A 72,089-nucleotide genomic window follows, 5' to 3' on the forward strand; every position below is an offset into this window, starting at 1 on the left:
TGTCTTCTGAAGGACAGGGCACGGGATTGGTGGGAGGAGGTCGGACATGCCATTGGGGATGATGCAGCATTGGACGCCATGACCTGGGCTGATTTCTCTACCAGGTTCAGGGCGGAGTTTGCACCGGTCATTGAGGTGCAACAGCTAGCTAGGGAGTTTCAGGACCTCACCCAGACTACAGAGACAGTGGCGGAGATCACCGCCAAGTTCAGGGAGAGGGCTCTTCTCGTTCCTCAGTACGTGGCTGATGAGGAAATGAAGAAGGCCCGTTATCATGAGATGTTGCGGAGCGATATCCGCCAGTTTGTGAGCCGGTCCAGCTGTAAAATGCTGGAAGATATGATTGCTATCTCGAGATGGAGAAGAAGAGGAAACCGGAGACAGTTTCGGGTTCAGGAGGTTCGGGCAAAAAGCCCAAGGTTTCAGACCACAGATCTAGGAGTCAGCAGAGCCACGGTCGATGTGGCAAGTGTGGGAGATTGCACGAGGGAGCGTGCAAGGCAGGGAGTTCTGGCTGCTACAAGTGCGGTCGGATTGGGCATTTGAGTAGGGATTGCACGGCCCCTGCTACTGCCGTCGCAGCATCAGATCTGATTTGCTTTCAGTGCAATCAGAGGGGACATAAAAAGTCCCAGTGTCCGAGCTTAGCCGCAGCAGGGAAGGTGGTTGCACCTGCCCCTGCTACCTTGAGGATTACAGATGGCCGGCAGGGCCGAGCTGATGCGCCCGTGGCGAAGAGTAGGGCGTTTCAGATGACAGCAGAGGAGGCGCGAGCGACTCCTGATGTGTTGACGGCTATGTATCTTCCATTTATCTCTTTATTATTATTGATTGTATATTGCTTATGATTGTATGTTTTATTCAGGGTCGTTCTCTGTGAACGGCATTTCTGCTATGGTATTATTCGATTCGGGGGCTACCCGATCATTCGTATCACTTGCGCTTAGCAAGAGATTTAGTAGAGCTCCAGGGGAGCTGGATTGTCCATTAGAGGTTGAGATAGCAGATGATAGGACCGTGAGAGTCGGCAGAGTGCATAGAGGGTGCTCTCTTCGGTTATTCGATGAGCAGTTTTCAGTGGATCTGGTACCTATTCCCCTGCGAGGGAATAAGGTTATTGTGGGTATGGATTGGCTAAGCCCCAATGGGGTAGTGATTGATTGTGAGCTTCAGCTAGTGAGGGTTCGCACTCCCAGTGGGGGAGAGTTGGTGATTCAGGGCGAGAGGCCACAACGAGGACCGACCTTTTGTTCCGCCGCAAGGGCGAGGCGCTATGTTCAGCAGGGTTGCGCCGGTTTTGTAGCTTACGCTTTGGATGCCCGGGGGAAGGGCAAGTCGACAGTTGATGATGTTCCTATTGTTCGAGACTACCCGGACGTGTTTCCCGAGGATTTGCCGGGGATACCTCCTGAGAAACAGGTTGAGTTTAGGATCGACCTCATTCCTGGTGCGGCTCCGATAGCCAAGGCACCGTATCGACTAGCTCCCCCTGAGATGCATGAGTTGTCTACACAGCTGCAGGAGCTGTTAGACAAGGGTTTCATTCGGCCGAGCAGTTCGCCTTGGGGAGCGCCGATCCTGTTTGTGAGGAAGAAGGATGGGTCGCATCGTATGTGTATAGATTACCGGGAGTTGAATAAGGTAACGGTGAAGAACCGTTACCCACTCCCGAGGATAGATGATTTGTTTGATCAGCTTCAGGGAGCGTCTTGGTTCTCCAAGATCGATCTACGCTCCGGATATCATCAGATGCGGGTTAGAGATGAGGATGTACAGAAGACTGCTTTCAGGACCAGGTATGGTCATTACGAGTTTGTGGTGATGCCATTTGGGCTCACCAATGCTCCAGCCGCGTTCATGGATCTCATGAACCGCGTGTGTAGGCCGATGCTGGATCGGTCAGTGATAGTGTTCATAGATGACATCTTGGTATATTCCAAGACGCAGGAGCAGCACGAGGAGCACCTGCGGGAGGTGCTGGAGGTTTTGAGGAGGGAGAGACTTTTCGCAAAGTTCTCCAAATGTGAGTTCTGGTTGCGCGAGGTGCAGTTCCTTGGTCACCTCGTCAACCAGAAGGGTATTCTGGTAGATCCGGCCAAGATAGAGGCCGTGATGCAGTGGGAGGTCCCGAAGTCTCCATCTGAGATTCGGAGCTTCCTAGGGTTGGCAGGGTATTATCGGATATTTATTCAGGATTTCTCCAAGATAGCAGTGCCGCTCACCCGACTGACCAAGAAGTCAGTGGTATTTCGTTGGGGTCCGGAGCAGCAGACAGCATTCGAGACCCTCAGGCAGAGATTGTGCGAGGCTCCGATCCTTACCTTGCCAGAGGGAGTAGAGGACTTTGTAGTCTATTGTGATGCCTCGATCACAGGTTTGGGAGCAGTTCTGATGCAGCGAGGCCATGTGATAGCTTATGCCTCGAGACAGTTGAAACCTCACGAGGCTAATTATCCTACCCATGATTTGGAGCTGGGGGCGGTTGTGTTTGCCCTCAAGATTTGGAGGCATTACCTATATGGGGTCCGTTGTACTATTTACACGGATCACAAGAGTTTGAGGTACCTTATGGATCAGCCGAGTCTGAACATGAGGCAGAGAAGGTGGTTGGATGTGCTAAAGGATTACGACTGTGAGATCCTTTACCATCCAGGAAAGGCCAACGTGGTGGCCGATGCCCTGAGCCGCAAGGTGTCGGTGGCCCCTATCAGAGATCTATGTTTGAGGATGACAGTGATCACTCCGTTGTTGGAGCGGATCAAGGAGGCTCAGGTGGAGGGTCTCAAGGAGGAAAGACAGAAGTGTGAGAGAATCGTGGGCCGAGTAGCCTCGTTTGATTATGATAGTCGTGGTTTGCTGACGCTTCACGGGAGAGTGTGGGTACTGTACTGGGGTGGAGTACGGCAAGTGTTGATGGATGAGGCTCATAAGTCTCGGTTTTCTATCCACCCAGGGGCGACGAAGATGTACCGAGATCTTCGACCTGATTATTGGTGGCCCTGCATGAAGCGGGACGTCGCCTGGTACGTCGAGAGATGCCTGACCTGCCGGAAGGTCAAGGCGGAGCACCAGAGACCTCACGGCAGGATGCAGCCGTTAGACATTCCCGTGTGGAAATGGGAGGACATTACCATGGATTTTGTCACCAAGCTTCCCAGGACCGCACGAGGAGTGGATTCGATATGGGTAGTAGTGGATCGGTTGACGAAGAGTGCCCATTTTATCCCGATCCAGGAGAGTATATCGGCGGAGAAGTTAGCCGATATCTATGTGCGAGAGATTGTGGCACGTCATGGAGTGCCGGTATCGGTGGTGTCTGACCGAGATGTCCGTTTCACATCCAGATTCTGGAAGCGGTTCCACGACGAGATGGGTACTCGTCTCCATTTCAGCACCGCTTTCCACCCTCAGACAGACGGGCAGAGCGAGAGGACGATTCAGACTCTCGAGGATATGCTTAGGGCATGTGTCCTAGATTTCGGTGGCAGTTGGGATACGTATCTTCCGTTAGCGGAATTCTCATATAACAACAGTTATCATGCGAGCATTGACCGACCTCCCTTTGAGATGATGTATGGGAGGAAGTGTAGGACCCCGATTTGTTGGGGCGAGGTTGGTCAGCGGGTCATTGGGAGCACGGAGGTAGTGTTCAAGACGACTGAGTTGATCCAGCAGGTCCGTAGTAGACTGCAGACTGCTCAGAGTCGGCAGAAGAGCTACGCCGACAGGAGGCGTTCGGACTTGGAGTTCCAGGTGGGAGATATGGTCCTTCTGAAGGTCTCACCTTGGAAGGGTGTCATCAGGTTCCGGAAGAGAGGCAAGTTGGGCCCCAGATTTATTGGTCCTTTCAGGGTTTTGGCCCGGGTGGGTCGGGTCGCATATCGGTTAGATCTTCCTGAGGAGCTTAGTCAGATCCACAACACTTTCCATGTGTCTCAGTTGAGGAAGTGTCTGGTGGATGAGTCAGGAGTCGTTCCCCTAGAGGATATTCAGGTTGATAGTAGCCTGAATTATATTGAGAGGCCGGTCGCGATTCTGGACCGGAAGACCAAGACCTTGAGGAACAAGGTAATTCAGTTAGTGAAGGTGCAGTGGCAGCACCGGAAAGGGTTTGAGTGGACGTGGGAGGCTGAGGAGGAGATGAGGGAGCACTACCCAGAGATATTTGCAAATTCAGCCGTAGCAGACTTCGAGGACGAATTCTGAGATAAGTGGCGGAGAATTGTAACGACCCATTCCCGGTATGATGATTCCTTGGTATTTATTTTGAAGTTTTGTAAAGGGACTCGGCGAGTTCATAGCCTGACTCGCCGAGTAGGGACGGGATTTCGAGCACGTGTTAGCTAGCGACTCGGCGAGTCCATATTCTGGACTCGGCGAGTCTGTCCGTCTGGGAGAAACCCTAAATCCCCGGGTTGCCCACTATTTAAGCCACCTTATAGCCCCCAATCTCGCCTCCTTCACCCTCTAAAGCTGTGAGAAAAACCCTAATTCGTTCTTGAGTGTTCTAAGGGATTTTGTGTGCTAATTGTGAAGGCTTGAAGAAGGAGAAGAAGAAAGGAGCAAGGAGAAGGATTGTGGAGTAGAGATTCAAGGGGAAAGCAAGAACTCTTTGAGGTATTTTTCAGATCCCCTTCCCTTTTATGCCTTAAAACCCTTTCTAGATCTTGTTAATGCCTTTCTCAAGCCTTATGTTGTCATGGAAGCTCTTTTATGCCGAGATAACCTTAGATCTGTTCATTTAGGAGTTGTAGGTCCCAGATCTGTTGCCTTTATGGAGTTATTTTGCATATTAACCCTAGATCTACCCCTTTTAAGCATCTTTTAGCCTTTATTCCCATGTTCATGTGTTCGTACACGTAAAGTTGGAAACTTTACGTGGTAAATCAGCTTAATGGACTCAGATCTATCATTTGTATGTATTGGATTCGAGCAGAATCGAGTGTAGAATAGTTGCATGGCGGTGACTCGGCGAGTCGGATGAACGACTCGGCGAGTCAAGTCGCGAGTCCCCGATTCCTTCATTTTGAGCGATGTCGAGTGGGCCCAGTGAGTGGTGGAGTGGACTCAGTGAGTTCGAGGGTAGACTCAGTGATGGAGGGACTCGGCGAGTTGTTCATACAACTCGGCGAGTCCAAGGCAATCTTCTTAAGCTCAAGAACAACTCGTCGAGTTGTTCATAGGACTCGGCGAGTCGGATGAAGATTGTCTGAGTTCTTGGATCGGGAGAGTACTCGTCGGGTCGATGACATACTCGACGAGTAGCAGCGAGTTGAGTCGAAGAGTGAGAATAGGGACTCGGAAAGTTGGCGGCCCAACTCGGCGAGTCAGGTCAACTATGGGTTGACTTTGACCGAGAGTTGACTTTGTCTGAGAGTTGACTTTGACCAAGGGTAAAAGAGTCATTTTACCCAGTGCAGTGTTTAGTATTTGATTGAGTGTGTTTATGGACTTGTAGCCGGGGAGATACCGGAGCAGCAGCAGCTAGCTTCCAGAGCCATACACTCAGCAGCCAGTTCACGAGGTGAGTTTTCCCTTCAGTAGGAACGGGTCTACGGCCGCAATGCCGGCCCGTGTAATTATCAGTAGTTATGGTCTTTAGTCTGATGCAGTAGCTAGAGTGCTTGATGTCTTTGTGATTCAAGCATATTCGAGTATGTGTTCCGGACTTCGGTCCGATGCAATATGCAGTATATGTGATTATAATAGTTGTTATGTGTTATGCTATGTCATGATCAGTCAGTTCCGGACTTCGGTTCGATGTAGTTAGTTTCGGACTTCGATCCGATGCAGTTAGTTCCGGACTTCGGTCCGATGCAGTTAGTTCCGGACTTCGGTCCGATGCAGTTAGTTCCGGACTCTGGTCCGATGCAGGGGACAAGGTCCCAGTCAGTTCCGGACTTCGGTCCGATGCAGCTAGTTCCAGACCTCGGTCTGATGCAGTGGGCAAGGCCCAGTATGTGATTTATATGTATTGTATGGTATGTGGTAGTTTGGGAGGAGCTCACTAAGCTTCGTGCTTATAGTTTCAGTTTTGGTTTCAGGTACTTCCGCATGTAGAGGGAAGAGCTCGGGATGATGGCATCGCACACACCACAGCTTCAGCTTTTATCCTGGGAGTTGATTTGGTTCTTGATTTTTATATGACATGGATATGATACAGTTTTCCGCACAGTGTTTCTATTATTATTTTGAGATACATCATGTATGGTTTTTGATATGACACTCAGATTATGGTCTTTGATTATGTTGAAAAACGAAATTTTTGGGTCGTATTTTTGGGTCGTTTCATGATATGTTTATGTTATGTTATGTTCAGTTAGTTCCGGACTCCGGTCCGATGCAGGGGCAAGGCCCCAGTTAGTCCGGACTTCGGTCCGATGCAGGGGACAAGGTCCCAGTCAGTTTCCGGACTTCAGTCTGATGCAGGGGCAAGGCCCCAGTTAGTCCGGACTTCGGTCCGATGCAGGGGACAAGGTCCCAGTCAGTTTCCAGACTTCGGTCCGATGCAGGGGGCAAGGCCCCAGTTAGTCCGGACTTCGGTCCGATGCAGGGGACAAGGTCCCAGTCAGTTTTCGGACTTCGGTCCGATGCAGGGGGCAAGGCCCCAGTTAGTCCGGACCTCGGTCCGATGCAATGGGCAAGGCCCAGTATGTGCTTTATATGTTATTGCATGGTATGTGGTAGATTGGGGGAGCTCACTAAGCTTCGTGCTTACGGTTTTCAGTTTTGGTTTCAGGTACTCAGTTTTCAAAAGAGGAGCTCGGGAAGATTGCAGTGCACACACCATAGTCAGTTAGCCTGGAAATGTTTGACTCTGATAATGAGATAATGTTTTGAATTTAATACTCGAAAGTTATGTTATGACGTATGATACGTTTTTTATAAATCTGGTTTTAGTAATGTTTTAAAAAGAAATTTTTAGTCATGATTTTTGGGTCGTTACAAAATTAAAAATGTCAAAATTCTAAACAACTTAATTTTCATTTTTGATATCATTTTTAATAGTAAATATATTAATATAATGTATGTCAATACATGGTGTATAACAACATCTATAATGTATCAATGTATGTATGTATTCTTTTATAAACAATATATATGGTTTAGTGTATGTCAATTTATATGTTGCATAATTTTATAACACAAAATTCATACATATAATATTAGGATAATTTGTAAACATATAATATTGCATAGTTTTATAACATAAAACTTATACATATAATATTGGTTTCGTTTTTTGTTTTTTTATACATTTTTCGGGGGTCTTTTTTTATTTCATAGATTTCTTTATCAACAAATGTTATTAAATTTTAACAAAAATACATAATTTGTTAAACCATAATACAAAAAGAAAGTTTGTTCACATTTAGTCATTAAACTTTTTTTAGAAGAAAACGAACTTTCGATTTTGTTCACATTTAGTCACTAAACTTTTTTTCATTACCTATTTGTCACTGAACTATCGTAACTGTTCACATTTCACCCTTATGACCGGTAACAACCAGTCATAAGGGTAAAATGTGAACAATTTCAATAGTTCAGTGACAAATAGATAATGAAAAAAAATTTAGTGACTAAATGTGAACGAAATCGAAAGTCCATTACCCTTTCAAGTCATTATCCCTTTCTAAAACAATATTACAATTCGGACCCATATTATTAGCATTTACAAGCAACGTAACAAGAGAGTTAACGTCAATAGGACTGCCTCGAAACTGGACCGATGAAAAGAGAACCAGATAGAACAAACATATAAAAAAAATATTATTAACACTGGGCAAACAATAGGTCATGTGGGTTTGGATCTGGATTAGTTAAACAATGTAAAATTGATAACCAAACCCGAACACATATTTAATTACAAGGGTTGGGATTTTTAACCTAAAATAACCTATTTATTAAACGGGTTAACCTAATGCTTATTCATTAATTTATGAGAAAATAACAAAAAATATCCACTTTTAGGTTTTTTTAAAATTAGCAAAAAAAATGACATTTTGTTGGATGCTCTACCAAATGCATAATTAGCAAAAAAAAAAAATGACATTTTGTTGGATGCTCTACCAAATGCATGATTATTGATGAAACTTTTTGATATTTTGGATTTTTTTTTTATTTTTTGTAAAAAAATTTAATTAGCTATTTTAGTCATATTTTCTTTGATCTTTTTTTTCTCAACTCAGTCTATTAAATAAAGACCCTAATTGACCCACTTGAATTTTATAGTTTACGCAAAATAAAAATAAAAATTTAGACTTAGTTAAATAACCTACACCCAATTAATTATTCAAAGTTAAAAACACACAACTACGACTTAATGGACCAAATTACATTCTAAATACTTTTAACTTTCAACAATATAAAGTATAAACTCGACTTTCACTTTCAGTTTGAATTTCATATTTATGAGCAGCACCACCCAAATAATAATACATTTAAAACTTTGGAGTATTATTTGTACTTGTGAATTTCAAAAAATTAGCTAAAATATAAAATTAAAGAAATATAAATTTAAATAGATTGGCAGGTTGATACGGTGTCAGAAATTTCAACCCTATCTCAATTCATTTAAAATGCGGATCAGATTGGAAATCTCTAGAAAGAAGCAAAATGAATATATGAGATTTAAAAATGTATAATGTCTTAAAACTAAGAAAAATAATACATAAAAAAACCTCCATTATAGATTTTTCACATTCTTTAAAAGATCAAAAACAACAATCACAATCAAAAGGACAAAGTCGAGTTCCCCCAGCATCCGCCTTACCAATTCCCAACTCCTCTTCCGAGTAGATCACTAGACCATCTCCTGTTTTCCTCTTTGGTGTAACAGTTTGTTCGTTTTCAAATATTTTCACATTAGACCCTCCAGATTTATTCCTTAGCTTCTTTCTGTCCAAAGATTCATCATGTTTTCCATCTTTAACCCTTTTTTTGCTCTTTTGTTGCTCCTCGGGTTTCTTTCTTTTTTTAGAGAAAATATCCTCGATTTCTTGCCCAAATGATTTTGGTGTAGAGCTAGAGCATGGTTTCTCCTTTGGTAGAGGAGATTTTTTGGGAGGCTTAGATGAAGTCTTTTTTGGCTTTTCCCATGTGGCTACAACAGGGTTTTGTAGCCCTGTTTTTTGCGTCTTAGATGAGCTCTTTTTGGGCATTTTCTGAATCACAAATGTGGAAAAGATGATGATATCTACATACATTAAGAAAAAAAGGGTGATGTTTTTGTTCATTGCTCATAAGTAACTTGCAAGAAATAACAGAAAAGCACTTGTGCCATATTTTTTTTATAAAAAAAAGGCATTTTCCCCATTCACCCAATTTTGCAATAAACACCAAATGTATTTTCATTGACTTGGTTATTAAAAATAATGTATGGCCATAAACCATCAACTCCCTTACGTTTATATGTAAAGGGTTGTCTGTATAAACAATTCTCCAAAGATTAATTCTAACATTGAAAGCAAACCAGACTTAAATATTTGTGAACTTGATACTTTTTCTAAACAACCTCAAAGGAACATAACCCGACCCAAATTAAGTGACCTTATATTTCAAATGAATAGTCGGACAAAACAGCAACCCTAATTAGCTAATGCCCTAAATCAAAAATATATTCATCTACGATTAATTATACATAGAACTGTGATAAGGTTCGTATAAATTAACAAAATATAAGTATGAATTTAAAATTTAACTTAAAACTAATCAACTGAACCTATGAAAACTTTCAGTTAAATGACTTAAATCTTATAGTTAAAGTAAAATGCAGCTGTTGCCTACTGATTGAGTGATTTCAACAGGACACCGCAAATAGCAAACATACATACTTGCTTCCTGATTTGCAACATACAATCAAACATCCACACCTGCCTACTAATTTGTTCAACAGGAAAAGCAAACAGCAAAAATACACGCTTGAAAGTGTAAAGACTAAAATGTATGGAACTCAGAAGTGTAAAGACTAAAACAATTCAGAAGAATTACCGGTAGGTTGAGAGCTCAGAAAATCGATGTTGATTGGTCGATTACAAATTAGGTCGAGAAGACGAGAACTCGATTGAGGAGTAGGAGAGAAAAGCTGCGCAGGGTTTTCTTAATGGAATTGGTGAACCGGCGAATTGCTCAATGAAATTGTGTTTCAATGTTCTTAAGAATAAAAATTACGCCAATGGTCCTTGTGGTTTGGGGTTATGTGTTCATTTGGTCCTAATTCTTTTTTCATTTGGTCTTAATTCTTTTTTCACTTTTAACTCGGTCTCTAAGATGTAAGTTTGTTGTGTTTTTGGTCCCTATCAGACCTAGAAAGACTATATTATCCTTTTTATTTCATTGTTAATGTTTCTGTTATTTATTTCTTATTTATTTATTAAAAAATATTATTAAAAACAAATGAATCTAACGCTCATATACCAGGCAACTCGCCCATCACTATCATCTCCGATAACCACCATCAGTTCACTCATGTCACTGCCATTGGTCCCTTCCGGCCACCACATCACTCCATTTTCGGCAACCAAGGGAAATGAAATCAAAACTTGTAAACAAAAGCTACAACCAAAACCAAACTCAAACCTCCAAATAGAACCAAATCAAAATCTACAACCAAAATCATACCTGAAATCTCACCTAAAACTCTACTATAAAGATTATATGGTATTCTTTTTGGTCGGTTGAATTTGAATCTAATGGAGAAGGATGAGAGAAAATAAGAATAAGAGAATGTGATTTTCTGTAGACGAATCAGTCGAAATCGAACAACTTCCAACCAATATTGGCCCCTTTCCTATTCTACCTCACCAGTTTTCGACACACCAACCCTAGTTGCTGTTGTTGTTTTTTTTTTTTTTTTTTTTTTTTTGTGAGTGGATTGTAGATCCGGCAACAATGGTTGCGGTGATGGGTCGAATAAATCAATGGACGGCGAAAGGTGGAGAGAATTTTTTAATTTACATAATAATCATAAAAACTCATAAAGCTCACAAAGAGTTTTTTAGTTTACTCCAAGACATAAATCTAAATATTACAATATCAAATGTGTAAACTATAAAATAAATCCACATACTAAAGCAGGAAAATCACATATAATATAATGCAATTCACGTGTATAACATGGAATCCATCGATTATAACATCCAAAAATACATTAAAACATGAAAATTTTAAAGCATATCATCAAATTTTTATATTAAAGTTACATATAATACATCGAATTTTTGACATATTATCTAATTTCTCTAAAAATGTTAGCCAAAAGTCAACCGATTGCCACAAAACTTTTACAAGTTGCATTACTATAACACGTGTGAACTTCAAAAAAAAATGCAATATTGATATAAAATGAAAGAAAAAAGCTGTTTTATATAAATTAATTTGATTTAAAAACTAATTACTTTAAATTTAAAACTATTATAATAATTTATCTTAGATTTAAAAGTCAATTTAAAAAAAAAAAAATCATGATTATCTATCAAATGCTTAATAATTTAAACCATACCATTCTAATTTGCAATATTTACGAACATGTCATCCATAATTTATATCCATTGATCTGGATTAGATAATCAGAAAGGGCATCAAATAGTGATACTATGTTACATTACATACATAGAGAGAGAGATAAAGAAGATAGTTTTTAGGAGTTAGGAGTTAATAGCTTTTGTATAAGAGGCTTTCCTAGCTTCAATAGAATCCAATATAGTTGATGCTTCACCATGCATTACAACTCTCCCATCTTCCATATACACAGCTCCATCAGCATATTTCATTTCCTCCAATCGATGTGTTACCCATAATGCAGTCACATCTCCACAACTATTCAATGTGTTCTTCACAGCTTTAATCACCCCAATCTGACAAAATTCAATCCTTAAAAATCAAATATACATAAATAAATAAAAAGGTTTGAACGATACTTTGCATTCTTCAACATAAAAGTTAAAATTGAAAAGCATTAATCAATCATATGTATTTAAATATATACCTGATCAGATTCATCCAAGAATGTTGTGAGTTCATCTAGCAACAACACTTTGCATTCTTCAACCAAAGCACCAGCAATTGCAACCCTTTGTTTCTGGCCCCCACTAAGAGTCTGAACCGGTCTCTAACAAAACAAAACCAGGTAATAATCAATTACAAACTTCTCAAGGGGTATTTCTGTCTTTCCATAAGTCATACACATACATACATACATACATACATACCTGTAAATAATCATACATGCCCACAGCAGTTAATGCCTTTGCTACTCTCAGTTTTGTTTCCTCATCAGTCAGGTTGAATCTTCCAAGGCCAAATGCCACATCTGCTTCTACAGTAGGCATCACCACCTGAATAAATTTATACTCATCAAAAATACACAATCTATTAACTCCTTCTTTCTCAATGTGTCAAAAAGTAAGTAACACCCATATACAGCTGCTTATTAGTTATTAACCCAAAACTAGTCATATATGACTCTTGATAAAGATAAGGAAACTTGAGTGTAAGCATATTGAAGGATAATCGATTATGGAAAAAAAAAAAAAAGACTAACTTGGTGATCTGGGTTTTGGAAGACAAAACTTCTAGGTTTTTCCACATGTACAAAACCATCTGTTGGACATAGTAAACCTGCCAAGATCTGTGTATAATTTGTCAACATAAATTACTCTATGTGACAAAACCGATAAGATCTGTGTATATACTACCTTCAAAAGAGTTGATTTGCCACATCCATTAGGTCCAAGCAGCATCCAGAATTGTCCAGAAGGAATTTTCAGGGAACAATCTTTTAGAATTGGAATCGACTTCCCCTTTTCTGTGTTGATTGAGTAGCTTACCCTATGACTTTCAATTGCAAAATTTTGGGCATCAACAACATTATTATTCCTGTAATACAGGACAAGGAAAACCAATATGAAAAGAAATTAGTAAGAGACATAGTTAACAGTTAACACATAGAAATTGGTGGCAAGGTGCTCGATGAAATGCCACAATGAAACTACCTGGCTGGGAGGTTGGAGTGGAGAGGTCCAGAGGCGCAAAAAGGAGTGTGGATGTTCATAACATGAACAACAAGTCGAGGATAGGATGTCTTCTTCTTCTGGAGAGGACAGAAAATATGATGAAATGTGAAAATTACTATATTGCCCTTGCCACAAAAAGACGTAAATACCCTCATCATTCTTATCATAAAAATGACCCTACAAAGCTTGTGTGGTCATGTCCAGTCAAGATGCAAAAAGGGCTCATAGAAATTCATAATGTATGGCCATAAACCATCACCTTAAGTCTATATGTAAAGAGTTGTCTATATAAACAATTCTACAAAGATTAATTCCAACATTGAAAGCAAACCAGACTTAAATATTTGTGAACTTGATACTTTTACACAACCTCAAAGGAACATAACCCGACTCAAATTAAGTGACTTTATATTTCAAATGAATAGTCAGACAAAACAGCAACCCTTATTAGCTAATGCCTTATGCCCAACATTTGTCAGTTGAATGAATTAAATCTTGTCTTAAAGTAAAATGCAGCTCTAAAGGAAACGTAAAAATAACAAACATAAAATACACAATTGTACTTGCCTACTGATTGAGTGATTTCAGTGATTTGTTCAACAGGAAACAGAAAATAGCAAACATACATACTTGCCTGCTGATTTGTTCAACAGGAAACAATCAAACCTAAATACCGATACTTGCATATAAACATACACACTTGGAACTATAAACACTAAAATGTAAAGAGGTCAGAAATGTAAAGACTAAGGAAATTCAGAAGAATTACCGGTAGGTCGAGAACTCAGAAGATCGTAGCCTCCAATTTGATTCAAGCAGACAGCCGACAACCTCCAATGTCGAATCAGCCAGCAGGCTCCAAGCTTTCGAGGCTTCAAGACGCTAGGCGATGTCGATGTTGATTAATGGATTACTAGACGAGAAAACTAGGAGAGAAAAGCTGCGCAGTGTTTTCTTTTCTGATTACGAATGGGTGAACCGGCGAATTGCTCGATGAAATTGAGTTTCAATTTTCTTAAAAATAAAATATATATGATATAACTCTTCCTATTCTTTTATAAATTATTTAAACTTTCTAATAAAAATTAGTTAAACTTTCATATTAAAAATTTATAATTATTATTTATTTAATATAAATTATTAATTAAAAGATATATCAAATTTTTAAAATTATTATAACTTCAAATTTAGCATATAATTAGAAATATGGAGAAACCGTAAGACTGTAAAATGAATGTTTGTATTCACTGATGGATGTTGTACATATACAAGCTGTGTATTTATATACGGTGGAAAAGAAGGAAAAACGAGTCATATCTATACGGCACTAAGTAAAGGCACCCAAGACTAGGTAAAATACTTTGACCAGGTAAGATACTTTGAACTCTTCTGATATCACGTGCTTATCAGCCCCCGGCAAGCTCAAGGATTGGACGGACTTGAAGCTTGGTACGAAGAAGATGGACCCGATCTCTAGAGAGTGGTTTGGTGAATAAGTCCGCTAATTGATCGACTGATGATATGTATCCAATTTTGAGTGCACCTGCTTCTACCTATTCACGAATAAAGTGAAAGTCTAAGGCAATATGTTTTGAGCGAGTGCTGATGACTGGATTCTTGCTCATGAAGATTGCTCCCACATTGTCACAAAGGAGAAGCGGTTGTTTGAAAATCAGAGCATGCAGTTCTTTAATCAGCTGGTGTAGCCACAATAATTCTGCAGTAGTGTAGGCTAGAGATCGATATCCAGCCTTTGTGCTTGAGCGGGCCACAACTCGTTGCTTTCGTGATGTCCAACTGATGAGATTTGAACCGTGAAAAATAGCATAGCCATATTGTGAACGGCTATCTTCTTTATTCGAAATCCAACCGGCATCGGGGTAAGCTAGTAATGAATCGGCTTTGGTAGGTGAGAAGTGAAGACAGTGGTTTAGTGTGCCCTTTAAGTATCGAAGAATGCGTTTGGTAGCTTGCCAATGTTGTGTTGTTGGGGAGTGCATGAATTGGCATACGCGGTTTACAGCAAAGGCTATATTCGGTCTAGTAATCGTATCATATTGAAGTGACCCTACAATTTTACAAAATAATGTTGGATCATGAAATGGCTCATCATCAAAGGTTAATCGGGAGTTGGGATCCGCAGGGGATGATAATGGGGAAGCTTCGGTCATTTGACTTCTTTGAAGAATATCAAGGATATATCTTTGCTGGGAAAAGATGGAGACCAGACTTGGTGGAAGTGATTTGCAACCCCAAGAAATAGTGTAAAGGACCAAGATCTTTGAGAGCAAACACATGATGAAGCTGACTGATGAATCGTTGGATTTTATTAGGGTCGCTGCCAGTAATAATGACATCATCAACATACACTAGTATGTAAATAATGGTGGTTGGACTGGCATGGACAAACAAAGAAGTGTCGGATTGGCAAGCTTAAAAACCTTGGGCAACTAGATAGTGTTTTAGCTTAGTGAACCAGGCACGTGGAGCCTGTTTCAATCCGTAGAGAGCTTTATCTAGGCGGCATACATGAGTGGGACGAGTTGTATCTTCAAATCCTCGTGGTTGTTTCATGTAAACAACCTCGTTTAGATCTCCATTTAAGAAAGCATTGTTGATATCTAACTGTCGAATAGACCATCCACGAGAAATGGCAATGGAGAGAACCAAACGAATGGTTGTTGGTTTAATGACAGGGCTGAAGGTTTCAAAGTAATCCACATTTGCTTCTTGAGTGAAACCTTGAGCCACCAAACGCGCTTTGTGTCGTTCAATAGTACCATCAGATCTTCATTTTATCCTGTAAATCCACTTACAACCAATTACATTTGCATTAGTAGGACAAGAAACAATAGACCGCGTGTTATTTCTCATAAGAGCATCATATTCGGTTTGCATAGCTTGTTGCCAACACGGGATTTTAATAGCTTGAGAAAAGAGGCGTGGTTCAACGGTGGATGGATCAGAAAGAGATGTGTGAAAAAGTCTAGGTTTGATAGAGTTCGTTTGTGACCTGGTAACCATGCGATGGGTGTTATTTGGAGCGGGTCGATAATGAGAGGTTGAAGGTTGAGTGTGATTTGCACGATAACTGACGATCGAGGTTTGATAGGATGAAGTATTGGGGTGAATAGGATGGGAGGGAAGTGGAGGTGTGTGGGTAATAGAAGATGTGGAAGTGGAAGAGGAGGATGGGGGAGTTAAGGATGGCGGAGGCTGTGATGGTGGTGTTGTAGATGAGAGAGAAGCAGCTTGGGTAAGTAAGTGAAAGGTAATATCAGAGGGAGGCGGAATATTGGATGAAGGTTTGTTGGAGGTTGGGGGTAAATAAGGAAAAATGGATTCATTAAAAACGACATGGCGTGAAACATAGACACGGGATGATTGTTGATGGAAACAAAGGTGCCCTTTGTGCGTTGAACTATAGCCTAGAAAGATACAAGGAAGTGAGCAGAAATCAATTTTGTGAGAATTGTACGGGCGTAAGAAGGGTAGCATAAGCAACCAAATGTTTTGAGGAAGTTGTAGTCCGGTATTTTGTTGTAAAGACATTGGCATGGAGACTTAAAGTGGAGAGTAGGAGTGATGGTGCGATTGTTGAGATAAGTAGCGGTTTGAAAAGCATGTTCCCAAAAAAAATTGTGGAAGGGACGACTGGGCTAACAAGGTGAGGCCTTTTTCCACAATGATGCGGTTACGACGTTCGGCGGCCCCATTTTGTTCTTGTGTATAGGGACAAGAAACACGGTGTTGGATGCCATGGGTGTGGAGAAAAGTGGAAACATTTCTATATTCCCCACCCCCGTCGGTTTTGAAAGGGCCTTAATGTCACGATTAAATTGGGATTTGACCATTTGTTTGAAGTGGAAAAAAGTGGAACTTGAGATTTGTTGGATAGGAAATAAATCCAAATATATTTGGTACAATCATCAACAAACAGAACGAAATAATTGTAACGACCCAAAAATCACAACTAAAAATTTCTTTAAAAACATTACTAAATCATATTTATAAAAACTGTATCATAAGTCGTAACATAATCTTCGAGTATTAATTCAAAACATATTATCATTATCAGAGTCAAACATTCCCAGGTTAACTGACTATGGTGTGTGCACTGCAATCTTCCCGAGCTCCTCCTTTGAAAACTGAGTACCTAAAACCGAAACTGAAAACCGTAAGCACGAAGCTTAGTGAGCTCCCCCAATCTACCACATACCATACAATAACATATAAAGCACATATTGGGTCTTGTCCACTGCCTCGGACCGAAGTCCAGATACGGATTGGGACCTTGTCCCCTGCATCGGACCGAAGTCCGGACTAACTGGGACCTTGTCCCCCGCATCGGACCGAAGTCCGGACTAACTGGGGCCTTGCCCCCTGCATCGGACCGAAGTCCGGACTAACTGGGACCTTGTCCCTTGCATCGGACCGAAGTCCGGACTAACTGAACAGAACATAACATAAACATATCAACTAGCATGAACACACACATACTGCATACTACATCGGGTCGTAGCCCGGAACACATAACACATAAATCTTGTTTGAGCCACGAAGGCATCAAACATACTAACTACTGCATCGGATCAAAATCCGGAAACTACTACTAGCTAAACGGGCCGGCATTGTGGCCTTAGACCCGTTCCTACTGGAAGGAAACTCACCTGAGACTGCTGAACTGATGCCGCTAATCCTTTTGACTGCTACCCGACCTCTGACTCTGAACTGCTGCTCCACTAGCTCCTCGAGCTACCAATGTCAATATAACACTTAGTCCAACTGACCTCCAAAGGTCATCTAGGTCAACTCTGGTCAAGGTCAAAATCCTGGTCAAAGTCAACCTTCCCGGTCAACCCTACTCGCCGAGTTCATATGCTCAGGGTCTTTCTATTCGCGACTCGACTCGCCGAATCAGTCCATGACTCGCCGAGTCAACTATTCCCGAGTCCTGACCTGTCCAACTCGCTGAGTCTCCACCCGACTCACTGATTCGAGTTTCAACTCGAAGGGTTTGGGGTTTCGCGACCTGACTCGCCGAGTCCAAGAATAGACTCGCCGAGCCCAAGGCAATCATCAACCAACTCGTCGAGTTGTTCTTCCAACTCGTCGAGTTCATGCCTAACTTCATCCGACTCGACGAGCTGTTCATCCCACTCGTCGAGTTCCTCCTCATCTTCAAACTACTCGCCGAGTCCACTCGAAGGACTCGCCGAGTCTAATCAGATCTACATACATGTAGAGGACTTTAGAGTCATGCATGGACTCCAAACTGTAGATCCACTCTTCTAAAGCCTATTCCTTACGTAAAGTGGCAAACTTTACGTGTAGCTAACGAGATCTAGGCTCAAATCATTATAAACTAGGGTTTGAGACAAAGGGGCTCAACAATCAACCCATAGACTGATGCTTTATGATTCTCTAGGCCAAGATACACATAGATCTGAAGTAGCAACTTCAGATCTGGGCTTCTAACTCGGAATAGCTCATAAACTTCTCCTAAAAGTCCCAAATCCCAAGATAAAGGTTGATCTAAATGCAAAAGAGGGAAGGTAGCGACTCATTACCTTCAAATGCTCTGGACGATCTCACAAACTCTGGATCTATTGCCAATTCTTGAATCCCCAATGAGTGCCTTCTTCCTTCTTCCTTCAAATCACCCAAAATGGCAAGAAAGCTTGAATGAGCAACAATGGAGGCTTAGTGTGACAACCCTATATTTTCCAAAAGCATTGTAACGCTCAAAAGTCAAATACAACGAAATTAACCTCAAAAATAAAGGCGTTTATTTATCTAAGTTGTGTTGCATCAAATATTAGATATCATGCCAAGGTTTCCAAAAACATAAAGAACGCTCAAAACCGGGTTATATTGAAGAAATTATAACCACTCGTATATTTACGACACACCGTTAAAACATTATTTGACGTAAAAAGTAAAATCTCAATAAAATGCATTTTAGCATTAAGAATCTAAACAAAAATCGTAATCTCGTTGAAAGGTGAGCGTGCATATAAAGATCGCCCAAATTGGACTTCATATGAAGAAGTTACGAATTTCCTAAGTTTCGTAACAGTAGTAGAGGGCTAAAAACTCAAATTGAAGATTGAGTGTTATTTAGCTATCGCCACCTAAACGGAAGTTGAAGATCTCCACAGTAGTAATAAAACGATAAAAAGACAAACGAAAACCGACGTCGAATAAAGAACCTATGAATTTTTAACGGACTTTAGGAGTCCCGGCCTATTAAGATTATATCATTAAAAATAAAGTCAAAACTAACCGACGGAGTCTAAAAGAAAGTTGTAGAGTATAATCTCACCTACGCGTGGATATAAAGAACACGAAAAACGGAGCTCGTACGCAAAAGTTACGGAATTTAGAAGACGGAAGCCAGAATTACGCCCCGCATACTAGACCCAGAGTCGAGTCCCATCGGCTGCCCCCTCTACGCTTAGCTAGACCCGAGTCGTAAGCCATGACGCGTTATTACGCCCCGCGTAACCGAGGTATGCGCCGCGTATGGGGAAATTCCAGCCTATAAATAGAAAGGTTGAGCTTCGAGTTTTTGCACACATTCTCAAATCCTCAGTCACTCTCCCATACTTCTAAGCCCTAGAGATCATCCCGACGCCCTCGGTTTCCGCACTCGAGCCCCCGACGAAAGATCTACGCTGCAGAGATCCCCGAAGAGCCCGAAGACGCAACTTTCCGCGGTCGAAGTTCTGCTCAACTCTAGCCTCTCTCTCTTCAAACCAAACGAGTGAGTTCATACCCCTACTTTTCAATTCTTTTCACGTTTTAGGGGGGGAATACAAGTACATTACAAGTCAAAGTATCGTTTTATAAATATAATTATGATATCTATCTTATAGGGTATTGATACAAACATCTTTATGTTTAAAAAGGGCTATTATATCACCAAGTTGTTCTTACTAAATGGAAACATACTTTTTGAGAAACTATAATGGGTATAGTTATCAAGTTATTCATACATTTTACATATACATCTTGACAAATGAAATACTTTCAAAAGAAGTAAAGTCTTTATTATCGTAAATCTGTTTATACCAAGTAATGTGAGACATTCAAACGTCAACGTACTCGTATGTATGCATTTCAAGTCCTGTATTATATACCATAATCTCTTGGAGAGAGAGCGTGATACTTGTGTATAGATCTATACGGGATTGACAACCCCGCACCTAAACTATTAGCTATAGTTAGACCGGTAGGTCTGGGGTGACAAATGTCATAACACTACAACACCTGAAGAATGTTGTTACAGGCCGTCAGTGTCAATAGTATGGTTATAAAACTCACATAAAAGTATAAAAACAAGTTTGATTTACGAAATTCATATATGCATTCAGTTTTCCACTTTATTTTTAGTACAAAGTTTATCATCATTATTCAAGTATGGAACATACTAACGCACTCCAACTCTGGAAACTTTTCAAACCATTTATAGAAAATATTGGATTTTCTGAAAACCTCGTTCATCGATTTACTACCAAAAAGGACATACTTTTCAATGCAAAACACTTATGAACTCACCAACTTAATTGTTGACACTTTTTCAAAACCACTTGTATTTCTCAGGGAATCAGTAATACAGGTAACCACCAGCTTTTGGAGAAGGAACACTAAGGATGTTTTATTATTGAACATTTATCATCATACTGTAATATTCTTTTGCTAATATGTATAACGCAACAATATACGTTTTTCCTTATATGTATGATGGTTGTGTTACTTTTTTTACAATATTCAATTGTTGTGATACTACGTGAAGTCATCCACCCCCGAATGTTTCCGTCATTCTGGTTTGGGGATGTGACAGATTGGTATCAGAGCATTGTTTATAGTGAACTAAGTATATCAGACCACATAAGATATACAAACTATAAATACAAAGGGGACCAAAAACCCTCTGACAAAGTATTTTCATAAACAATATACATACATTTTACATGCATGCATCAGTCTCGTATTATGACAAGTTTTCTAATAAAGTCTTAAGGCAAGTTGCGACACTATGATTAGGCCTCGAGGTATGTAATCAAATCGAGAATAAATATAGCCTGATCAACTATATTTATCCTGGATTTGACTAACGTACGTCGAGGAATGGTCATAGTGGACAGCAAGCTAAAAACTTACCAAATACAAATTATTCCGCTAAATTGAAAATATTATAGGTGTATTGTTAAAAATAAGTGTACAATAAAATATTTGTGCTCCGTAAAAATATAGTTAAAAATAGTAAGTTGTTAAATAGAAATTTCTTTTCTTATAAAATTCTCATACCTCTATCCTAGTACAGACAAATGGCCAGATTCCATTTACCAGGAGATCCCTACTACCCAAACCAAGGCAACGACGGTTGGATAGAAGAAGACCCGGATGAAGACCCAGAAGAAATCGAGGAGGAGGTCGAGGAAGAACCCGAAGGGGTTATCGAAGAAGAATTCGAAGTCGAAGTCGGAGAGGAATTCGAAGTCGACGAAGAGATCGAGGAAATTTCTAGCGGAACAGACTCCGAGCCGGAAGTAATCGACCCTCCCATCCCTCATCCTCCCATAATCAAACCATATCAACCGGGACCCATCCCCATCTGGGGGAGCCACCTCTACTACTGGAGCCGCCATCAAGGTGTACGCCCTCCTTTCGGCATGTGCCGAGATTTTTACAATGTCAGTGGGGGAGGCTCAGCTGATCGAGCACTTCCTGTCGTCGTGAATGCTATAGCTAACCAGAACTACCAGGCGGACCAGCAAGCAACCAGAGTTCGCGAGATCAATGCTGCTACCCAAGGTAACGCCGCTGACATCCGCCGTTTGGAAGGACTACATGAGAATACCCAAATCTACACGGGGACACTTCAGAACCAAATGATAACGGCTCTGGCAGAAATAAGAGAAATGAAGGAACAACAAGCAGATCTCGAGAGGCGACTGATGGGAGTCAAACGGTCGGATGCCGAATCTAGCTCCAAACGCCGCAAGTAGAGCTTGTTCGACCCCCAACAATTTTGTTATAAAAATAGGATTGCGGATAAAAGTTTTTCTTTTCGCTTATTTCCTTTTGTAACTATAGTCGGAGACCTCTAGGTAGGTCAAATTTTCCAAGCAAGACATGTAACACACCACGGGTGTGACCAATATATATATATATATATATATATATATATATATATATATATATATATATATATATATATATATTAATATGAAGTACTTCTTTATAATACCTCTCGGAAACTTATGGGTTAACTAAAAATTTCTATGCCAGCCTTGAAACCATAAACTAAGGTCAAAACAAATTACAAATTACAACTAACACACTATTATCCAAACATTAGAAACTTATAGTATTCATTCTTATTTTCTCTACCAGAACATGCCTCCTCGTAGATCAACACGCAGAAACTCAACTTCAACACCACCTCCACCACCCTCTCCAATTATGGACGCCGTTATGTTCCAGACTGCTGTAACCGCTGCTGTAACCGCAGCAATGGCTCAAATGAGCAACAACGGATCGGGAGGAGGAACAAACAGCTTTACAAATGGCCAAGGTCAAGGCCGTTCAGGGGTATGCACTTACAAAGACTTCACCAACGGAAAACCTATTCCCTTTTATGGGACTGGGGGAGTATTGGCTCTATCTCAATGGATAGAGAAAACAGAAGCTGTATTCGAAATCTGTGCATGTCCTGAAGAAAGCAAAGTAAAGTTTGCTGCTTTTACTTTCTCTGAATGCGCCCTGACGTGGTGGAACGGCCACATCCAGACACTAACCCTGGTGGTGGCGAACTCCATGGGTTGGGAAAACCTGAAACGAATGCTCCTTCGAGAATACTGCCCAAGAGGCGAGTTTCAGAAGCTTGAACAGGAACTGTGGAACCTTTCGATGGTAGGTTCGGACATAGCAGGTTACACCAACAGGTTCAGTGACTTAATAACACTTTGCCCAGGAATGTTAACCCTGGAAAGCCAAAAGGTCGAGAGATACGTCTGGGGACTATCACCCCAACTTCGAGGAAGTGTGTTAGCTTCCAAACCCATGACCTTCGCCAACGCCAAGGAACTAGCGCAATCTCTCGTTGATCATGGTGTCTGTCAAGGAGTCACGGCTATCATGGCTAAACCAACCAAAGGGAATAGCAACAACGAGATCAATGCCAACAACAAGAAGAAGAAGAAATTCTGGAACAAGAGAAAGGGGCAAACTTCGCAAGAACCTTCAAAGAAACAAATGGTTGCGATTCATGCTGCTACTACCCCCACCACAACTCCTGCTACCCCTGCGCCAATGAAACAATATGCTGGGAATCTGCCCAAATGCAGCAAGTGCAACTACCATCACCACGGTATTTGTCGCGAGATGCACTGCAAGAACTGTGACAGGAAAGGGCACACAGCCCGTTTCTGTAGAGCACCGGCACGACCAATCACTCAAGTTTCTGGTACTGGAGTAAGCCAGGCGTGTTATGGGTGCGGAGAGACTGGACACTTCAGGAGGAATTTTCCCAAGGAAAGGAATGCTGGCGGTGTGGGGAGAGTGCTGGCAATGGGGCAGAATGAAGCAATAGCAGACCCCACGGTGGTTACGGGTACGTTCGTACTCAACAACACTTATGCATGCATACTCTTTGACTGCGGAGCGGAGAGAAGTTTTGTGAGTCATAAATTCAAACACCTACTTAGTCAAAAACCCCAACCACTCAATAAAATATTCACTGTAGAAATGGCAAACGGTAAAACGGAAAACACAAGTGACCTGTACGTAGGATGCACACTAAATTTAAACGAGCACTTGTTTCGAGTCGATCTTATGCCCATCTCGATAAGAAGTTTCGATGTCATCATCGGTATGGACTGGTTGAGCCTTCACCATGCCGATATACTTTGTCATGAAAGGGTCGTTCGCCTAAATCTGCCAAACGGCGAAACCCTTGTCATTTATGGTGACAAACCTAGTTCAAATTTACAAATCATTTCCTGTATTAAAGCACAAAAATATCTTCGCAAAGAATATCATGCCTTTCTAGCCCACGTAGTAGACAAGAAACGAGAATCGAAAAACATTAAAGACATTCCGGAAGTCTGTAATTTCCCATACATCTTCCCAGAAGATCTTCCAGGAATCCCACCGGAACGTCAAGTCGAATTCAGAATCGACTTAATCCCCGGAGCTACCCCAGTAGCAAAGTCGCCTTACCGTTTAGCCCCAGCCGAGATGCAGGAACTGTCCAGTCAATTAAACGAGCTGCTGAGCAAGGGATTCATCAGACCGAGCTTCTCACCATGGGGAGCACCAGTCCTATTCGTGAAAAAGAAGGACGGATCTTTTCACATGTGCATCGATTATCGGGATCTGAACAAACTGACGATCAAGAACCGATATCCCCTACCGTGCGTAGACGATCTGTTCGACCAACTACAGGGAGCAAGCTACTTCTCAAAGATCGATCTAAGATCTGGTTATCACCAACTGCGAGTACTGGAAGGAGACATCCCCAAGACGGCTTTCCGAACACGTTATGGTCACTACAAGTTTGTGGTAATGCCCGTCGGATTGACAAATGCTCCAGCAGTGTTCATGGACTTGATGAACCGAGTATGTCGTCCCTTCCTGGATAAATTCGTGATCGTGTTCATAGATGATATACTCATCTATTCAAGAAGCCAGGAAGAACACAGCCAACATCTCCGCCAAGTCCTAGAAACATTAAGGGCAGAGAAACTTTACGCAAAATTTTCCAAGTGCGAATTTTGGATTCGGGAAGTGGATTTCCTAGGACATGTTGTAAGCAAAGAAGGAATACATGTGGACCCTTCCAAGATAAAGGCAATAGATAGTTGGACTACTCCAAGGACCCCTACAGAAATCCGGCAATTTTTGGGACTCGCCGGGTATTACCGAAGATTCATACTGAACTTTTCAAAGATTGCCAAGCCACTTACCACCCTAACTCAGAAAAATGTGACCTTCGACTGTGGAGAAAAACAAGACAGCGCATTCCAGACACTAAAGCGAGCCTTATGTAGTGTGCCCATCCTAACCCTGCCAGAGGGAACGGAGGACTTTGTGGTCTATTGTGATGCATCAAACCAAGGACTTGGGTGTGTCTTAATGCAAAGAGGGAAGGTCATCGCCTACGCTTCAAGGCAACTAAAGACGCACGAAGTGAACTACACAACGCACGATCTTGAACTAGGGGCAGTCATCTTCGCTCTGAAGATATGGAGGCACTACCTCTACGGCACAAAATGTACAATCTTCACCGATCATAAAAGCCTCCAACATATCCTCAACCAGAAGGAACTCAACATGAGACAGAGACGATGGGTAGAACTACTAAGTGATTACGAATGCGAAATTCGATATCACCCCGGAAAGGCTAATGTAGTGGCTGATGCACTCAGTCGGAAGGAGTACTCAGGTCACCGAGTGAAGTCTTTAACCATGACAATCCATTCACACCTGTCCACACAAATCAAGGAAGCCCAGATAGAAGCCTTGACATCGGTAAATGTGGCAGGGGAAGCCTTAAGGGGAATGGATAAGAAGTTTGAGGTCAAGAATGATGGAGTTCATTACTTCATGGATCGGATCTGGACGCCGAAGTTTGGCGGATTCAGAGAAGTCGTCATGAACGAAGCCCATAAAACACGATACTCCATACACCCCGGATCCGATAAGATGTATCTCGACCTCAAGAAGTTGTATTGGTGGCCGAGCATGAAGGCCGAAATTGCTACCTACGTGAGTAAATGTTTGACGTGCGACAAGGTCAAGGTAGAATACCAAAAGCCCTCAGGATTGTTGCAACAACCAGAAATACCAAAATGGAAGTGGGAACGTATAACCATGGATTTCATAACCAAACTACCCAGAACGGCAAGCGGACTCGACACTATATGGGTGATTGTCGACAGGTTAACTAAATCAATGCACTTCCTACCGATCAAAGAGACGGATAAATTAGAGAAGCTAACTAGGACATACCTCAGAGAAATTGTACGACTACATGGTGTGCCCATATCCATTATCTCGGACCGAGATAGTAGGTTCACCTCAAGGTTCTGGCAGTCGCTACAAAAACTTTGGGGACGAGGCTAGACATGAGTACCGCTTATCACCCACAAACCGACGGCCAGAGCGAGAGAACCATACAAACCCTAGAAGACATGCTGAGAGCTTGCGTGATCGATTTTGGCAAAGCATGGGACACACATCTACCCTTGGTCGAGTTCTCGTACAACAATAGCTACCACACCAGTATCAAAGCTGCCCCGTTCGAAGCCCTCTATGGCCGCAAGTGCAGGTCACCTTTGTGCTGGGCCGAAGCGGGGGACACACAACTAGCAAAAGGACAAGCAACTGACAACACACTCACTGGACCAAAAATTAAAGGGAAACTACGGAGAAGATTGTTCAAATCCGAGAACGTCTAAAAGCATCAAGGGATAGACAAAAGAGTTACGCAGATAAGAGACAAAAACCCTTGGAATTCCAGGTTGGAGACCATGTCCTACTCAAAGTCTCGCCTTGGAAAGGTTTAATACGCTTCGTAAAATGTGGGAAACTGAACCCTAGATACATCGGACCATTCGAGATCCTTGCCAGGATCGGTCCAGTGGCTTACAAACTTAGACTACCTCAGGAGCTCCACAACGTACACCCTACCTTTCACGTATCGAACCTAAAGAAGTGCTTATCCGACGAGACCCTTGTCGTCCCTCTAGAAGAAAATTGCAATGAATGAAAACCTCCAATTTGTAGAGGAACCAGTAGAGATCATGGATCGGGAAATCAAAAGGACTAAACAAAGCCGCATACCTATTGTAAAGGTCCGCTGGAACGCCAAGCGAGGACCTGAATACACCTGGGAACGCGAGGATCAGATGAAACAAAAGTACCCGCATCTTTTTCCTAAAACTGTAAACTCTATCTTAGATTAAATTTCGGGACGAAATTCCCTTAACAGAGGGATGATGTGACAACCCTATATTTTCCAAAAGCATTGTAACGCTCAAAAGTCAAATACAACGAAATTAACCTCAAAAATAAAGACGTTTATTTATCTAAGTTGTGTTGCATCAAATATTAGATATCATGCCAAGGTTTCCAAAAACATAAAGAACGCTCAAAACCGGGTTATATTGAAGAAATTATAACCACTCGTATATTTACGACACGCCGTTAAAACATTATTTGACGTAAAAAGTAAAATCTCACTAAAATGCATTTTAGCCTTAAGAATCTAAACAAAAGTCGTAGATCTCGTTGAAAGGTGAGCGTGCATAAAAAGATCGCCCAAATTGGACTTCGTATGAAGAAGTTACGAATTTCCTAAGTTTCGTAACAGTAATAGAGGGCTAAAAACTCAAATTGAAGATTAAGTGTTATTTAGCTATCGCCACCTAAACGGAAGTTGAACATCTCCACAGTAGTAATAAAACGATAAAAAGACAAACGAAAACTGACGTCGAATAAAGAACCTATGAATTTTTAACGGACTTTAGAAGTCCCGGCCTATTAAAATTATATCATTAAAAATAAAGTCAAAACATGCCGACGGAGTCTAAATGAAAGTTGTAGAGTATAATCTCACCTACGCGTGGATATAAAGAACACGAAAAACGGAGCTCGTACGCAAAAGTTACGGAATTTAGAAGACGGAAGCCAGAATTACGCCCCGCGTAATATGGGAGTACGCCCCGCGTACTAGACCCAGAGTCGAGTCCCATCGGCTGCCCCCTCTACGCTTAGCTAGACCCGAGTCGTAATCCATTACGCGTTATTACGCCCCGCGTACTGCATACGCCCATCGTACTTCAGGGGTACGCGTCGCGTACGGGGAAATTCCAGCCTATAAATAGAAAGGTTGAGCTTCGAGTTTTTGCACACATTCTCAAATCCTCAGTCACTCTCCCATACTTCTAAGCCCCAGAGATCATCCCGACGCCCTCGGTTTCCGCACTCGAGCCCCCGACGAAAGATCTACGCTGCAGAGATCCCCGAAGAGCCCGAAGACGCAACTTTCCGCGGTCGAAGTTCTGCTCAACTCTAGCCTCTCTCTCTTCAAACCAAACGAGTGAGTTCATACCCCTACTTTTCAATTCTTTTCACGTTTTAGGGGGGGGGAATACAAGTACATTACAAGTCAAAGTATCGTTTTATAAATATAATTATGATATCTATCTTATAGGGTATTGATACAAACATCTTTATGTTTAAAAAGGGCTATTATATCACCAAGTTGTTCTTACTAAATGGAAACATACTTTTTGAGAAACTATAATGGGTATAGTTATCAAGTTATTCATACATTTTACATATACATCTTGACAAATGAAATACTTTCAAAAGAAGTAAAGTCTTTATTATCGTAAATCTGTTTATACCAAGTAATGTGAGACATTCAAACTTCAACGTACTCGTATGTATGCATTTCAAGTCCTGTATTATATACCATAATCTCTTGGAGAGAGAGCGTGATACTTGTGTATAGATCTATACGGGATTGACAACCCCGCACCTAAACTATTAGCTATAGTTAGACCGGTAGGTCTGGGGTGACAAATGTCATAACACTACAACACCTGAAGAATGTTGTTACAGGCCGTCAATGTCAATAGTATGGTTATAAAACTCACATAAAAGTATAAAAACAAGTTTGATTTACGAAATTCATATATGCATTCAGTTTTCCACTTTATTTTTAGTACAAAGTTTATCATCATTATTCAAGTATGGAACATACTAACGCACTCCAACTCTGGAAACTTTTCAAACCATTTATAGAAAATATTGGATTTTCTGAAAACCTCGTTCATCGATTTACTACCAAAAAGGACATACTTTTCAATGCAAAACACTTATGAACTCACCAACTTAATTGTTGACACTTTTTCAAAACCACTTGTATTTCTCAGGGAATCAGTAATACAGGTAACCACCAACTTTTGGAGAAGGAACACTAAGGATGTTTTATTATTAAACATTTATCATCATATTGTAATATTCTTTTGCTAATATGTATAACGCAACAATATACGTTTTCCCTTATATGTATGATGGTTGTGTTACTTTCTTTACAGTATTCAATTGTTGTGATACTACGTGAAGTCATCCACCCCCGAATGTTTCCGCCATTCTGGTTTGGGGGTGTGACACTTAGGGTTTCTGGTTCTGGACTATAGGGCCGCAAATGAGCCCTGGGGAAGAGAATAAGATGCTTAAATAGGGTACCAAGTCCCGAAATTAGGGTTTCCTCGTTCAGACCCAACTCGCCGAGTTGGTCACTTACTCGATTCCCCGGATCCCGCTCCGACTCGTCGAGTTCCACCCCGGCCTCGACGAGTCCACTCCTTGACTTAGGTTTTCTTTCTTTTTCTTGACCTTTCTGATATTGGGTGTTACAACTCTCCCCTACTTAAACTAAACTTCGTCCTCGAAGTTTGCTATGGCCAACTGCCCTGCGAACTGCCTCCAACTCTCTGTCTGGGAAAACTAACACCCTTTTGTCCATCACTCCAGCCACTTACAGTGCTGGTCACTACTGCTGTGCATACTGAATCCTTCTCTTGTCCATAATTTTCTTAACGTTACTTCTTCCGACTGAAAATTCTGTTACCCCTCATCCGCCTACCGGATGCACTGAGACCACCCTGGTCCAACTATTCTGCCCATATCTGAGTTACCGGACTCCCACCGGTCACTTACACTCCATCGCAATCTCCTAGTCACTCCCAGCGACTCCGGAAGATACTTTGACTATCTATAACTGTTCTATCCATTCTGCCATCCATACTGAATCGATGCTGTTGGAACCAGTCTGCTTATCTCTCACCTGATTACTCAACTCCTATTAACTCGAGCCTTTCATCCTGAAAGAAAGGCTACCTGCCTAGCTATCCTTACATATCACTTATACTTGGCAGAAGGGCTCAACTGATCCTGCTGAGAGGGATTTGTCGTTTCCAAACCAACCAACTATACCGTCGGCACTTGCATTCCAACACAAGTACTAATACTGACCAAAACTCTGAAACTATCCAAACACTGAACTGCCTGCAATACTGAACATGCCTGAAACTCTAAACTGCCTGAAACACTGAGCTGCCCGAAACACTGAACTAACTGAAACACTGAACTACCCGAAACACTGAACTACCTGATACACTGAACTGACTGAAACACTGAGTTCCAACTCAACTGTGGAGTCAAAGGACTCCTTACTTAGTCGCTCCCACGACTTCTGAACGAAATCTTTCTCTGGAACTAGTTTCCACTAGTTATCCTGTCACTGTGGCTCTAACAACCTCCCGATCCACCGATCAGGTCCTTACGTCACATCCTGACATCATCAATTCCATGACTAACAATATGATGGCTCCCAGACTGACGGTAGCCCTTAACATACCCAAACCCCAACGGTCCACTGCTACTCTGATCTCATAACTGAACCATTTGGGAAATCCAGAATCTAACCCGTGCATTCCCATATCCTCACTACTGCACCCGAACTGGTGGGTACTACTGCTTTCCCGCGTCCAACAACGCGCTCATGTTGCCTACCAATCTGATAAAGGCTACGGCTACGCTCGTGGACTTACAACTCTCTAATACTATCTGGCTGCTAGTGAATGCTACGGCTACCCCCGCAGACTTACAACACCACTACTACTATCTTACTGCTAGTGAATGCTACGGCTACCCCCGCAGACTTACAACACCACTACTACTATCTGACTGCTAGTGAATGCTACGGCTACCCCCGCAGACTTACAACACCACTACTACTATTATCTGAGGACATCCTGACTATCCCTAGTCCTGCTAGTGATTCCTCATCCTGATTTCTCAAAACGAGCCCTCAGTCTTTGAATACTGCATCATCCTCGACATCTTATATCCTTGATATACTTAGCGCTTCGTCGAGGAACTCTTCGGCTTGGTTCCCAAACCAACCGTCTACTAATCCGGATACAAGAAGCTATTGTTGGGAAGTTTCCAAACTCCCAACTCCTGAATCTACACAATCCTGCATGCTGACTCTGTCACTGGCTACTAATACAAAAACATCTCTTGCGAACCGTTCTCAGGATCCTCATTCCGACTCACTTGAGCCCTACAGGTGGTCCTCCAATCCTGGATTCCCAACCAGCTTCTAACCATCTCGATTACATGAACGAACTGCTGGGAAGGTCCTCGAACTCCCAATTCTGAACTTCTCAATCCATCGATCACTGTGCTACTATCATTTCTTCTTAGAGGCCGCTCACTCATTGTGGGTCTACGTGGCTCTCATCCTTGTATACTTGGAGGGTTCTCCCCCACTTGGATTTGGCTAGCTCCTTACTTCTCACTGTTCGAAAGGATTTCCAACCTTCCTTCCATTAAAAGGGAAATATGCTGTCCGCCGATGTTTACCCTTGCCAGCGCTCCAACTAACTCTTACGAGATCCGCACCCTTCTTTCTATCTGACTGAGCACCCTTCGATCCTTAACTGTATTTGCTTTAGGGACTACATCCCGAGAACCTGCGTTTGGGGTGCACATCCCCAACCCACTTCCTTACTGACCGCTAGCTACTCCACTAAAAACTCTGGGTTATCACTACTGAAAATATAACTGATCATTACCCGACTAACGCCTTTCGCAAGTAGTAAGGCACTACTGCATCTTACATATACATGCTACAGTTACTGCATCCGAAGTAACCTGATCTAGAGGGGACGACCTCCAATTCACCATTCAAATTCCAAGGTATGCAGATGACATAAAACTCAGTCACAAGCAGGTAGTATAATACCCCAACACTTAAGCTTATTGATAACAATGCAGCAACATAACAATAATATCACAAATAATAGTTGACAGAAAAGTAAAAGATACATACCTCCATCACTCAGTGCTGCTCGAATCCCTGCTGCAATCTACCGGAAAACTCGGCTCTGAGCCGTGGGCGCCCTTTCCCGGCCCTGATGTCCATTGGCGGCTCTCGAAGTCCCAGGGGCAGGAGCTGGCACCTGCCCTGCTGTATACAAACTCGGACAGTGGGCCTTCTTGTGGCTCCTCTGACTGCAACGGAAACATAACGCATCAAGTCCCTGGGCGATGGTAATAACACAGTCTCTGCTAAAATGACCAATCTGGCCGCACTTGAAACATCCAGCATCGCCACCACTTCTACGTCTGCACACACCCATGTGCGTCCTTCCGCACTTCCCGCATCGACTGCGGCTCTGATAGTTCGTCATTCTCAAATCCGAACCCTTGGGCCTCTTACCCGAACCTGTGGCTACCTGAGTCTCATCTGCTTTCCTCTTCCTTTCCGACTCCCTGCCCGTCTCTCGCTCCTGCGTTACCCCATCGGCACCGCCCGTCGACTGAACAACAGTTGACTGATCCTGGAGCCTCGCGATCAATCTATCAGTAATCCTCACGACCATGTCGGGTAGATCCTCGCGAATGGCTCGCGAAACTTCCTCAACTATCCAATCATGCAGAGGTCTCTCTTGGAGATAGGATGCCCCACTCACTCCTGTCCCCTGATGGCAAAAACTAGAAATGGGATCTCCCTCCCTGATGGATCCCCGAACTCCATAAGAATCGGGATCTAGACGAGCCCCAATCTGTCCTGAAACTATCCCGGCCTTAAAGGCCTCAACATGACTGTCCATGAGCTCCACAATGGCCTCTCTAACCGAACCAAAAATCACTGGAGTCTGATCGATGATGTTGCGCATGATCTCTGCGGAAATGAAATCCCTCATCTGATCATCAAGCTGCCCGGCTCCCAAGCCCAAGCCAGATCCCTCCTCGACGCCTGAACTGCTAACTGGTAGCTCGCGCAATGTCACCATGCTGAAAATATAACAATTCCTGATCAATTTACACACTACTGCTGCGGAATCTCTCACACACTCTACTAGTTCCCTGGTTTTTGCCTTGGCCCCTCTTGAATCGAGTACGGATCCTCTGCTTTCAGTAGTACGGGCCCATACTACCTTCCACATCTATCCGTACTTTCCTCAAGAGTTACTTTAACTCCACCAAGTCCTCTTTACTCTTCTACTGATCTCTGCTACTCTCATCCTAGGCTTGCCCTAGGGAACCTCTGACTCTACCCAAACAGTCCTCAGCTGCTGAAGGCCTCCTTGTAATGCCAATTAGCCACCACCTGATTACCATCACTTTGAAATGAGGCTCGGATAATCCTTCGAGTAAAAGTCTCGTCCCTACAACGGTTGGACTCAGACAAGAGCTGCGCAATAGGGCCAAATCCAGCACTCTGAGATTATTCAACCCTGATCACATGTGATGTGACGTATTCACCTAATGGCTAACTCCCATCACTCAGAGTCCCACAAAGCACAAAGCAAGCAGCATTCGGATAACGGAAACATACTCAGGCAAAACTATTCTCATAACAAGAAACTGTACTAGCATACAATGCTAAGCTCATACTATCAGGCATAACCTACACAGGCTATCCTACTACTGTCTACTCATTACTAGCATGGAATTCTTATCAAGCTGAACACATAAAGAAGGCACATAAGGCATCATCCTAGATCCTTAGTCCTATTCTAGCATGCTGTTCTACTGAAACTGAAGCTGAAACTGAAACTGAAACTGAAACTGATACTGATAATCATAACATAACTTGTATGGGTAATTTGGGAGTACTTACTTGAGCTCGGCTGATTGCATGCACCACACCCCTTTCTCTTTTCAAAACTCTTTTTGCTTTTCTAAAACTCTTTTCTTTATACTTTTTCTAAAATTGTTTTCTTTTCTCAAAATCCTTTTGTAACCATGGTTTTTCTTTGGAAAACTCTATACCACTTCCTTAGTTTGAGTTCAGACACACTCGGGAGTGCGCCTGAATCCCTTAAACCAAGGCTCTGATACCAACTTGTAATGACCCAAAAATCACAACTAAAAATTTCTTTAAAAACATTACTAAATCATATTTATAAAAACTGTATCATAAGTCGTAACATAATCTTCGAGTATTAATTCAAAACATATTATCATTATCAGAGTCAAACATTCCCAGGGTAACTGACTATGGTGTGTGCACTGCAATCTTCCCGAGCTCCTCCTTTGAAAACTGAGTACCTGAAACCGAAACTGAAAACCGTAAGCACGAAGCTTAGTGAGCTCCCCCAATCTACCACATACCATACAATAACATATAAAGCACATACTGGGCCTTGCCCACTGCCTCGGACCGAAGTCCGGATACTGACTGGGACCTTGTCCCCCGCATCGGACCGAAGTCCGGACTAACTGGGACCTTGTCCCCCGCATCGGACCGAAGTCCGGACTAACTGGGGCCTTGCCCCCTGCATCGGACCGATGTTCGGATACTGACTGGGACCTTGTCCCCTGCATCGGACCGAAGTCCGGACTAACTGGGGCGTTGCCCCCTACATCAGATCGAAGTCCGGACTAACTGGGACCTTGTCCCCTGCATCGGACCGAAGTCCGGACTAACTGAACAGAACATAACATAAACATATCAACTAGCATGAACACACACATACTGCATACTACATCGGGCCGTAGCCCGTAACACATAACACATAAATCCTGTCTGAGCCACGAAGGCATCAAACATACTAACTACTGCATCGGATCAAAATCCGGAAGCTACTACTATCTAAACGGGCCAGCATTGTGGCCTTAGACCCGTTCCTACTGGAAGGAAACTCACCTGAGATTGCTGAACTGATGCCGCTAATCCTTTTGACTGCTACCCGACCTCTGACTCCGAACTGCTGCTCCACTAGCTCCTCGAGCTACCAATGTCAATATAACACTTATTCCAACTGACCTCCAAAGGTCAACTAGGTTAACTCTGGTCAAGGTCAAAATCCTGGTCAAAGTCAACCTTCCCGGTCAACCCTATTCGCCGAGTCCACCTAATAACTCGCCGAGTTCATATGCTCAGGGTCTTTCTATTCGCGACTCGACTCGCCGAATCAGTCCATGACTCGCCGAGTCAACTATTCCCGAGTCCTGACCTGTCCAACTCGCTGCGTCTCCACCCGACTCACTGATTCGAGTTTCAACTCGAAGGGTTGGGGGTTTCGCGGCCTGACTCGACGAGTCCAAGAATAGACTCGCCGAGCCCAAGGCAATCATCAACCAACTCGTCGAGTTGTTCTTCCAACTCGTCGAGTTCATGCCTAACTTCATCCGACTCGACGAGCTGTTCATCCCACTCGTCGAGTTCCTCCTCATCTTCAAACTACTCGTCGAGTCCACTCGAAGGACTCGCCGAGTCCAATCAGATCTACATACATGCAGAGGACTTTAGAGTCATGCATGGACTCCAAACTGTAGATCCACTCTTCTAAAGCCTATTCCTTACGTAAAGTGGCAAACTTTACATGTAGCTAACGAGATCTAGGCTCAAATCATTATAAACTAGGGTTTGAGACAAAGGGGCTCAACAATCAACCCATAGACTGATGCTTTATGATTCTCTAGGCCAAGATACACATAGATCTGAAGTAGCAACTTCAGATCTAGGCTTCTAACTCGGAATAGCTCATAAACTTGTCCTAAAAGTCCCAAATCCCAAGATAAAGGTTGATCTAAATGCAAAAGAGGGAAGGTAGCGACTCATTACCTTCAAATGCTCTGGACGACCTCACAAACTCTAGATCTACTGCCAATTCTTGAATCCCCAATGAGTGCCTTTTTCCTTCTTCCTTCAAATCACCCAAAATGGCAAGAAAGCGTGAATGAGCAACAATGGAGGCTTAGGGTTTCTGGTTCTGGACTATAGGGCCGCAAATGAGCCCTGGGGAAGAGAATAAGATGCTTAAATAGGGTACCAAGTCCCGAAATTAGGGTTTCCTCGTTCAGACCCAACTCGCCGAGTTCACGAGCCGACTCGCCGAGTTGGTCACTTAATCGATTCCCCGGATCCCGCTCTGACTCGTCGAGTTCCACCCCGGGCTCGACGAGTCCACTCCTTGACTTAGGGTTTCTTTCTTTTTCTTGACCTTTCTGATATTGGGTGTTACAATAACGATGTCCATTTATTGAAAATAAGGGAGATGGTCCCCATACATCTGAGTATACAAGATCAAATAGAGATAAAAACAGAAATATGAGAAGCATGTAAGTGTAAACGACGACTTTTCCCTAGCTGGCATGAGTCACAAACAGTGGGAAAATGCTTGGAAGAAACAGGGAACTGGAATGAGGAGAGAAGTCTGCGCAGTAGTGACTCATGTGGATGAGCCAGACGTTGGTGCCAACCGTGAACAGATGTGCGAACCCCTGAAAGAGCCAAGGGTGAAGAACACTTATTGATGAGGTTTGGTACACGATAGAGACCATGGTCAACGTCCCCCTGGAGAAGAGTTTGACCCTGCAAATTCTTGACAAAACACTTAGAAGATTCTTGGTTAATTTAGATACACTTAGAAGATTCTTGATTAAGTTTGGAACTACTAAGACGGATGGTAAATTTAAGTTATGCAATGAACTGACACCAATATGAGAAATAGTCATGTGATTACCATTGCCAACCTTCAACTTATCGGTGCCATGGTAGTCTTCAATAAGATTGAGTTTGCTAATATCCGGAGTGACATGGTCCGTTGCACCGGTGTCAAAGTACCAGGCAGGGTCGACTACTGTGGATGAGGTGGTAGCGTGAGCAATGTGAGCCTGGCGAGAAGATTGTCTGGGATTGGGTCGTCTGGAGGGATAGTCGGTCTCGTTGTTTCTTTGCTAGTCGTCGATAGCTTCATGTCCGAGACGACTACATAGCTGACACATAGGGCGATGCCGACGATTGTCGGGATTTCGCTGTGGACTAGAAGCATGAGAGTTATTTTGAGATGATTGGACCCGGGTAGAGGATCGTTGTGCTGCCAAGGCGGTGGAACTAGAGATAGGTGAGGCAACGGTTAGAACAAAATTGAGAAGTGGAGCGTTGCGAGTATGTTCATGTTCAATCTGTGCCTCTTCTTGCAAAAGAAAACCAACAAGATCGTCAACAGTGATGTTATCCGACTGCATCATGAACGTCGTGGCAAAGGCGGCATAGGAGGAGTCAAGTCCCGTGAGAATGTAGCTAATCAAATCTTCCTCCGGAACCGGGTGAAGATTCTCAGCGAGAGAGTCCGCAATGGACCATTTGCGTTGAATATAGTCAATCATTGAGAGCGATCCTTTTGACAGATTCTGAAGTTGGACTTTCATGGCCATACGACGGGCCCTAGTTTAAGACTGAAAACTTTTCTCTAAAATAGTCCAAGCAATACGAGAAGTGGGGGCCCGAACGACTAAGGAGAGAGCATGTTCAGAAAGTGTCGATTTGATCCATAAAAGGACAAATCAATCTCTTTTCTTCCAAACGACATATTCGGGATTAGGTTTAGGAGCAGGTGCAACATCGTCTTCTGAATCACTGGAGAGATAAGTTTCAGCAGGTGGATTGGAATCGGAGATGAAGGATTCCAAGTCAAAGGTTTCTAGGACAGAGGTTACTGTAGATCGCCGAAGGGGGTAGTTATCCCTGTCAAGTTTGACAAAAATCGGAGGTATCTGAAGATTGAGAGCAGGGGTTGTGGATGTGGATGTGGCATGGGCCAAGAGAGAAGTGCCAGAATTGGCCATTAGAGTGTTCGTTGGAGCAAATCACCAGAAGGTAGAGTGAGAGAAAAAGAAAAAAAATAATCAGATGGCTCTTGATACCATATGGAGAAACTGTTGACTGTAAAATGAATGTTTATATTCACTGATGGATGTTGTACATATACAAGCTGTGTATTTATATACAGTGGAAAAGAAGGAAAAACGAGTCCTATCTATACGGCACTAAGTAACGGCACCCAAGACTAGGTAAAATACTTTGACCAGGTAAGATACTTTGAACTCTTCTGATATCACATGCTTATCAAGAAAATATAAATTTGAATTTTGAAATGAATTGCCTAATATATCTATATGACACATGACATAATATTAATGAGGAATTGTATTATAATGACGCTTGGCAAAAGGAGATTAAAACTATTCATTTATTAGAATAGGGATTTCTTTTTCCTTTTGACATGTGTCATTCTATTAGCCTTCCTAATTAATGTATATCTTATTCTCCTTTTTCCATATATCATCTTATTATGCCTCTTAATTAATGCATGTCACTTGTAAACCTATTGATTATTCATGGGTAAATGGCACAAAAAAACACTCTTTTTACACAGAAATTTGATTTTGACACTGTGTTTTTTTTGTGTCAATTTTGACATTGTGTTTTCCAATTTGTTACAATTCTGACCACTTGACCAGTTAACCAGGTTACATGCTGACGTGGCTTGATGACGTGTCAGTTTTGATGAAGTGGCATGCTGACATGATATGCTGACGTGTCAAAATTGATTTTTTTCCACAAAAAACACTAAGTTTTCACCTTTTTTTTATTTTGACACTAAGTTTAATTTTTTATTTCAATTTTGACACTATGTTTTTTTTGTTCCAATCGAACATCATTTATCAAATTTTGTTAAATTTTGTCTATTTTTCATTTGAAACCTTATAAATATATATATTTTTTTATTACATTTTAAACTATATAAACATATTTTTTTCGTTTAACAAAAAATGCCCTCTCCCGGAACTTGGCGGTGATCTCCGCCACAGTCTCCGTAGTCTGTCTCATGTCCAAGAACTCCCTGGCCAACTGCTTAAGCTCCACAGCTGGTGCTAACTCCGCCCTGAATCTGGTCACAAAGTCTGACCAGGTCATAGCCTCAACAGCCGAGGCTCCCAGAGATTCGCCAACCGACTCCCACCAATCTCTGGCCCTGTCTCTTAACACCCTGTAGCGAAACAGACCTTCGACCCTTCCGGGCAGAAGCTCGTTAGCTGCACAGACTCGATGTATGCGATCCATCTCCTAGAAGCAATGGGGTCTTTCACCCCATGGAAATCCGGTGCACCACTCCCTCTTAAGTCCTTAAAGGACAATGTACGTGATCCTGACTGGCTGGCCACCATGTCACTCCTAAACGCCTTGAGCCAATCCTCCATCAACTCAATGATCCCTTCCTTGATCGACCCGAAGATAACCGGCGTCGCATCAAGGATACCTCTCGTGATCTCGGACGCAATGAACTCGCGTAACCCATCATCCACATGCTCGGATCCTACGCCCGATCCCGATCCTGACGAAGATCCTGAACCTCTTGCTCCATGTCGCGTGACCACCATTCTGAAAATAAACATATGAATGTTAGGGTCACATATACTTTTTAGAGGTGTCACACACTTTCCAAGTTTCCAGGTTCCATCTAAGCCCTCCTTGATTTGAGTACGGGTCCTCTGCTTTCAGTAGTACGGGCCCATACTACCTTCCACATCTACCCGTACTTTTCTAAAGGATTGCTTCGACTTCACCAAGTCCCTTTTCTCAATACCCTTTCCACCGACCTCATGCTAGGCTTCCCTAGGGCACTCTCCGACCTACCCTCCTCCATCAGCTGCACTAGGAGTCCCCACCACCTCCCCCTAACTAGCTTGCGGATACTGTTACATATCCATTCCTTAGCTAGTTGAAGATGGCCAGAACCCCCATAGCACAAACTAAGCAACATTCGTGCATTGGGTAACCAAATCAGGCATAACCTACACAGGCCATCCTACTGTTGACTAAGTCATAGCATACAGCACATACAACATGGATATAAGGCATCATCCCTAGACCCTTAGCCCTAACTAGCATCCAATTCTTAGAATCATATATCAGGCACACAAGGCATCTGTGACAACCGGAAATTTCCATTCTAAACAAATCATATCAAGCCAATAGAAGTTAGAACAGTTTCAGTAAAATTCCAAACTTTGGGTATAAGTTTGAGTTTTTCAGGATTTACACTTAAGGAGATATCAGGAGAGTGGGTGCACTAGGGTTTTGTGCAACACTGTTATTCCAATACTCTAGGATATTAGAGTTCATTCCGGGAATAAAATATTTTCTGCCCAAAAATCTCAGGACTATATATAGAAATCTGAACCAAATAATTCATTAGTTACATTTCCAATTAGAGAAAAGCCAAATTCTCTCTCACGGGTCTTCGGGTTTTTATCCCAAATCGTGAGTACTTCTATCTAGTTGTATTATATAGCTTAGATTATGTTTTATAACATCAAAATCGAATAAAAACCCCAAGATTTGGGAGTTTACCGCCCAAGAACACTTGGAGAGTAAACTCCATTTTAAGGGCCAAAAGTGTGCCCAATGTCCCTCAAAGCCTTGGAACTCAAACTAGAAGCCTCCATTTCATGTTTTAGACCACAAAACAATTAAGATTCATGGCTAGAAGTGAGTTCACGGCCAAGGAAGTTCTTGGGCCGTGAACTCCATTTTTAGGTGTCAAAATGCCTTAAAAACCTTCCTTAAGCGGAGAGACTAATTTAGACATGTACCCTAAAGTTTTTATAGCCTAGAAAACATAAGGAATCACAAGTATTAAGGAGTTTACGGCCAAGACAAGTTCTTGGGCCGTAAACCCCTATAAATAGGACAAATGACACCCAAATTCCTTCCTTATGCCTATAACCCAACATAGATCATTTCCTTGAAGTGTTTGGAACCTCAAAACATCAAATGGTACTCCTTACCATGAGTTTACAGCCGTAAACTCATGGGGGAGTGGTCCCAAGGCCGTGAACTCCTAAATGGAGTTAAAAGGAAGCCCAAACACTTGTTTAAGACTAGAAGCTCTTCACCCCTTAAGTTGTATTAATGTTAAGCTTCATTATGTGACCTAAGAGTAAGTTTACGGCCAGGAGTTTACTCCCCTGGGCCGTAAACTCCAACACATATGGTCTTTTGACCATAAACTCCCATAAGAGGTCTTGCACTCCTTCGTTGCAACCCATTAGCCTCCTAGCACTTGACCAAAAGTGTTTTCCTCGCATTAGGATATTTATACATGTTTAATTAGTGTTATAATCACTAATTTTTTATATACATATGTCTTCATATGTAATTAGGACCATTGTGTGTGTCTAAAGTCTTCACTTGACACCTAGCAATCCTACCTCATCAGTTCATCCGTATCACCCACAACAGGTGAGTTCATACCCCTTAATCAATGTTTTAACTGTTTTTAAATGTTTTAGGGGGGGGGGGGATACAAGTAGAATCATGCTACTTATTATATCAATCACATGTGATTAATAAGCAACATTTAAATGATTGGCTACTCATTAGCCGTTTTATCAATCAGTTTCCTTCAAATGATTTTCATAAACATTTTATATGTTTAAAACTCCTTATTACACTGTATATTTTTACTCTGTATGTTTTATTTCAAACTTATTTACAACTATGTTTCAAACAAATGTTTATTTATACTTAAACTATTTTATCAAACCCATGCTTTCAAACCATTTTATAGATTGACATCAAGTCGATCTTTTCTTAAATAATAATTATGTTGAAAGGTTTTACAAAACTTATTTTATGCTTTTATATTATAAATTGCATGTATCTATATGTATACTTATATAAGTAATGTTTAAAAGACTTAGGAAGGCTACCCACCCTATTTCCTTTTCGCGCTTGAGATGTGGTCTGGTGGGATATCGGGTACTCGTCCGAAGGTCGTTTAAATATTAGTTATATATCATGTGTATATATATAGTCATAAAAGGTCTTTCCAGTTCATCCAATGCCCTTGGATAGCAAGGGTATACATCCATGTTCATACGTACCAGTTAGATTACTAGTAAACTACCATATGGGTAGTTTAGGAAGATACTAGAACCATTACTAGGACGCGATATCATAAAATGAGTCAGTTCATTCATGAGTCAATACTTGCTAGATAGAGAAAGAACACACATTACAACTAGCACACGCAGAACATTATAGTACATTACTTTACATTTACATTGATACGTTCACATAGAGATCCTGTTATAAGCATGCCTATGTATAATTATATAAGCAATGTTTAAAGGACTTAGGAAGGCTATCCACCCTATTTCCTTTTCGCGCTTGAGATGTGGTCTGGTGGGATGTCATGTTGGATTAGTGTCTAAGTCCATAACTATTTTGGTATGTACTTTACCCGATGGTGCATGGTCCTTTTGGGTTGCCTTCACCAAAGCAACTTGATAGGATGAATTATGGAGAGAAAGGATTAAATATAATTTATTAATATATTATGGGAATAATATACTAAAGGAGAAATCATATTGTTTAATATTAGTCAAGAATTAATTAGTAATTAGTTTTGTGACTAAAAGAGATTAATTAAACTTAAGGGACTGGAATTATAATTATAAGATAATTGCAATTTGGGCTATGGATTGTCTTATATTAAGGAGTGGACGAATTCTATGGGGAAACCCATGAGAAATCGTCCAAGCCCATAAGGAAAGGAATCCATGGGTTGCTTAGGGCTTAAGCATCCAAATTAGGGTTTCCTTGTTAGATAACCCTAATAGTCTCACTATATATAGTACCCTTAAGGCTCAAAAACGTGGCTAAGCTTCTTGCTAGGGTTTCACACGAGTTTTGGTAGCCTCCATCCTCTCTCCTCTTCATCCTCTTGCTTATGGTGTTTGTGAACCATTAGAGGAGTGACACTTGTGACTCTAAGCCTTCCAAAGTCAATACAAGGAGATTTGGGATTTTTATTGCTACATAACAATCAAGGTAACATTATAAAACTATTCTCATGTTAATATGATTACTTGAATGCTAGAATTAGGGTTTATAGTCCTGGATAACTTGCATGTACAATAGAGAAAACTAGATCCAAGCATTAGGGTTTGTATGAGCACATAGGATGTTCTTAGGACAATAACCCATCAGTGGTATCAGAGCCTAGACTGGTTTCTATTGTATTGTTGCTTGATAAGTTTGCAAAATCGATTTTTGGGCTTTCTGGCTGAGGAACTCGGCGAGTACCACAGTGTACTCGGCGAGTACAGTGTGGTACTCGGCGAGTTCGAGCGTCAGATGGAGCATACTTCGGGATTTCTTGCTGTTTTTGCTTATGGATGGTTACGTTATCATATTAGATCAATATTAATCCGATTATATGATATATTTGACTATATTTTTGATCTAATTGAAGATATTTATCAATTAATAAGATAATTGTTTCCTTATGTGATAATTGATTAATTATTTTGACTAAATTGATAAATTGTTTTGCAAGATATCATTAAATAAATCAAATATGGATAATTATGTGATTAAATGTTAATTAGATTATTTGTTATTTGATCCTTGTTGTTATGAAAATTTTCATATTTTCCCCTTAGGTTTTATAGTTTAAATTTGAACCCAAAAGTTTTGTTGTTTTGGAATTTAAATAGTTAAAACCCTAATGTTTTGAAAAAGGTTTCAAAACTTGCCCTCAAGTTTTAGAATTTAAATTTTGATTAAATAGTTTAATTTTTTATGCATATTTAAATTCTAAACCCTAATGTTTTGAAATGTTTCAAAACTTGCCCTCAAGTTTTGGAATTTAAAAGTTGATTAAAAGTTAATTAGGAATGTTAAATTCTAAAACCCTAGCATTGGTTTGAAAAGTTCAAATCACTCCCTTATGGTTTTATTAATTAATTAAGGTGTATAATTAAAAGAGATTTAATAAGTCCATAAAAGTTTAGGTTAACCATTTAATTGAATTAAAAGTGTAATTGTTAAAGTTAACCACATAGTATTTTAAAAGTTATAAAATACACCCTATACTATATATAACATTAAAAGTCTAACATTATATATATGTATGAGTAAAAGTCAGTCTTACCGTTAGTAGGCCTCATTCACGAAGCTGGTCTATAAGGGGTGTTTAAGGAAATTGCATAAAATATGGCGATTGAATGGGTATCCACTCTTACCCACTGCACTCTTGACTAGTGGAGGGTCGTTAGCCGAACGGGTAGGATAGGACGAAACCTTCCATTATAAGTATAATGAAGTACAAAAGTAACTAAATGTTTTACAAATTCCCAATCTTAGTTATTTAGGCAAAGTGAATTGATGAAATTCCATGAAATTACACTTTGTGCCCTTGCGAAGACGTTAGTGGAGCGTGTGTGGCTTACCGACACACTAAATGGTTCTAAGCAAAGGTAGCAAAGGGTGACTCAATGTTTGTCATAGTTCGGTGGAGCGTGTGTGGTTTACCGGCACATCGAATAGGTGACTGTAACATGTGAGGGCACCATGTAAATTTGCATGGTTATTCACACCCGCTTTGTGATCCTCGGCATCCCAGTCACAAACAAGAGGGACATATCGAGATTAAAACATGCCATTGAAATGTTCAATGAATCTCAAAGGATCTAGGAGTTTTCATAGATTTAAAACTTAAATTTATTTTTCGTTTTTCATGGTGGAAATTAGTGAATCGTCATTCACTTACCTTCAAATATTCTGCAACTAGATTACGACATCCCTTTTCTAGGTTGTAGCGTATTGTGTTGGGTCCTAGCCTTGGAATTTCATTTGGGTGATCTACCAAGGACTCAATCTATCAACTAACTTGAATTTCGTTTTCTCCCGTTTTGTAGATGTCAAAGTTCGACAACTATGGTCTTCCCGAATCCTGTGGAACAAGCATTCCACATGAAGATGATATTCCACGATTCAATCGAGGAACAAGAAATCATGCTTCACTTCCTCCTCCTCCTCCAATTATTCTCCCTAACCCACAAGATTGTAAAATTGAAAGGTTCAATATCACTCAAGCCCTTTTGGCAAGTAAACATAAAGAAGGAAAGTCGGTGTGTGCACACGTCCTAGGGATGAAGTCGCACATTGATAGACTAAGAATGATGGGATCTGTTGTCGGTGAGGAGATGGCTGTTGATTGGGTTCTTCAGTCACTTCCTAACTCGTATAGTGAGTTTGTAAGAGAGTACTATATGATGAACCATGACGTGACCCTTATAGATCTCACCTATATGCTTATTGCTGCTGAATCAGCAATGGTTTGGTGCAATAGAAAAGCAAAGTTGATTGGTGAATCTGCCTTCAAGACCTCTATGGAAATAGACAATGGCAACGAAAGACATGCTATGATCGAAAAGTCTGATCATAAGAGAAAGGCAATGTCTGAAGTAGTTCCATGTCCTGTTCCAAGAGAGTCAATTTGCTTTTATTGCCAAGAGAAGGGGCATTGGAGACGAAGTTGCCCTGTTTACCTAAGAGATCTAAGAGATGGGAGAGTCAAAAAGTATGACTGCACTTCAGGTAAAATCCACTATCTAACTTCGTTGAGTTCCTATTCATTGATTCTTAATACATGATGTGATAAGATTGCATTTGATTGTTTTGTAGGATCGGTGAAAAGAAAGGAAGCTTGGTGAGAGAGCAAGATGAATCTAATCACAAGAGATGGATCTCGATCGCATGGACTTGAAGATTAGATTTTGAGCTTAGATAGTTGTTAGAAATTTTCCTTTATCATAGTTTTCAATGGATTTTGCATTGTAAGGACAAATTTTTCCGTTGCTTTTATAAATAAAATAAATTTTGTTTGACACATTTATTTATTTGTTTATTTCCTTGCAATAAAATCGTTATGAAAATTGATGTTTGAATATTTCTACAACGAATGGATATGATTCTTATTTATGTTATTTATGGAAATGTCGAGAATTTACCAAATAGGGAGAGTTTCTCATCACCAAAGTTTCAATTGGACAGAAATTTGGAATCACGCAACTTGGTTGCATGATGAATGAGAAATCTCATATTTGATAATTAGACTAATTCATTGACAAAGTGTCAAGTGAAGGACTAGGAGATCGAGTACACAAAGTTGTGTGTTGATCAAGTTCACCATAAGAGTAACAAAGATATTCGTCATGATTTACTAAAGGTTTAGTAAATATGATTATACTTACAAGATTAGGTGTAATTCTGAATTGATTAAAGGGTTTAGATCAATAGCAGAACGAATAAGAAGAATCAAGAAGGCAGAAAGATAAAAGTTTCTCCATTCTAAGAAAAAAGGAGAGTAGCTTTTATGCTTTATGATAGGTCTTAATGATAAGAACCATATCTCAATTGATCCTCTAAGTGAGTCTTAGTACAATTGTATGTTTAAGAAGAGGAATCAAGGATTGAAGAAATGGTTAAATCAAGAAATCTATCATACTTCGTTCCAATAACAAGTCTTAAAGTTAAGATTGTGACAATGAGTGAAAAGTATTAAAGGTTTATAACATTCATCAAATGTGGAAAGTTGTGATGTCTTGAATAAGACAGGGACCGACTTGGACCAATTTATGAAGTGTTTTGCTAAAAGCTACACTAACTCTTGAATATTTGTTTGTCAATAAATGTTTATTGACAAAAGAATCTTATATGTCAAGGAGTCAGTGGGAGCCTTAATGGTCTTGAAAGGTTTCAAGAACAAATCAAATAAACCTTAACGATCATCACTAGCACACGAGTTGAGGTTTACAACCTATCGTGATGACAATATTTTGATTCTGCGTTGTTCCAATTGAGTTAATTATGCATGTGAGTCCTATGAGTTCTCATTTTGAATGCATAAATGGCAAGGCACCTTGATCAATGAAAGGTACATTGATAGGAAAGCGTGAGCTGCTTAACTACTTGGAAAACGTGGTGGGCAGCTATGCTACCATAAGGTAAGAAATCAAGATTCAGAAAGTTCGGTCCATATGAGCTTGAATTTGTCGTAAACTTGGTTTTAACAAATTCACATGGATAGGAACATATACACCGTTTAAAATATAAGTGTCATAAGATTTCCTCCTTCATGAAAATGATTGTGAGGAAATGCTTTCACTAAGAAAGATTTTAAGAAGATAGTGATTGTAAAATTGCATTCTCGAATTCAATTATGGTTACGGTATCCCTTTCCATGATTTTAATTGTGAGGTTTGGCATTAGTCTCAATTGTTTAGACACACATATGAACTATCTAAGGCAAAGGTGTATAAGTTTAAGAGGCCTTGATAAAAGATTATCAAAGCATTAAGTATTAGAAACATGAACTTAAGAAATTCAATAGGTATTGTTTTTCTGGAAGTTAAGATGTTTTGAATACATGTCGAAGCTAGTGAGAGCACAAGTGTTATGTTTTATAGTAATCATCATGATAGTGGGAGCATAAAAGTTATGATTGTATGATTATTAAGGCACGTATTGCAAGTTGGCAATATTAATTATAGAAAACAAGAGTTATACCTTGCAAAGTCGTAAGGGTTGTAAAGTTGTTTTGCTTTAATTAAGGGAGAGAATATTATGCTTCATTTCAAATCTAAAGGATTAGGTTGAGAAATGTTAATAAATTTAGTCAAAGGTACATAGTGTGTTCTTAAAATTTCGATTATGATTACGACATTCCTTTTCACAATTCGAATTTTGAGAACATAGCAAGTAAAACATTATGCGTCGTGTCCCATACGCTTCGGGTATAGGATCGATTGCAAATGCTTTAATGTTTGACCATTCTAAAATTTTCCAAATGTCTAGCGCATTTAGAGGGAAAAGGGATAAGAATTGGTTTTGACTAAAATAATTAAACAACTAACAAAGGACAATCCAAAGTTCGACGAGGATTGGTTGCTTGTGAGTAGTTGAAAGCATGGTATTGAATGGACCATATCGATATTATTATGAATAGAAAAGATTCTATTAAGAATGAGTTGTCATATGGAAAATATGGAAATGTTTCCATATTGGATGGACCATATCGACATCATTACGAATAGATAAGATTCTATTAAGAATGAGTTGTCATATGGAAAATATGGAAGCGTGTCCATATTGGGAAGTAAATATTGAAAATCTATGACTAGATTAGAAACTTTTATACAAAAGGATGATCAAAGGAATGTACTTTGAGTGAGAGACATCATATCTAAGGAATTGTCTTGTAACAATCTCCGTTATAGAACTTTGTAATATCATTGGCAATAGTCTTTGTGACTTTGGTGCAGTGACATTACGAAAGGATCGTTGCATAGAATGTTAGAATCTAGCATATTTTATAAGTAACAAGAATTTGATATTCTTACACTTATGAAAAGGATTTGGAGTTGTGAAATGAGAATGATTGGAAATGTGTTCAATTTGTCTATTTCACAAAAGTAAGAACCATAGGTAAACATTGTGTGCATGCTAGGAGCATGGGACAAGTGTAATAATTCAAGTAAGAAGTTGATTACCTGAAACGACAAATAATGAGTAATCGGTATGGTGATAAATAAAAGGAGTTTCATTTATACTCAAAGGTTTGAGGCCATATGGGATTAGTATTATTCTTGTGTTTCACCTTGCATGTTTTGACTTCCAGAATAATTGAGTTTATTAAGAATAATCGAATTATTCGAAGGGGCCACAGTCGTTCATATGTTGGAAGTAGATATGAATGAAGACTGTCGTGAATTGGTGTGTGGATTGTCTAGAAAAGTATTAGACATAAGCAAATGTTTGCTGCAACGTTCATGAGTGCTTACGAATATGATTTGAGCATTGGATTAAACCCACGCTCACTTGGATCGCTCCATGGATTGTATCACGAGTGATTGGTGAGACGATAACATCTTATATTCTTGAAACCGAGATGTGTGAGTTGTATCTTGCGAATCGGTTGCACATTGATAATATGTAAACGCACTAGTAACTTGGTGTTATAAAACATATTATTGTGTGTAGTTTGGTGAGTAAGTGCAAGCGAGCATTGTATCAAAGTTTATCCGTTCCTTTTATCCAAAGTAGGATAAAAGCGATATCTTTGGGCCCCTCGATGGTTTAGTGATGACAAACGTAAATGCTCGGCTGAGCTGGGGCTAATTTAACTTGTTCAATTAGTCTGTCATCATAAATCAGAAATCGAGAAGTAGTACAAAGAGAATGATTAGAAATCATATCTCATACGATATCTAGAATGGAGGAATATATGATCCCTTATCTAAGGACACGCGTATCTGATATGATCAGAGTTGACAGCGGCTTTGGAAAGCTACGATTGCAGATCGGGATCCGAAGTCATACGCAGAATAGTTGTTAGACTTATCCAAGTGGGAGACTGTTGGATTAGTGTCTAAGTCCATAACTATTTTGGTATGTACTTGACCCGATGGTGCATGGTCCTTTTGGGTTGCCTTCACCAAAGCAACTTGATAGGATGAATTATGGAGAGAAAGGATTAAATATGATTTATTAATATATTATGGGAATAATATATTAAAGGAGAAATCATATTGTCTAATATTAGTCAAGAATTAATTAGTAATTAGTTTTGTGACTAAAAGAGATTAATTAAACTTAAGGGACTGGAATTGCAATTATAAGATAATTGCAATTTGGGCTATGGATTGTCTTATATTAAGGAGTGGACGAATTCTATGGGAAAACCCATGAGAAATCGTCCAAGCCCATAAGGAAAGGAATCCATGGGTTGCTTAGGGCTTAAGCATCCAAAATAGGGTTTCCTTGTTAGATAACCCTAATAGCCTCACTATATATAGTACCCTTAAGGCTCAAAAACGTGGCTAAGCTTCTTGCTAGGGTTTCACACGAGTTTTGGTAGCCTCCATCCTCTTTCCTCTTCATCCTCTTGCTTATGGTGTTTGTGAACCATTAAAGGAGTGACACTTGTGACTCTAAGCCTTCCAAAGTCAATTCAAGGAGGAATTGGGATTGTTATTGCTACATAACAATCAAGGTAATATCAAAAACCTAATTATATGTCAATATTGATTTCCATATGCTAGAATTAGGGTTTATAGTCTTGGATTCAAAGCATGTACAATAGAGAAACCTAGATCCAAGCATTAGGGTTTGTATGAGCACATAGGATGTTCTTAGGACAATAACCCATCATATCGGGTACCGCCCGAAGGTCGTTTAAACATTAGTTATATAACATGTATACATATATGGACATAATAGTTTCCTTTCAGTCACTTCAATACCTTTGGGTAGCAAAGGCATGCGTCCATATACTTTTACATGATTACGCTTACATGAGTACATATACATGAATACGTTAACAAAATTGTGATCCACTATATCGGAGCATGCCTTAAATGTCATGGCCCGAGTTGTAGCCAGAGTCTCTTGGAGGGAGAGCGTGAGTTTGCATATGGATCTATACTAGATTGACTATCCTACACCTTGCTGCTAGCTACAGCCGGACCTGCAGGTCTGCGGGTGCCAAACGTCATTTCTTTTTACGACCTAACTTTTGTCGTTGTTACCAGTCGATAGTATGGTACAATTAATCACATGATACCTTAATATAAATCCAGTTTAAGGTAGTTAGTACAGCAGTAGTTCTTATAGTGCTACATTTCAGTACTACATTAATTTTCCCTGTACATATATTTAGTGATCTTTTCACTTAAACTTTAAATGTAAAAACTATATTTTGTTAATAATAGTTACACTTGGGAAAAATTACACACTTTTACATGAAACGAACATTTAGAACAGTTAAGTCTTGGTAGAAGACTACATTGAGAACAGTTAGGTCTTGGTAGAAGACACCCTTATATAATAGTAGGAATCATAGGGATTTCTAGAGTTTTTCAAACATTTACAGTTGTTTTACAAACATTTTATACTTACAGTTCATATACATTTTCCATACTTACAGTTCATAAACTTACAAATTCGTACATACAAATTAAGCCACTAAAATACTTATTATCTCACCAGCTTTAAAGCTGATACTCTCTTTCAAAATAACTTGTATCCTCAGGTCAACCATAGACAGGTACCGATGCAAGGTTCAGGAAGATGGTGCTCGATCAAGACGCATCTTTCATTTTGATTTATGCTTTAGTGTTTATCAGAATTTAACAGAACACAATTGTATAATAATTATATTATTAATGCAATGGATGATGTTGTTGTTTGTTTACTACTTTTCATTGTTGTGATACTATACATGACGTCCTCCGCCCAGAACGTTTCTGCCGTTCTTGGTTTTGGGGTGTGACAGATTGATATCAGAGCATTGTTTATAGTGAATTAAGTATATCAACCCATAAAAGATATACTAACTATAAATACATAAGGGATTAAAAATACTCTGACCAAGAGTTTATACTTTAAATAATAAAATATTTAAGTAAGTATACGTGCCTGCATTCATACTAAAATCAGTGTCACTAGGACAGTACAAAAGAATTACGGTTGTTGGGCAACACAAGTGGGCTTAGAGACATATGGTCAAAACTAGGAAGATATAGCCTGATCACATATATTATCCAAGGGTTGACTAGCATGTGCCTAAGTGTAGTTGTGTGGTTGCAACAAATCTAAAATCTTACCAACCCTACCATAATGAGAACAGTAGAACATAACATTAAACTTAAAATACTATAGGAGTATTTGGTGTTACTATAAGTACGTTATACTTGAGAACTAAAACGGGATCTTCATTACTAAGTTGATAGTTGCTAAGTGGATACACTAAGGATATATGTAATTAGGATGTTATAGACTTAGAATCTGTGAAATTTTACTTTACCCCGATTCTGTGTCAATTTGGAGTTAAGGTCGCATATTCGAAGGCCTATCCTGTTTCGATTACATATAACTGGTATGCACTTCACAAATAACGATGTAACTAATGAAGATTTTCTAAATAATTATCTAGATAGTTCGTCTACTAATTATTTTCTTACCCCAATTCTCGCATAGATAACATGGCTGGACTCCATCCCTACGGCAACCAATACCTCCAGAATGAGGTCATTGTTGGATGGTTTGGAGAAGAACCAGAGAATGATCATCCTATCCCTTTGAATGATCACCAGGATGAAGACCCTTCGGACGACGCCTGAGTGGGTGGAATGCTTGGAAACATGGAGCCAAGGACAAGATCAGCCCATGCCATTTAATGGTGACCGAAGCTTTTATGACCTAAGCAATGGGGGCTCAGCAGAAAGAACCTTGCCAATCTTGGTCTGCAGAGTGGCCCAAAATGAGATTCAAGGCAGGACAACCCTACATCGGATTACCGAAGTTGTCGCCGATGCGAGAATGCATACCCTCCGCACCATTCGTCTAGAAGATGCTCGCGAGAGATCTGAAAGAAACCATGAAACCCTGCTGCAAGCACTGGCTGAATCACGAGCCAAAGTCATAGAGCTCCGAGTACGCCAGAGGGTGTACGAAAGACACCTACTTGACATGGAACGTCAATTGGCTGAACTGAGAGTTCATCAGAGGGATGACCGTCGCCAGTAGTAGATGTTTTACTTTATTGTCCTTGTTAGAAGGAATCGTTTTTCTGTCTTTGCCCAATGTGGCATTTTCTATGAAATTACCTTGTACTGTAAGTACTTTTGGTTAGGTCTTTATGCTGTCAAGAACTATCTTCTCTGGATATGATGTAAGACCTTTACAAGGTTATTTTCCCGAATCTTTACGTCGTAAATATCAATGATATTGACAGTCGGCTAACTTCTGTGTCATTCTTTATTCAAGTACTCTCATCATACTTTCATTAGAGTCTATCTGAAACATGTTTTAGTCAAGTCATTGGACTATAGCAAGTTAAATCCGGAGACATTTCCAAGTCTCTTTTAGTGGTTGGATTATGTTATACGCCAACCATCGATACCTCGGCTTGAACGACAAACATCTTGAGACCATTCTACGAACTAACTTCCACCCGTTACTAGGACTGCATCATAGGGATGTAGGTCAACCCTTCATAAACACACCTCCACTCAGTACTAGGACTGCATCATAGAGATGTAGGTCAAACCTTCGCGAACATACTTCCATTCCGTGCTAGGACTGCATCATAGGGATGTAGGTCAAACTTTCGAGAACATACTCTTACCCTTTTCTTGAGTAATCGTAGTACATCTAGGGTCAACCAGAATCGCTCACAAAATCCTTATCTTTCGTACTAACAGAATCATGTCGTCATCAAGAAACAATCAGCTTCATACGTACATCTCTCTCTTCTAGATCGCTTTTCCAGCAAAGCCGTCATTTCAGAACACCGAAGTACTCATGCATGGAGTACCTCATAGTTCTTTTCTTTTCCGAAGAAATCCCCGAAGTACCACTCGTGCAGTACGTCGAGTTCAATCCAAGGATTCATACGATTGACCTATCACTGAGGAATGTATACATAAGAGTGATATATAATCAAGGTTCTACAGGTTTAGAATTGATGATTCCACTTTAACTTCTTTTTCCTCGATAGGATGTGAGCTTAAAGAGGAATTAGTTATCCGACTACCTTTTGAATCTTAATTATATACTACTCGTATACACGAGATTGTGATTGTGAAAACATGTATGAATTCTAATATGAACTTCAGGACGGAGAATTGCCTAAGCTTACAAGTAATCGCATCGTCATGTGAACAAACTTAGAACCCAGTAGGACCCTTGTAAACAGATCGCCCTATAGTCTAAACACCTACGGAGATGCCAGAACAGTACAGACAACTTAGCGAACCACACAGTAATAGAATAAGAAGACTAGGCTTCTCACCCTGGAGAACTCCGGTCATATTCTTCTAGAGATCGACGGATTGCATCGTATGTACCTCGGATATTGAGGACTCCGTCAAGATTTTTCATTAGAAATCATTATCTCTGCCTCGCATAGATGAAATGGTTGAGCAAACGCAAGGAAAGAATTACTTTCAGAAATGGATCTGAGATCCGAATATCACCAATTCGAGTGTTAGGGAAGGATGTCCGGAATACTATCTTCTGAACTCGATGTGGACACTTCAAGTCCATAGTGATACCCTTCGGATAGGACCAATACGCCCATAGTTTTCATGAGCTAAATGAGTAGGGTACGTCTTTCTTACTTGGATTAGTTCGTCATTTCTCCATATAATGACTTACTTATCTACCCTCGTAGTAAGAAGGAACCCCTGGAAACATTACCTTCAGAGGTACTTTTCGCGAAGTTCTCTAGGCACAAGTTTTGAAATTGAAGAGTCAAATTTCTATGACACACTGTTAGTGATGTGGGAAATTTTGAGTACTCTTACAATTTGTCAAAACCGTTGAGAAATTTGTCGACACCTGAGACACCGACAGTCATTCGCCAAATTCTAGGTCTTACAGACCTACTGTCATAGTTCATCCAGAACCCCTCTCAAATCACAGAAACCATTTCGACCTTGACCCAGCAAGGAGTGGCCCTTGACTGGGAAGTTAAACAAGAAAAGGAAACCTTGGAGATTCCAAGTGAGTGACCAAGTTCTTTAGGAAGTCTCGCTCTGGGAACGGCTTCATACGCTTCGTAAGCGTGGAAAGCTAAATCCAAGATAGATAGGACCTCCGAGATTCTTACCAGAATCAGTCCTGTATCTCGCAAACTAGATCTACTTTGCGAACTCAGTAACGTACATTCTACTCTTCGCGTCTCGATCGAGAAACCATACCTTTCCGTTAGGACTCTTGTAAGTCCACTCGTCGAAATCCTCGCCTTCGTATTAGAACCATAGTGACCCTCGACCGAGAGGTCAAGCAGACGAAGCAACGCCGTCGCCCATTTGTGAAGGTTCGTTGGGATACCAACCGAGAACCCGATTTCATTTAGGACAGCGCTAGAACCAATCGATTAAGAAGTTTCCACCTCACGACTCGATCATTCATACCTACTTCATTACCTAAATTCTAATTTTGGGACGAAATTCTCTTCAACAAGGGGACGATGTGACAACCCGAAATTTCCATTCTGAACAAATCATATCAAGCCAATAGAAGTTAGAACAGTTTCAGTAAAATTCCAAACTTTGGGTATAAGTTTGAGTTTTTCAGGATTTACACTTAAGGAGATATCAGGAGAGTGGGTGCACTAGGGTTTTGTGCAACACTATTATTCCAATACTCTAAGATATTAGAGTTCATTCCGGGAATAAAATATTTTCTGCCCAAAAATCTCAGGACTATATATAGAAATCTGAACCAAATAATTCATTAGTTACATTTCCAATTAGAGAAAAGCCAAATTCTCTCTCACGGGTCTTCAGGTTTTTATCCCAAATCGTGAGTACTTCTATCTAGTTGTATTATATAGCTTAGATTATGTTTTATAACATCAAAATCAAATCAAAACCCCAAGATTTGGGAGTTTACCGCCCAAGAACACTTGGAGAGTAAACTCCATTTTAAGGGCCAAAAGTGTGCCCAATGTCCCTCAAAGCCTTGGAACTCAAACTAGAAGCCTCCATTTCATGTTTTAGACCACAAAAAAAAATTAAGATTCATGGCTAGAAGTGAGTTCACGGCCAAGGAAGTTCTTGGGCCGTGAACTCCATTTTTAGGTGTCAAAATGCCTTTAAAACCTTCCTTAAGCGGAGAGACTAATTTAGACATGTACCCTAAAGTGTTTATAGCCTAGAAAACATAAGGAATCACAAGTATTAAGGAGTTTACGGCCAAGACAAGTTCTTGGGCCGTAAACCCCTATAAATGGGACAAATGACACCCAAATTCCTTCCTTATGCCTAGAACCCAACATAGATCATATCCTTGAAGTGTTTGGAACCTCAAAACATCAAATGGTACTCCTTACCATGAGTTTACGGCCATAAACTCATGGGGGAGTGGTCCCAAGGCCGTGAACTCCTAAATGGAGTTAAAAGGAAGCCCAAACACTTGTTTAAGACTAGAAGCTCTTCACCCCTTAAGTTGTATTAATGTTAAGCTTCATTATGTGACCTAAGAGTGAGTTTACGGCCAGGAGTTTACTCCCCTGGGCCGTAAACTCCAACACATATGGTCTTTTGACCATAAACTCCCATAAGAGGTCTTGCACTCCTTCGTTATAACCCATTAGCCTCCTAGCACTTGACCAAAAGTGTTTTCCTCGCATTAGGATATTTATACATGTTTAATTAGTGTTATAATCACTAATTGTTTATATACATATGTCTTCATATGTAATTAGGACCATTGTGTGTGTCTAAAGTCTTCACTTGACACCTAACAATCCTACCTCATCAGTTCATCCGTATCACCCACAACGGGTGAGTTCATACCCCTTAATCAATGTATTAACTGTTTTTAAATGTTTTATGGGGGGGATACAAGTAGAATCATGCTACTTATTATATCAATCACATGTGATTAATAAGCAGCATTTAAATGATTGGCTACTCATTAGCCGTTTTATCAATCAGTTTCCTTCAAATGATTTTCATAAACATTTTATATGTTTAAAACTCCTTATTACACTGTATATTTTTACTCTGTATGTTTTATTTCAAACTTATTTACAACTATGTTTCAAACAAATGTTTATTTATACTTAAACTATTTTATCAAACCCATGCTTTCAAACCATTTTATAGATTGACATCAAGTCGATCTTTTCTTAAATAATAATTATGTTGAAAGGTTTTACAAAACTTATTTTATGCTTTTATATTATAAATTGCATGTATCTATATGTATACTTATATAAGTAATGTTTAAAAGACTTAGGAAGGCTACCCACCCTATTTCCTTTTCGCGCTTGAGATGTGGTCTGGTGGGATATCGGGTACTCGTCCGAACGTCGTTTAAATATTAGTTATATATCATGTATATATATAGTCATAAAAGGTCTTTCCAGTTCATCCAATGCCCTTGGATAGCAAGGGTATACATCCATGTTCATACGTACCAGTTAGATTACTAGTAAATTACCATATGGGTAGTTTAGGAAGATACTAGAACCATTACTAGGACGCGATATCATAAAATGAGTCAGTTCATTCATGAGTCAATACTTGCTAGATAGAGAAAGAACACACATTACAGCTAGCACACGCAGAACATTACAGTACATTACTTTACATTTACATTGATACGTTCACATAGAGATCCTGTTATAAGCATGCCTATATATGTATAATTATATAAGCAATGTTTAAAGGACTTAGGAAGGCTATCCACCCTATTTCCTTTTCGCGCTTGAGATGTGGTCTGGTGGGATATCGGGTACCGTCCGAAGGTCGTTTAAACATTAGTTATATAACATGTATACATATATGGACATAATAGTTTCCTTTCAGTCACTTCAATACCTTTGGGTAGCAAAGGCATACGTCCATATACTTTTACATGATTACGCTTACATGAGTACATATACATGAATACGTTAACAAAATTGTGATCCACTGTATCGGAGCATGCCTTAAATGTCGTGGCCCGAGTTGTAGCCAGAGTCTCTTAGAGGGAGAGCGTGAGTTTGCGTATAGATATATACTGGATTGACTATCCTACACCTTGCTGCTAGCTACAGCCGGACCTGCAGGTCTGCGGGTGCCAAACGTCATTTCTTTTTACGACCTAACTTTTGTCGTTGTTACCAGTCGATAGTATGGTACAATTAATCACATGATACCTTAATATAAATCCGGTTTAAGGTAGTTAGTACAGCAGTAGTTCTTATAGTGCTACATTTCAGTACTACATTAATTTTCCCTGTTGATGTGTGCAAACTCACTTAGTTTTAAACCTACTTTTAATTATCAAATAACACACAAAAGGCAGTGAACCTATCAATTGTGGTATAGCTAAATAAGCAGGGTATCGAACACAGGGAACGGCAAATTAAACTAAAAACCAATTTAATCTAAGTTAATTAAGAAGTAGAGGTTTTTCTCTAGTTTTACAAGACTAGAAACTTACTAACTATTACTAATTTTAAGACTAGAAAATAACGACTTAACTAGATTCAATAATTGGAAAGGAACTTCTGTTTAGTTCAACTTGGTTAACTCTATGGTTGATTTCAAGGTAATGGTGCAATGGATTAATTCTTTCGGTGGTTACCGATTCAAGTGATTAGATTCGTATTCACTACCCTAATCCTTAGCAAATAAACTAACTTAAATAGTGGCCAATTGTCTAATTTAATTATATTCACTAGATTAATTATTCGGGTTAAGTTAGACTTGCAATAGTTAACTAATTTATTCTTTTAATTAACTTCTTGTTTGATGGTCATCTTACAAGCTTGCACATGAATTTACTCAATTTTCTTATTAATTCTAGTTTCATATTCATTAATCCTAGACATATAGCATAGTGATCACATAGCATATGAGGTCAATAATCAATAGATGTTCATGCTAATCAATTATCTTCCTATTAACAGAAAATTAATTATTATTCATACACAAGGTTCTTTAGCAAGCTAAAATAACAAAAATTCACCACTTGGAATTAATCCTACCAATCAATCAAACCATATTGTCAACTTTGTATCCCCAAACAGAAGTCTAAAGGTTTTAGCTCATAATTGAAGTAAATAACAGCAAACAAACAAAGTCAAGTTGCTTAATCACGATGAATAAACAAAAGAATAAGTGGAATGATGAAATTTTGCCTTAATTACTCTCCGGAATTGAATTCTAGCTTCCTTCGTCGTCTTCTAGGGTTTTTCTGGCTTCTCAATCGTAGCAAAATACTTCTGAATCGTCCCAGAACTCCCTCCAATCGATCTGTGGAATTATCTTTAAATATACGAATCGACTCGTCGAGTCAATTGGTGACTCGTCGAGTCCCTCTCACATTCCTCGTATTGCGATAACTCTCTGGATCCCGAGTCATTATCTTCTCGATTCTTCGATTGGACTCGCCGAGTAGCCGATATGACTCGCCGAGTAGATGCCATTTTTAGTGTTTTTCTTCTTGATTTCATTCTCGATCTTCTAACTGTTTCTCCCACTTCCTTTCGCTTCCGAGCTTCATCTTAGGACTGAAAAACATAATTTAACACTTTTAAGTACCTTTTGTCCATAATATGCGATAATTAAACTAATAAATGAATAAAAATGTATACTTAATATGAACAATTATGCACATATCAAAATACCCCACACTTGTCTTTTGCTTGCCCCCAAGCAAAACTGAATTTTAAACATATTAGAATCATATATAACAACTCCAATTTAACCCAACCATTATGCCAAGACCGCAACGTATGCATTTGTGTCCAAAATTTTTCCTAAAAACCTCCCATACTCCAAATACTCACAATCCTTATAAACACTTGCCCACTCACCCCGAACTATGCTCATTTTATGCAACCCTCCAAATCCATCCGCAGAAAACCTCTTACCCTCAAGGTGTTTTTAATTGAGCAACCCGAGCATACATAATCTAGAATTACAACTTTTTGATACCACTATGGAGCTCTTTTGAATTCATCTCTTCTTCGATATTTGCTTTGATCTCTTTGAATTCACCACCTTTATTGTTTGATTTTCGGGTATCTTCAACTTTTTGAATTTCTTGGAATTTTGATCTTTTGATCTTCACTTTAATTGCTCCAAAATTCATACAACTTTTCTAGTAATTCTCTCTCTCTCTTTTTTTTTAAACATGTACCTCACTTTTTTCACTCAAAAACCTACATGCTTAAGCAGGGGCGCTCAATCTCAACCTTTATTGGCTAACGATAACAATCTTTCTGGATACATTTCAAGTTTAGGCTGCTAAACATATTGCATCCCTCAGGCTGAGCAGGGTTGTGTTTTTGTCCCATGATTTCACTGGAATAAGGAAGCCACAAATGCACTAGAACGTATATAGGCTCAACTAAACATTTGGGTTATCATGCAATTATCAACACAACTCTAACATGGAGTCCTAATTACTTTTACCAAAATTTTCTAAATAAAGTCCTAAGTAATATTTTTGGTATGCAAAACTTTAAAATTAGCCTAAATTAAGACTCTAAATTTTCTATCATGTAACCAACCCCCTACCCCACACTTATTTGATGCAATGCCCTCATTGCATATTAAGCATAATAAAAACATAAAAAGAAACTAAAGATGGAATTGGAACAAACTCCCCTGGGATAGCAGTAGATAGGTTGATCACTTTCATTTTAGCTCCAACTTCAATTAACTTTAGACATGGTAACATCTCATCCATGCCTTGGGCGGCAAATCTCGTGTGGGTCGCTCCAAATACGCGGAAAACAGTATAATATCTTCAAGAATCAATATGGAAAGAATAAATAGTCAAGTGGTACTCTAATTAGCATCAAATCAGCAGCCCCTTTGACATGAAACCAAACGACTCGTCGAGTATATATCAGACTCGTCGAGTTACTTCGGGAAATCTTCGAATTGTTGAAAATTAAGGGCGACTCATCGAGTCAGTTTAGTGCAATCGACGAGTTAGTCACTGAATCAAAATAATATAACTCTGCATCTGATCCAGCTTCCAATAAACTCTCTATACTTTCTATTCACTTCTAGACTCCCTTGCCAACATCTCTAAAGACCGGACTCAATACTTTGACTCTAACGCTCCTTTTTCTTGACTCTCTTTCTCACTTGGATTCTATAACTCTAAACCCTTTTGAAGCTAGCACTCCTAATTCAATTCTGAAAAATTGTCAAAGCATCAAACATCAATTAAACATCAAAAACAAGTTTTAAAAACATCAAACAAACCAAATGAAACAAACAAACACAAAATTAAAATTGTTCAATAAAAATGCATAAAACATCAATCCTCCTCCTCATCATCATCAAGCCTTACTCCACTTCCTCCAGCCACACTTCTTCTTGCACTTATCACTTCTTCCCATGTTGGAATATATGGAAAGTTACCACCATCAATGTGTGGAATGTTAAAGTGGTCAAAAAGTCGGATATGAGATTGGTTGCTAAAATTCAAGCCCCGAGCCATTTGATCTTGTAGTCGCCTCATCTCCACATTGTACCAATCCATTGGTACTTCATCATTCTCAACCGGAATCACCGGCGGCTCCTCCTCAATATCCCGCTCTCTCCTCGAACGAACCCTCCTCCCCGGTGCTTCGGGACCAACAACCGGATCATCATTCGGGATGGCATATTGGCCACCACCATAATCTTCAATAATCCTCGCTCTCTGGAAAAGAATTGGATTGAACGGAGGTGTAGGGATCAACGTCATGAAGCTCCACGCACCGCGGTTCATCAACCCGAATGAATTAGCTAACCGGGTGACAAACATCCCACCATTAATTCGGGAAGTTTTGCGATCCTTGACCGCACCCTCCGAGAGATATGAAGCTAGACACCAAGGAATGTTGCAAAAAACGCCGGGTGTAATGATGCTCCATAAATAAAAGACGTCAAGGTTGGAAACCTTGTCATCATCCTTTCGTTGATTGATGGTGGATGAAATGAGGCGGTGTGTTGGGGATCGAATGCTCCCTTCCTGTGCCGACTTTGGAATGTAGACTTTGTTACCAATAGTATTCCACCAGCCCGTACTCGTAACTCCCTCGGGAAACACCATATGGGTTTGCGCCAAAAAGGCCCGAAAGATGGGTGTTGATACTAAGGGCTGATCATAAACCCCTAATCGACAGGCAAGATCCACCATAGAGCATTGATGAAACTCTCCTCCAAGACAAAAACTGAAGCTGGACGGGTGATAAGCATCCACTCCCCCGGTGAAAGATACCGTGGAGAAAAACTCCAAACAAAGCTCCAAATAAACCGGCTCTTGAATACGGAAGACCCGGCTCCACCCGTCACACACCATGGTTTCGCCATCATGGTGAAACTCCTTCAAAAGATAAGGAGCTAACTCCTCCTCATAGCGCACATTCTGCAGCCAATCCCAATCTATCCTGTTGGGCACATAGACCTCTTTCTTCTTGATATCAGCCAGCTTCTTCTTCCATTTCCGCAATGTCGAAGCGGACTCGATTTGTGGGAAGTTTAGCCATGGAAAATCCCCTTGGTTGCCACTGGAACTTTGCCCCCTTCTGAACATGGTTTCTGCAAAACAAATACCCAAAACCCAGAAAACACAGAATATAATTTAAAAAAATCTTCGCATATGCTTCCCGACTCGACTCGGCGAGTCGCGCAAACTGCACGAGTCAGTCGGCGGGTCGATGGAAATTGCCCCATGAAACCTGGAAATTTCATCAAGGGTTTTGTCTAAGCACTTACTATTAAGGTATTAAGGCCAGAATAAGCAGTCAAAACAACATAATTCATGAAAAATCAAAACCCTAGAAATTTACTACTTTTCAAAAACGGGTTTTTCATGCAATTGCTACCATAGATGGCCTTAGATTCACATTCTTAACAGAAAACAAGAAGAAATTTGTTACCTTTTGAGATTGAACTTGAGAAATTTGAAGAAAACTTGAAGAACAAAGATGAATGCTTGAGAGAAAGTTTAGAGTGAAGCGCCCGTCGAGTGTGTATGTGAAAAACTGAATCTTAGGGTTAAAACCCTAGTTACCAGATGTAAAAGTAATTTCGAAATTATTTTTTTTCTGTAAATAATACCGACTCGTCGAGTCGTGGTCCGACTCGGCGAGTCTTGTCGCGAAGTCAATTTTTTTCTGAAATCCATATGGACTCGTCGAGTCGTGGTCAGACTCGGCGGGTCTCTTGCAAAAAGTCATAATTTTCAAAATTTTGTTTAAAAATTTAAAAATCATTTCTCCCCACACTTAACCTATGCACACTCTCAAGCAGACATGTCCGATGATTTGGAAGATTAAAATTCTAAAAACGAAGAAAAAAATAAAAATAAAAAACTAAAAAGTAAAAGAAAGCAAACTCTTTATAACGGGTTGCCTCCCGCCAAGCGCTTCTTTTTAAGGAGTCATTAGCTAGACTCCTTCCCATCTACGTTTCGTCATCTCCGAGCATCGGGAACGCATGCCTAAGTTTTTGTGATTTGTACTTGGTCTTGTAAGCGTGAATCTTCTTCTTGTAAGCCCTTTTTAATGCATCTCTTTTCTTCTTCACATTATCATCCTCAGCTGCTTGGGCTTCCCTTTTCCTCTTTTTCTTCTTTACCCCATTCTTTTTTACCTTCTCTTGCACCTCCTTTTCTTTAAATTTAATTACTTCATATTTCATAATGGTTCGTGCTTTAGGTTTAGTAGCGAATGGTTGATCAGCTTCCACCCTCTTTCCCTTTGTCTCTTCATCCTTTCCAGTGCTCAACCCATCTTCAAACGGAATCATATCAAAACATGCTACATCGGCGTATTGAACTTTCCTTCCCTTTCCTCCTTCTGCTGTTTGTTTTTCTAAAGAGTCATGGATAATATCTAAATCCAAGGTATGTGAAGAACTAATAACAAACAGATGTAAGTCGGCCAAGTCTTTGTCAAATTCGACTGGACTCGTCGAGTCCATTAAAGTGACTCGGCGAGTCTGATCGGGCTTCATCACTTCTTGGGTGTTTTCTGAGTTGGCTCCTTCCAGTAGCTTTTCTAACTCTTCCAAGTCCTTGTTAACATCTACATATTTTTCAGAGTGTATCAAAAACTTGCTTGGATCATCTTTTAGCAAAAGTTCAAGCTCTCTTTGTAATATTTCATCATCCAATTGGATAATTGAGATTTCTTCATTCTTTTCCTCTTCTTGCTTGGCTTCTGGAACAACTTTAAACATTATAGATTCATCACCCACCCTTAATGTCAATGTAGACTCACATATATCAATTAAAGCACACACGGTGTTCAAGAATGATCTCCCCAACATAATTGGAATTTCGGGGTCTTCTTTCATATCAACTACCACGAAGTCTACTGGGAAAATCAACTTGTCAACTTTTATTAGGAGATCCTCACAAACGCCTTGTGGATGAATTATCGTCTTGTCTGCCAAATGGATCTTCATATTCACCGGCCTTGGTTCTGGTAAATTCAACTTCTTAAAGAATGACAAAGGCATCAAATTGATGCTTGCCCCCGAATCAGCTAATGCTTGGGTGAAAACTTCATTACCAAATTGACACGGAATCACAATATTTCCCAGATCACCCTTCTTTTTAGGTAGCTCACTCATCAATATTTCAGCCAAATCTTTCCTAGCAGCAAAAAGGCCCTTAAGCAAGTTGAAGTACTTAGGAGTTTGTAGCATTGTTTCCACAAATGGCACGTTAACTTGTAAAGCTTTAACATGCGTCATGAAGGTTCTGTATGCTTCTACTTTTTCTGCAGACATGGCTTTTATTGGGTATGGCAGAGGAGGGTTATAAGGCTTCAAAGAACTGACAGTTTTCTGATTTACGCATGGACTCGTCGAGTCCATTGGAGTGACTCGGCGAGTCGGATCGGGTTTTGCTGGATCCGATTCTTCTACCTTTTCTGCCTTCTTCTTGGAGATTCTCAGTGCTTCTGTAACTGTTTCTTCGCTGCTGGAGGTTATTACACTTACATTCTCCATTCTTGGATTGGGTTCGGTGTTACTCGGAAGTTGACCTGGTCTTCTATCATTCACTTGATGCGCAAGCTGCCCTAGCTGTTTCTCAATGTTGAGAATTGATGCTTGCTGATTCCTAAGCATGTTTCTGGTCTCGTGTATGGCAGCATCGTGATCATTGTGTCTTTTTTCGGACGCGGCTATGAATCTAGTGAATAACTCTTCTAAATCGGCTTTCTTTTCTACCGGTTCTTCCTTTTGGTATAGTCCCCTCTCCTTCTGCTTGTATTTCTCCTCCTTTGCCTTCTTATACTCCTTGTATGGTAGCCAATCCTTCTTAGGTTTCCGCCAATTTTCATCATATCGGTCACCACTTGAATAAAAGACTTGAGCTTTCTTATTTCCATTCTCATCCAAATCACAATCCTTTGTGAGATGGGGCCCTCCACAATTTTCGCATCCTACCCTAATAGCATGGATTGCTTGATCCATTTTTGTCATTCTTCGATCTAGACTATCAAGCTTTGCTATCACCACCGCCATGCTATCATTTGCCGCGTTTACTACCCCTCTACTTACTTCGTTTCTCGGATTGTGGTATTCTTTAGAGTGCTTAGAGAATTCTTCAATTAATTCTTTAATTACTGGGGGCGCCTTCTTTGTGAGCGGGCCTTGAGAATCTAGTAATTGCCTTGTGGTGACATTGACTCCATCATAGAAAATGGAGACCTCTTGTTGGCTATTAAGGTCATGGTGTGGGCAATTCCTAAGTAGGCTCTTGTACCTTTCCCAAGCTTCATAAAGAGATTCTCCGGGTTGTTGCTCGAAGTTGGCAATGGCTTTCTTTAGCTTGGCTATCTTGGAGGGCGGGCAGAAATGGTCTATGAACTCTTATTTCATCTTGGCCCATGTGGTGACCGATCCGGGAGGAAGTGACTTTAACCAATCTTTTGCAACTCCTTTAAATGTGACAGGAAGCATTCGAAGAAGTTGGGTCTCGCGTGGGACATTCGGGACGTTGACGTAATCGACGACATCATTCACTTCGTCCAAGTGCTTGTAAGCGTCTTCGTGATCCTTCCCGTAAAAAGGAATCTCCTTGAGTTGGGCGAGAATATGGCCTTTTAGTTCGAAAGTGGCGGTCGCGGGAATTGCGGGTTGCACAAGTCCCGGCCTGGTGTCATCACGCATCCTTTTCTTCCACTCCCCCATGGGGACTTCATCAATGTTAGCCATTGTGATAGCTAACTCTTCTTCGGAATCGGTTTCGTGTTCGTAAGTATGCTCTTCTTCTTCCTCGGTCTCGTACTCGCTATCTTCTTGAATTGGTTCTTCAATTGTCAACGAGGCACTGGATGCTCCTGATTTGCTGCTCTTCTTCTTACTGAAAACGGATTTTAAGTTTTTGAGTGGTGAGTTCTTTGAAGATGTGGTTTCTCCAACGGCTTTTCCTTTGCTTCTTCTTAATGCGGATTCCGGGTCTTCCAAAGGAGGTACCAGGGGTGTGTCAGATCCTCAGGTCATGAAACAACTGTAAACAAACAAAACAAAAGAAACGAAACGCGTAAAAGGAACAAAAACGGAATAAAAAATAAAGCTGAAACAGCGATGTACTCGCCGAGTCGTCACGAATGCACTCGGCGAGTTCAAAGCAAAAAATTTCTAGTTATCCTAAAAACAGAAATTTTTTATTTTTTTTTATTATTTTTTTTTACTAATTCTACTTACTGAATTACTTTGTAAATAACTTTGTGTAAGACAAATCCCACACAAAGGATCGATTAAACTAGAATTTAATACTAATTTTAGAACCGTTCCCCGGCAACGGCGCCAAAAACTTGATGTGTGCAAACTCACTTAGTTTTAAACCTACTTTTAATTATCAAATAACACACAAAAGGCAGTGAACCTATCAATTGTGGTATAGCTAAATAAGCAGGGTATCGAACACAGGGAACGGCAAATTAAACTAAAAACTAATTTAATCTAAGTTAATTAAGAAGTAGAGGTTTTTCTCTAGTTTTACAAGACTAGAAACTTACTAACTATTATTAATTTTAAAACTAGAAAATAACGACTTAACTAGATTCAATAATTGGAAAGGAACTTCTGTTTAGTTCAACTTGGTTAATTCTATGGTTGATTTCAAGGTAATGGTGCAATGGATTAATTCTTTCGTTGGTTACCGATTCAAGTGATTAGATTCGTATTCACTACCCTAATCCTTAGCAAATAAACTAACTTAAACAGTGGCCAATTGTCTAATTTAATTATATTCACTAGATTAATTATTCGGGTTAAGTTAGACTTGCAATAGTTAACTAATTTATTCTTTTAATTAACTTCTTGTTTGATGGTCATCTTACAAGCTTGCACATGAATTTACTCAATTTTCTTATTAATTCTAGTTTCATATTCATTAATCCTAGACATATAGCATAGTGATCACATAGCATATGAGGTCAATAATCAATAGATGTTCATGCTAATCAATTATCTTCCTATTAACAGAAAATTAATTATTATTCATACACAAGGTTCTTTAGCAAGCTAAAATAACAAAAATTCACCACTTGGAATTAATCCTACCAATCAATCAAACCATATTGTCAACTTTGTATACCCAAATAGAAGTCTAAAGGTTTTAGCTCATAATTAAAGTAAATAACAACAAACAAACAAAGTCAAGTTGCTTAATCACGATGAATAAACAAAAGAATAAGTGGAATGATGAAATTTTGCCTTAATTACTCTCCGGAATTGAATTCTAGCTTCCTTCGTCGTCTTCTAGGGTTTTTCTGGCTTCTCAATCGTAGCAAAATACTTCTGAATCGTCCCAGAACTCCCTCCAATCGATCTGTGGAATTATCTTTAAATATACGAATCGACTCGTCGAGTCAATTGGTGACTCGTCGAGTCCCTCTCACATTCCCCGTATTGCGATAACTCTCTGGATCCCGAGTCATTATCTTCTCGATTCTTCGATTGGACTCGCCGAGTAGCCGATATGACTCGCCGAGTAGATGCCATTTTTAGTGTTTTTCTTCTTGATTTCATTCTCGATCTTCTAACTGTTTCTCCCACTTCCTTTCGCTTCCGAGCTTCATCTTAGGACTGAAAAACATAATTTAACACTTTTAAGTACCTTTTGTCCATAATATGCGATAATTAAACTAATAAATGAATAAAAATGTATACTTAATATGAACTAATTATGCACATATCACATGTACATATATTTAGTGATCTTTTCACTTAAACTTTAAATGTAAAAACTATATTTTGTTAATAATAGTTACACTTGGGAAAAATTACACACTTTTGACATGAAACGAACATTTAGAACAATTAAGTCTTGGTAGAAGACTACATTGAGAACAGTTAGGTCTTGGTAGAAGACACCCTTATATAATAGTAGGAATCATAGGGATTTCTAGAGTTTTTCAAACGTTTACAGTTGTTTTACAAACATTTTTATACTTACAGTTCATATACATTTTCCATACTTACAGTTCATAAACTTACAAATTCGTACATACAAATTAAGCCACTAAAATACTTATGATCTCACCAGCTTTAAAGCTGATACTCTCTTTCAAAATAACTTGTATCCTCATGTCAACCATAGACAGGTACCGATGCAAGGTTCAGGAAGATGGTGCTCGATCAAGACGCATCTTTCATTTTGATTTATGCTTTAGTGTTTATCAGAATTTGAAAGAACACAATTGTATAATAATTATATTATTAATGCAATGGATGATGTTGTTGTTTGTTTACTACTTTTCATTGTTGTGATACTGTACATGACGTCCTCTGCCCCAAAACGTTTCCGCCGTTCTTGGTTTTGGGGTGTGACAGCATCCTCCTAGATCCTTAGTCCTATTCTACCATGCAGTTTTCTGAATCAAAACCATATAACATAACATAGCAAGTATGGGTATCTTGGGGAAAACTTACTTGAGTCGGGCCGGTCGCATGCATCACACACTTTGTCTTTCATAAAATCCTTCTATTTAGATTTTAGAAAACCATTTTCCTTGTAAAAATCTTTTAGTCCCTCGGTTTGAGTCCAGACACTCCCGAGGGTGTGTCCGAATCCCTCAAACCAGGGCTCTGATACCAACTTGTAACATCCCAAAATTCAAGCCCGAAAATTTCATTTTTGAATTAATAATTTTCAAAACATTTTACCATAACATTGTCAATAAAGCAACACGTTACAAAATCATAATATTGTATCCCAAACCATGACATCAAAATAATGAAAATCAGAGTGCAATCCCAAAAAATCCGATGCGGAATCATGTGTGTGTGATGCGATGCTACACCGCCGGCTCCTTCCCCATTAGACAAAGAGGTACCTGAAACCAAAACAGAAACCATAGGCACAAAGCTTAGTGATTTCCCCCATCATACAACATACCATATAATATCATCAGTATCTTTCAACCGGTAATCATCGTCGGTATCTTTCAGCCGGTAATCATCATCGGTATCTTTCAACCGGTAATCGTCATCGATATCTTTCAACCGGTAACCGTCATCGCTATCTTTCAACCGGTAACTGGGGACTATTCCACCTCTACCACTAGCATACGACATCAAGATACAAACATACAATCAGGCATATCTAGGTACTGACCTACCCTTCGGTCCTAAGGACCATTGTCAGGGAAACTGACCCCTACTATACACATAACATATCATCTCCTAAATATTCCTCTTTGGTGGGTCGACATTGTGGCCTTAGACCCACCCCTACTGGAAGGTAACTCACCTCGTACGAGTAGCTGCTGATAATCTGCACGGGAAACCTCTGTCTGCTGCTGCTATGGAAATTCTCCGGCTATAATCCCCACAAAACACTCAGTCAAAATTTGATATCTACTCTTAGGGTAAAATGACCATTTTACCCCCAACCAAGTCCAAGTCAAAGTCAACTTCCAGTTGAACCGACTCGCCGAGTTGGGCCGTCAACTCATCGAGTCCCTACTCTTTACCCGTCCTTATCCATGACTCGACTCGTCGAGTTTGGCAACGACTCAACGAGTTCCCCTTCTTTTACGAACATCAATAAACCTTCATCCGATTCGTCGAGTTGTATGAACAACTCGTCGAGTTCACCTTCATCTGATGAACAAGTCCTGACCTTGACTCGCCGAGTTGTATGAACAACTCATCGAGTTCATCTTCAAACATAAGAAGATTGCCTTGGACTCGCCGAGTCTGTTCTAGCACTCGTCGAGTCCCATGAACTCCAGGTCTAAAACTAAGTCCAATGCATTGGGTCATTCCTTCTGTCCTGCTACAACCCTTCTAACACCCAACTGAGTTCTTTTGACCCTCAATAGATATGGGACTCAAAGCCTTGGACTCGTCGAGTCCCAAGAACGGACTCGCCGAGTCGATAACGTCCACACCCTAAATCCTCTATTTCTGATGTACAACACTTGTCCAAATGATAGATCCAAGCCCCTAAGCTCGATCTAGCACGTAAAGTTACAAACTTTACGTGCATGCATGGGACTTTTGAGCCAAAAAGGCTCTAAAATGGCTCTTTTGTTGCATGGGGCCTTCCTTGGGTGCAAAAGCAACCCAAATCTGCCTTGTGACTCTTCCCAAGTGCTAAATCCGAAGTCTTGACCCCCAACCATGTTTTCAAATCATGGTTGGTCACCTCATATGGCTTAAAAGCCCTAAATCCTCCCCAAAAAGGGATCTAACAATCAAGAAAGCAAGGTACAAACTTTATTCCTTTCAAAGACTACAATTGATGAACCAAACTCGAATCCTTCAGTCTCCTCTTGATCCTTCTATGCTCTCCTTTCTTCCTTGAGGTCAAAACCCACAAAAATCACTCAAAAGCCTTAGTTCTTGCACCAAAACACTTAGGGTTTGCTATGGAGAGTCTTTGGGAGCAATAGGGACGCGTGTTGGCTGAAAGAGATGATTAAATAGGGTGCAAACCCTCGGATTAGGGTTTTGTCCAGTTAGAGCCTACTCGTCGAGTCTGGCCGCCGACTCGACGAGTCCGTCACTTATGTCCCGTGTCTAAACTCACTCCTACTCGACGAGTTGGGCCTTCAACTCGCCGAGTCACAGGCCAAAAATGCAAAATATAACAAAATAAATTACATACAGGAACCGAGTGCTACAAATATATTAATATGAAATCATATTATTTAATTAGTATTAATCTTAAATTAATTTAGAATTAATTTAGTGATAAAAAAGGTGACTAATTAAATGTGGGGTCTTGTATTTATAGAGTGTGGGCTAACACTCATTTGCAATGAGCTAGGCTTGCATGGGAATCCATGGATAGTCCATGGAGCTTTTGACCCATGGATCCTTGGAATGGAAAAGACATAGGTATCAGGGTTTACAAGGATGTAACCCTAATCCTCCACACTATATAAAGGAGCTTATGGTTCTTGAAATGGCACTAGTATGTGTGTGTGAACAAGTAGTGGCCGATTTCTACATAGCATACTACTCTCTCATAGTTTTTCCAAGTTTGTGGTGTTTTGTGACTTTCATTTGAGGAATCCACATTATTGGTGCTAGGCTCTCAAACTCCAAGGAAACAATCACTACTAAAAGGTATGTAATTCTTGTAGCATTTTATGATTAATGTTCCCCATGCCATGCCAGTTAGGATGTAAGCCTTGGAATTTTATTATTTGCATGTATCTTAGAGAAAACATAGATCCAATGTTTCTAGGGTTGCATGTACACCTTAGGAATGTTAGAATGCTCAAAACCCAACATCAACAATAACATAACTAATGCGCATACAGATAATCACATAACATCACAGGTAGTCCTACATATCTACCTAACTGGCATATCAACTAGCATGCAACACTACTCATACTCTACATACTACCACTGTTGGGATATCATATCCAATGGGTCGGCCTTGGTGCCCTAGACCCCTTAGTATAGTGAGGATAACTCACCTCGCAACTGTCGACTCGAAAGGTAAGCTCAAACTCTCGGATCCGTCACAAACTCCACCACCTATATTCACCATAGAACCATACTTGTAAATTTCCAATTTCCCAAAATGCCCCAGAAGTCCAATAGTCGAACCTTGGTCAAAGTCAAAGTCAACTACCAAGGTCAACAGTCCATGTTGACCTGAACTTGTTGAGTACAACTAGCCACTCGCCGAGTTCCTTGCATAACCCGTCAACTCGCCGAGTCACTTGAGTGACTCGTCGAGTTCCTAATGTTTGTGGCCATGAACTCCTTGACCAACTCGTCGAGTTTCCTTAGCAACTCGCCCAGTTCATGCGTGTCAAAAGATTGGGAAAACCCTAACTGATTCGCCGAGTCACTTTACCGACTCGCCGAGTTTACGAAAATCTTCATCAGACTCGCTAAGTTGACCATGCAACTCGCCGAGTCCCTTCAAACCTTCATCCAAACAGATACTTTTTAAGCCATGCAAAGGCTCCATATTGTAGATCCAACTTCCCAAGGCATGCTTACCACTTAAAGTTGCAAACTTTACGTGCATGCAAAGCTCTAAAGCCTTAAAATGAAAAAACTAAGCTTGCAAGGAAGTCTTGCACTTGAGGGGAGGTTCATACTTGCCAAAGCTAACAACTTTATGGACTTAGAGGCCAAAGAGAGCTCAGATCTAAAGTTGCAACTTCAGATCTTAGCTCAAACATAAGAAAGGCTTCCTAAAAACCCACCCAAAAAGATCTAGGAAGAAATGAGCCAAGGTAACAGCTTTATACCTTCAAAAGTGTATCCACTGAATTAGATCTCTGTTTCCCATGAGTTCCTTGCTTTTAATCACTTGTTCCCCAAGCGTTTCTCACCAAAATCCTTTTTCAAAGCCTAAATACATCCAAGAAGCATACACACATG

General features: G+C 40.2%; 2 protein-coding genes across 2 annotated transcripts; both read right to left on the reverse strand.

Annotated features, from left to right (window-relative positions):
* Positions 1 to 11,532: 11,532 nt before the first annotated feature.
* On the reverse strand, positions 11,533 to 14,013 carry ABCI10 (ABC transporter family protein). Its single transcript, XM_079021527.1, has 7 exons — positions 13,783 to 14,013; positions 12,993 to 13,090; positions 12,696 to 12,876; positions 12,542 to 12,628; positions 12,210 to 12,335; positions 11,987 to 12,109; positions 11,533 to 11,855 (listed from the first exon to the last, which is right to left on the reverse strand). The coding sequence occupies exons 2-7, from the start codon at positions 13,049 to 13,051 to the stop codon at positions 11,646 to 11,648; spliced, it is 786 nt and encodes a 261-aa protein (XP_078877653.1). The 5' UTR covers positions 13,052 to 13,090; positions 13,783 to 14,013; the 3' UTR covers positions 11,533 to 11,645.
* Positions 14,014 to 36,797: 22,784 nt separating this feature from the next.
* On the reverse strand, positions 36,798 to 37,277 carry LOC145076187 (uncharacterized). The gene has a single exon (XM_079022150.1). It carries the CDS (start codon positions 37,275 to 37,277, stop codon positions 36,798 to 36,800), a length of 480 nt encoding a protein of 159 aa, XP_078878276.1.
* Between the last annotated feature and the right edge of the window lie 34,812 nt (positions 37,278 to 72,089).

The sequence above is a fragment of the Lactuca serriola genome, chromosome 9 (genome assembly GCF_051521515.1).
Source record: "Lactuca serriola cultivar US96UC23 chromosome 9, Lser_US96UC23_V15, whole genome shotgun sequence".
In the NCBI taxonomy this organism is placed as follows: Eukaryota; Viridiplantae; Streptophyta; class Magnoliopsida; order Asterales; family Asteraceae; genus Lactuca; species Lactuca serriola.

Bases quoted from the DNA above. Each gene is read 5' to 3' on its own strand.
- LOC145076187 (XM_079022150.1), bottom strand. From the start codon at position 37,277: ATGGCCATGAAAGTCCAACTTCAGAATCTGTCAAAAGGATCGCTCTCA.
- ABCI10 (XM_079021527.1), bottom strand. From the start codon at position 13,051: ATGAACATCCACACTCCTTTTTGCGCCTCTGGACCTCTCCACTCCAAC. The intron at 12,336-12,541 runs GTTAGTCTTTTT...AAATTTATTCAG, and splicing joins TCCAAAACCCAGATCACCAA to GTGGTGATGCCTACTGTAGA. The intron at 12,110-12,209 runs GTATGTATGTAT...TTGTTTTGTTAG, and splicing joins GCATGTATGATTATTTACAG to AGACCGGTTCAGACTCTTAG.